This window comes from Rhinatrema bivittatum, chromosome 7 (genome assembly GCF_901001135.1).
Source record: "Rhinatrema bivittatum chromosome 7, aRhiBiv1.1, whole genome shotgun sequence".
NCBI classification, from domain to species: domain Eukaryota; kingdom Metazoa; phylum Chordata; class Amphibia; order Gymnophiona; family Rhinatrematidae; genus Rhinatrema; species Rhinatrema bivittatum.
This window is the reverse complement of record NC_042621.1, coordinates 162,591,627-162,650,553: the sequence shown is the minus strand read 5'-3', so window position 1 is coordinate 162,650,553 and position 58,927 is coordinate 162,591,627. Positions and strand designations below refer to the sequence as shown.

At 45.0% G+C, this 58,927-nt stretch overlaps 1 protein-coding gene and 1 long non-coding RNA gene across 2 annotated transcripts; one reads left to right on the top strand and one right to left on the bottom strand.

Annotated features, from left to right (window-relative positions):
• Nucleotides 1-11,071: 11,071 nt before the first annotated feature.
• On the bottom strand, nucleotides 11,072-13,432 carry LOC115095560. Its single transcript, XR_003857815.1, has 3 exons — nucleotides 12,798-13,432; nucleotides 11,661-12,142; nucleotides 11,072-11,538 (listed from the first exon to the last, which is right to left on the bottom strand). It is a non-coding gene; the product is annotated as an uncharacterized LOC115095560 (long non-coding RNA).
• Nucleotides 13,433-16,805: 3,373 nt separating this feature from the next.
• Nucleotides 16,806-57,577, top strand: LOC115095559 (glutamic acid-rich protein-like). The gene is made up of 9 exons (XM_029609460.1): nucleotides 16,806-16,994; nucleotides 26,311-26,478; nucleotides 28,017-28,139; nucleotides 45,551-45,661; nucleotides 45,911-46,021; nucleotides 46,271-46,381; nucleotides 46,631-46,741; nucleotides 46,991-47,098; nucleotides 57,114-57,577. The coding sequence occupies exons 2-9, from the start codon at nucleotides 26,317-26,319 to the stop codon at nucleotides 57,297-57,299; spliced, it is 1,023 nt and encodes a 340-aa protein (XP_029465320.1). The 5' UTR covers nucleotides 16,806-16,994; nucleotides 26,311-26,316; the 3' UTR covers nucleotides 57,300-57,577.
• The last annotated feature ends 1,350 nt before the right edge of the window (nucleotides 57,578-58,927 follow it).

Below are 58,927 nucleotides of genomic sequence, written 5' to 3'. Positions count from 1 at the left end.
CAAAAAAACATAAGGCCCTGGTGGTCTAGGTTGGCACTCCATGTAGGGCCGATGCAAGGATATTAGGTGCTCTAGGCAAACCTTCTGCCTTGCGCCCGCCGCCTTCCCCCAGTCCAGGTCCCAGCTCCGGCCCCAACCTCATTCACTCAGATAGGCCCCCTCTCTCTTAAACACACACACACACACACACTTAGGTTCCTTGTCTCATTCACACATGCACTCTTACACAGGCTCTCTCTCTCACTAACACCATTGCTCTCTCATATACACGTAATCCCTCTCACTCACACACACACACACACACACACTCACACACACACACACACACTTAGGTTCCTTGTCTCATTCACACATGCACTCTTACACAGGCTCCCTCTCTCTCTCTCACTAACACCATTGCTCTCTCATATACACGTAATCCCTCTCACTCACACAACACACACACGAACAGAGGTGCTGCTTGTGGCCCGCCGAGACTCTGCTTCTCTCAGTCACGAGCAGGATGGGTGCTGCTTGCTGAGTCTCTGCCGCTCAACAGTCCTAACCCACCTAATCCTCTAAAAATCCATTCCTGCTGCCAGGATCATGGCATACTAAGACCATTCTTGGCAGCATCTACCATAGCTCTTTCAAAAGCTATGCTCCCTTCTTCAGGTGACTGCAAAACCACAATACTTTCTGTAAGAAAAAAATGAAATTACTTTAGTACCAGGATTATAGGGGGTGTTTGGGAAAGCAAATGTGACATCTAGTGGTGACAGAACTGCAGTACACCTTCATAAAAGAAAAGATAAATGTGATCAGCGAGGAATGCACATGTAACAAAATCTTGTAAACCGAAGAATAATTAAATTTCAAAATATGTATATTATTGAAACACATGTAATATTTTATTTTGCTGGAGATGCTCATGGGACCTCTCCATGAATTGGCACAGTGCATCTAGCTTTAAGTTTGTAGCTGGAGATGTTCATAAATCACAAAACTGAGAGAATAAGAATATTGCTGCTGCTGTCTCCCTCCCTCTGCTGAACCGCATGGGCCGCCCAAGTTGCTGTACTGGTGTTGTGCCACCAATTCACTTCTGGCTGCATGAGCTGGAGATGAATGTTTAAGCCTCCTTTCAGCCCACATAACTGGTAAAGCCACTCAGATGCACACTCCATTCAAGGAGTAGCCTAGTGCTATGAACCAGGGAAACAAGGGTCATAAGAAGCAGGAGTGGGATTTGAACCCTAGTTTCCCTGTGGCCCATACGGTTCAGCAGAGGGAGGGAGACGGCAGCAGCAATATTCTCAGTCTCTCAGTTTTGTGATTTGTGAACATCTCCAGCTACAAACTTAAAACTAGCTACACAGTGTCAATTCATGGAGAGGGAGGGAGAGGGCATTGCCATGATAGTGGGCCCCTTGCCTGAAAAAATATAGCAACTGTATTGCAACATTGTTTTGTCACAGGGCAAAATAATGTGGCATCGGCCCTTTAGGCACTATGGTGGCCCTAACTCACAGGACTGCCATCGCCTTAAAGGGCCATGCAAAATTAAAAAACACTCTGCTCAAAACTGGAAAAAGATGAGGGGGAGTCAAAGCTGACCCCCTCCTCACCCCCGGGCTGCCGCTCAAGGTAGCTCCGACATGTCAATTTAAAAATAGAAATCAGGTCTTCATGCAACGACGCTCCCACCAACCCCCAACCCTGTCAAAATTCAATAAAGTCTATCACCCCCACCCCATTGCAATATTAATATGTCCTGGCAGGTCCCCCCTCTTTGGCCTGTTCCCCCTTGATAAAAAGAAAACCTTGCTGGGGGGTGAAACACGGGTACCGTGTCAAAATTTAAGAACTGTGTTTAATTTAAACTGTGGAGTCGCCGTACCAAATAAATAAGTGAAACATTTATTTAACCAACGTGTGGTCTTTGGACTTTTCTGCACATTTTCCCTTGGATGCCATATATTATATGCCGAATCATTCTTTCGTGGTTTGTGGATTATTCCCTGTTCTCGGAGTGCTTGAATGGGGTCTTCAGCTGACGATTTGACCTTTAGTTATTCTGAGGACGCATTCAAAGCGGTCCTTACAGATGTGCCCTTCTTTGCCATTGCACCGTCTGCCTATTCTTCTACTTCATGGTTGGATGCCATTAGCCTACAAAAACGCCTAACCCAGGCCGAACTACACGCCTCAACTCTGATCGAATATTGTCATGTGAGGATACCCCGAGGACTTTGGATACAAAAGAACCTCGTCTGCATACAGAAAATAAAGAATTCATAACCCGCAGGAATCAAATTTTAAATAAATGCTCATTTGACTTAATGCTCCTGATCATCGAGACAACTAAGCATTTGACAATGTCTCTGCAGGAGGAGCTTTCAATACAAATCGAAAACATCAAGTCAAATTCGGTTATTGAGTCTTTTGATCAACAACTGGCAGAATTCAATTTGAATTTGGAGAAGTTCAAAAGCGATTTAAAAGCCACTAAATTTAAGAAATTTCAGCGTGATGAACTAGACTACTGTAAGGGATTCGACTACACATGGATGTCATCTACCCGTCTACCAAAGAAATCTGTGATTTTCGCTCAATCTTCGTCTGAAGAATCCTCAGGAGAAGAAAACATGCCAGCTACCAATCATGCAGCCCAGTCAGATATATCTGCTATATCCTCTTCTTCATCATCATCATCTGCCTTTGCATTACAGCCTGCTGTACAACAACCTTTTTTAGACCCAGGTTCGTCTCTCAGGAACTCTCGTTACTCGCGTCCTCGAGGACGCCCCATGCAACAGCAGAATTCTCTAATCACTTGCAGTACACGACAACAGCCTCAACATCCTTTGGACCCGTGGCAATAAACATTCATCTGAATTCGTTTTCAATTTATCATCTTGCAGAATAACCGTAGATGAATGGAAAATTTTGGAAAAAAGGTTGTCATTTATTCCCACGATTATGCACAGATCCATTTATATAGATTCTTTAGAATGTTAAAATTGAAATGGTTCTTCTCTGATTCAACACGATCTCATGATGTATCTATTATGTCCAGAAAATCAAGATGGGTCCCGCCTGGCCCTCATGATCCTATCTTACAGGCCGATACAGTAAAGTTCGCGGGAGAGCGGGCGAGCACCCGCTCTCCCGGCGCGCGCAGAGGCCACTCTCCTGTGCGCGTGATTCACTAAACAAAATATTTAAATTAGGGCCCGCGGTAAAAAGAGGCGCTAGGGACACTAGCGTGTCCCTAACGCCTCTTTTTGGACAGGAACGGCGGCTGTCAGTGAGTTTGACAGCCGACGCTCAATTTTGCCAGCGTCGGTTCTCAAACCCGCTGACAGCCACGGGTTCAGAAACCAGACGCCGGCAAAATTGAGTGTCCAGTTTTCAATAGGGGTGTGCATTCGTTTTTAACTTATATGTAAAACGCAACTTTTTTTTAAGTTAAAAAAGTGATGAGGCGAAAACGATCGGATTTCCAACTTATTCAACATAGCTATGTTGAATACGTTGGAAATCGCGATCGTTGATCCTAAATAAAAATTTAAACCCCTCACCCTCCTTAATCCCCCCCAAGACTTACCAAAACTCCCTGGTGGTCCAGCAGGGAGTCAGAAAGCCATTCCTCTATTCCTTTGCGAGGAGCACGTGACATCCGCGTCACGTCGGAGTGACGCGGCCGTCACGTGGTCCACCGCGGTTCCTCTCCCGGACCCCTCGTTGGACACAAACGGAACTTTTGGCCAGCTTGGGGAGGTCAGGAGGCCCCCCCAAGCTGGCCAAAAGTTCCGTTTGTGTCCAACGAGGGGTCCGGGAGCGGAACCACGGTGGACCACGTGACGGCCGCGTCACTCCGACGTGACGCGGACGTCACGTGCTCCTCGCAAAGGAATAGAGGAATGGCTTCCTGACTCCCCGCTGGACCACCAGGAAATTTTGGTAAGTCTTGGGGGGGGATTAAGGAGGGTGAGGGGTTTAAATTTTTATTTAGGGAACCGATGCACGTATGGACATAGACTTAACTTATGGAATTCTCCATATGTCCATATTGACCGAAATTGACCCCCCTTTTCGATTTATGGACTTATGAACATAAACTTTTTGTCTGCACATCCCTAGTTTTCAACCTGCAAGCCGCGGGCCGATTTTACATTTTTTTTTTTTTTGGATTATTTTTAACTTTTGGGACCTCCGACAATATCGCCATGATATTAAGTCGGAGGGTGCACAGAAAAGCAGTTTTTACTGCTTTTCTGTGCACTTTCCCGGTGCTGGCAGAAATTAACGCCTACCTTTGGGTAGGTGCTAATTTCTGAAAGTAAAATGTGCGGCTTGGCTGAATAAGGGGTAAAGCTAGCGCATCGAAAACGCACATCCAAACGCGGGTTAACAGTGCGCTCCATCGGAGCGCACAGTACTGAATCGGCCTGTTGGTCACGTTTGAAAAGCTCATACGTATGCATATTGATAAACGGCCCTCAATATTTCAAATCTAACATTACTAAATTGGAGAGATTAGCCAAAAAGTCCCTAGCGGATGATCACAATATCATTATAAAACCTGCTGATAAAGGGGCTGGAATTGTTATTTTAGATAGATCATCTTACGTGGAGGAAATAACACGTCAAATACAGGATCATATCTTTTACCATCCACTGCAATCTGACCCTACTATTTCTTTACAAAGGGACATTAAGGATTTAATGTTACATGCGCTTGAGTCTAAGTTTATTACCACTAAGGAGGCAAGTTTTTTTATGGTTGAGTTTCCAGTTACTCCTACTTTTTACACTCTACCCAAAATTGACAAATCCCTCCAGAATCCACCGGGTTGCCCCATTGTTTCCAGCATTGGCTCTATACTCGACTCTCTGTCTAAATTTGTGGATCATTTTCTTCATCCATTTGTCCCTTTAAGCCGCTCATTTGTCCGTGATTCCTCACATTTAATTATGTTATTAGAAGATCTGTCGGTTCCTGATGTACCATTCTTCTTTGTGACACTTGATATTGTATCACTTTTTTCTAACACAAGCCGTTAAGCCTGTTAAAACGGGCGAAATTCCATCGGTCAGAGCCGCTCTGTTCTCCACAACGCCTTACCCTTTCCACTTACTCACTCATATCCTCTTCCCTTTTCCTTCCATCCCCTCATCTTCCCTATCCTTCCCCTTCCCTCAGCCCTCCTCCACTCCCTCTTTTTCTCTTCTCCAGAATGTCTTACCCTTCCTACTTATGCATTCATATGCTCTTACCTTTTCCTTCCATCCCCTCATCTTCCCTTTCCTTCCCCTCTCACCTCATCCACAACCCCTTCTCTCTCCCTCAGCCCTCCTCCACTCCCTGTTTTTCTTGCTGTGCTCTTGCCAGACCTTGCAAAGTTCTCACGTCTGTTGTGTGTTTGAGACTGACAGCACTCCGTTTCCCCCCCCCCCCCAGCAACACGAAGGGCCTGAGGAGGCAGGAACTTTGCGTACCTCCCTCCCTGTGTACTGTGCCTTTGTGTGACGGTCCGGCTGTCCCTACTACCTCCCCCTTCCCCGGCGGCGGAGTGAGGGACTCAAGCTGCAGGAAATAGGTGACTGTACTTGCTGTTCACGTGCGGTTCTCGGGGGAGGGGCTGGGGATTGGAAGTTTGCAAACTACGATATTGCTCGAGACTTACCTGGGATAACAAAGAAGTCGCAGCGCCTGTGATGCAGTGTGCAAGATGTCGGCCGCTCGCCTGCCACCCCAGAGTCCCGTTAAGCTCCATTTCCTACCGGCTCCGCTCTGACCGACGTGCTGTCACTCATGCGTGGCACGTCGGGCAGAGCTGCGCTCTACTGCGCATTTGCGGGCCGTCAGTCAGAGCCCATTTATATTGTAGATACCCCAAGAAGAAGTGCTTTTGCTCATTGAGGATATCCTTAAGTCACATGCATCTCCTGTTCGTGTTCCTACAGAGTTTTTAACATTAACTAGACTTGCATTGACTAGGAATTTTTTCCTGTTTGACTCAGTTTTTACCAGCAGATAAAGGGCACTGCTATGGGTGCAACAATGGCCCCTAGCTTGGCCTGTCTTTATGTGTCTGAATTTGAAGAAAAATGTATTTACCCTTCTGAATGGTGGTCATTCATTTCTTTGTGGTTGCGTTACATCGACAATATTCTTTTAATCTGGACAGGTACAGACATTCAATTTTTTGTATTCTTGGATTGGCTCAGTAACTGTAATGATCATTTACGGTTTAATTTCAATATTCACCAGTCTCAGATCTCTTTTCTTGATATTTTCATTTCTTTTGAATTGGACAAGTTTACTACAACTATTTTCAGGAAACCCATGGATCGTAACACATTATTATCTTTTGACAGTCATCACCCTCAGCCTTTAAAAACCAATATCCCTTTTGGTCAATTCCTCAGACTTAGCTTGCTATGCTCCTCTAAGACCAAATTCATTACACAAACTAAGCAGATGTTAGCTAGGTTTCAACAAAGATGGTACCCTTATTCTATTTTTTAAAAAGCCTTTATGCTTGCCTTGTACGCTAATAGGGACCTGCTCTTTTTACTCCAGTCCCGTTCATCTACAGGTATCATTAATTGCATTTTACCCTTCTCTGTACAGAGTAAGGCTCTTACAACTATTATTCGTCGTTATTGGCCTCTCCTTTCGGTACATAAGATTTTTGATTGTCCTATCCGGTTCACATTCCACCGCGGTAAAAACTTAAGAGATTTGCTGGTTCATTCTGAACTGCCGTCCGGCAACTTACTTGTGTCAAATATTGGGGGACATGCACCCTGCGGGTCCTGTTCCGTCTGTCCATTATCACTGTCTCTATCCTCGTTTCAACACCCCATCCTTAACAGAATGTTTCCCCTACATTTTAAATCTAATTGTACTACATCTGGTGTAATTTATGATATAATATGTCCATGCCAAACGCTGTATGTTGGTAAAACCACATAGATGATCAAAACAAGGATCATCGAACACCGATCTTGTCTGACTAATCAATGTGAAAATGCCCTTCTGGTCGCCCATTGGGTAGAGCAAGCCCATCAGATCTCAGATCTAAGGTTTTTCATCATTGACATTTTATCCCTTCCACAATGGGGTGGTAACTTTTCAGATATACTCATCCGCAGGGAACAGAAATGGATTTATACCTTTAACTGTATTTCACCATACGGCTTAAACAATGAAACAGAATGGGGTTTCTTCACGTAATATGCACCTATAGTCTTCTTTCAGGTCCGTCACTTCTCTGATTGGCTATAGCCTTTTTTAGTCCATTTTCTAGCTTTATAGGGCTCTCTGTTACGCTTCAACTGTGCACTCCCAGTCAAGTTGTGCGCAGAAATTCTTCAGGTATGTTATACTTTTGAAAATATTTTTAATATTTGAGATGTTCCCCATCATTTGTTATGGTACCACACCGGTCTTTACGTTATTTTGTTTTTTAGAATTATTATAAACCTTTGCTGTCCCTCCTGATGCAGCTGCAGGGCGAAACACGGGTACAGTGTCGAAATTTAAGAACTGTGTTTAATTTAAAATGTGAAGTCGCCGTACCAAATAAATAAGTGAAACATTTATTTAATCAACGTGTGGTCTTTGGACTTTTCTGCACATTAAGAACTTTTGTTCCAGGAAGCTATCCTTTTGCTCCAGGAACTTTGAAATTATTCAGGGGGCTAATAATAATAATAATAATCATAATAAAACTTCCTAGCATAGATCAATTATATCACATTTGTTTATTGCTGATGCTTTTTTGGTAAAACCCTCAGGGTGAGTTAATGAACAGAGTGGAAGCTGCAGGCCGCACATTAGTTTCTTGCATAGATGAATTCTTTTTTTTTGGTACCCACCAAGTGGAAGCTTTGAAGAAGGCTCTGACGGGAGGACTGGAGCTACCTCCAGGCCCTACATGCTCAACGTGAGCCACAAGAAGGTACATGCTGTTGGTTTCACATTGAAGCAAGAACACGAGACAAAAAGCGAATACAGTTTAAGGGTTATCTAAAGGGCACTGAAAACTATATTGTATGAAGCTTGTGGTCTATATATGTTTAATAATGTAAAATATAAATAATAATCACTCATGGCTATTAAAGGTTTGTCTGAAATTGTGCCAGCCTATATCAACTGTGTACATTTGATAAATCTTGCAAATAATTCCCTCCAGCCCGCCCTTCAGGACCCTTTCCCCTCAACTGAATCTTAGTAACACTTTGATATTTATCATTTCAGACACCTCCAGCACATCTGAGGAGGAAGAGAATGAGAACAGTGATGTGCCATCACCACCACCACCATCAACTTCTCAACCACCTGCTGAGGTGCAGACAGCAATGCCACCACCACCTCCTCCCCCCAGCACCCATTTCTCTCACCCCACCATCCATGGAGGCCAAGGAGGTCGTTGTCAACGACGATGACTGGTTCTCGCCAGAGGCAGCTGAAGTGGGTCGTCGGTTCTTGGAGACTGGCACAGCATCTGGGGAAGGGCCATGGGAGCAAGGCAGGCCCTTCTCCCATCCAGGTGCACCTGGATGCTGTGCTGGCTCTCCAGGTCCAGTTGACCCGTGGTATGGATGCCCTGGTAGTCAAGATGATGGCCAGTTTGGCAGACTTGAGAAATGGCCAGCAGGAAATAATTGAGCTGTTGAGATCTATGGCAACAGCCCCTCTTCGCTTGTTAATGTTTTGGATGGGTTTTTTTTTGTTCAAATATATTTGTTAAAACATGTTTGTGGTTGTCCTGTGTACAAAGGAGATGAGGGAGAGGGATGCAATATTAAGTGAGGGAAGGTGATATTACTTATGCCAGTGGTGGTGGTGGGGATAGGGGAGGGAAGAGGAGGATGATGATACCAGGGGAGAGTCATGACAATGATGCTGGGGAAGAGGGGAGGGAGACGGCAATGGAGGGGGTGAGTGAAAAGAAGAGATTGAGAATGGGGAAGTGGGTGTTGTGAATAAAGAATAGACAGCTAGCAAACAAGACAGCTAGCAAACAAGACCACTGATCAGACTTGTCTTATTCAATGCAAAGAAATGCATGAGATTCAATGCAAAGAAATGCAAAGTCATGCATATGGGGAGTGGAAATCCGAATGAAATGTATTCGATGGGGGGGGAAGGCTGATGTGCACGGAGCAGGAGAGGGACCTTGGGGTGATAGTATCTAATGATATGAAGTCTGTGAAACAATGCGACAAGGCGATAGCAAAAGCCAGAAGAATGCTGGGCTGCATAGAGAGAGGAATATCGAGTAAGAAAAGGGAAGTGATTATTCCCCTGTACAGGTCCTTGGTGAGGCCTCACCTGGAGTACTGTGTTCAGTTCTGGAGACCGTATCTACAAAAAGACAAAGACAAGATGGAAGCGGTACAGAGAAGGGCGACCAGGAAGGTGGAGGATCTTCATCGGATGACGTACGAGGAGAGATTGAAGAATCTAAATATGTACACCCTGGAGGAGAGGAGGAGCAGAGGTGATATGATACAGACTTTCAGATACTTGAAAGGTTTTAATGATCCAAAGACAACGACAAACCTTTTCCGTAGGAAGAAAATCAGCAGAACCAGGGGTCACGATTTGAAGCTCCAGGGAGGAAGATTCAGAACCAATGTCAGGAAGTATTTCTTCACGGAGAGGGTGGTGGATGCCTGGAATGCCCTTCCGGAGGAAGTGGTGAAGACCAGAACTGTGAGGGACTTCAAAGGGGCATGGGATAAACACTGTGGATCCATAAAGTCAAGAGACCGCCAATGTAGAGTGGGTGGCTCACCAGAACGATGGCTACTGCCCGGAGACAATACCCTTATTAAATAAACATACAGATGCTTACTGTGACTCCAACATCGCTCTAAGCTTCAACGGCAAGAGGAAATGTGGAAAAAAGGATTTGCAATCACAAAGAGGGGAGTAGCTGGCTTGTTACGGCGGTTACTACCCCAAACCAAATAAGCCTAATATTTCACTTTCCAAGCATATACAGCATAGTTCTCTGCTTCAACGGCAGGGGAGAAGAAAAGAGGGTTCGCACTCACAAAGCGGGGAGTAGCTGGCTTATTACGGCGGTTACTACCCCAAACCAAATGTGCCTGATACTTCGCTTTCGATGCATATCCAGCATGGCTCTCTGCTTCATGGCATGGGAGAAAGGCTGATACATCAAGCATTTCCAGCATAGCTCTCTGCTTCAACAGCAGGGGAATAAGAAAAGCTGAGGCTTCACGCATATCCAGAATAGCTTCAACTGCAGGGGAGAAGAAAAAAAAAAAAAAAAAGATTCGCACTCACAAAGCAGGGAGTAGCTGGCTTGTTACGGCGGTTACTACCCTAAACCAAAAGGGCCTGATACTTCACTTTCAATGCATAACCAGCATGGCTCTCCGCTTCAACGGCAGGAGAGAAGAAAAACAACCAATAGGGGCTGTATGACATAGTCTGGGTAAAGGGAATAAACATGGGTGTAGCTTGCTTATTGCAGCGGTTACTACCCCTACTATCCCTAACTAATCAAGCTAGGTATTTCACTTGGATGCAGCTCCATCACTGCTCTCTACATTAATGGTGGGAGTGGAAGGGAAATAGAACCAAGAGTTAAGAGAAAAAGATAAGTATGAGAGAAAAAAATGTGTGAAGCTTGCTGGGCAGACTAGATGGGCCATTTGGTCTTCTTCTGCCGTCATTTCTATGTTTCTATGTTTCTATATATTTGTACATGGTTTAAAAATCATGTTTTATGTTGGTTACTAATTTCCAGGACTAGTTTTTTATTGAAGGTGGTTTTGTAGGATGTTTTCCAACATTTATAATAATGGACCAGACAGGCTCCCGTGCCTACCACCAATTCCCTCTAGCCTAGGGAAAAGCTCAGGGCAGGGATCCCCACCCCCACCGGCATCCAATTAACCATTACAGTGGTTATGCACCAGTGAGGCTTCTATCTAGGCCTCAGCCTGCTCAAGGCAGATGTCTTGCACTTTGTGTAAACCTGAACTCATAAATAGGAAACATAATTTATTGCTTACACAGAACAAGCAACCTTTTGTTAGAATACTTTTATTGGGCTAATACTGATGGGTGTTTCAGAGAACTCAAAGCACTGGCTACATCTTAGACAGCGATGATCAGATCACCCATCAAGATGGACAGAGTAGCCACTGCTTCTTTGTTTTCCGTTAAGCATTTTCTTGAGTTGAGAGCATACTAACGCGTTGTGCCACTCCTTTCGTGACAGCATTTTGGACATGAAGTATTCACTCAGGCCATCGATGCTGAACAAAGTCTCTTCCAGGTCTTGTGCCATTGTTGCTTCATCCAGGGCTGGTGCCGCTGTAGTCTCAGCTCCCTGAGTTTCAGGTATAACCTCCATCGTTGAGTGTGATAGGGGCCTTGGTCTCGTTATCCTGGACTAGCTAGCTGGGGGACACCCCTGTTGACAAAGGAAAGAAGAATTCCAGTGTGGGAAGGGATTGTCTCTCCCTCCATCATATCTGCCACATTATTGTTGACTCCTTGATCTGTAGAGAAAGATGGAGAAATACAAGTTGAAGTTCTTTATACAGTTCTCAAATGTTTCCCACCCAAGAGCCCAAAAGAAAAACTTCAAATGTAAACGAGGTGGCACTTTCAAAATTCATACCTTCACTTGCTCCTGTATTGGCCCCGTACAATGTGGCCATACCAGCCACGATCGCTGGGTACACAGTGCTCAGGACCAGCTCTTTGATAGGGGGTCAAAACTATATCACATGGTAGCCCCCCACCAGTCCTGTGTGCTGATGCCTCAATTTTAGTGGCCTTTTCTTTAACCTCCCTTCTAGCATCACACCACCGGTGCTGGATTTGTTTGACATCCCTGTTCTGGACTGACAGGGAGCTGACATCCAGTGCGATCCTCTCCCAATCCTTTTCATTGTAGAAGCAGAAGCCTTTGATCTGAAGAGAACTTTGTAGTTCTCACACACAGCCCAGCACAATAGGTCCTTCTCTCTGTCCATAAAGCAAGCATCACGTGTTCGCTTCTTCCTAGGGCCTGCCTGCTCTTCCAGATCTCTAGCCTGTCTTGCCACCTGAGAAAAGGTTCATTTTCTATTCATGACAATCTGTCTCTGCTCGTCGGGACTGTGAATGCAAACAAAAACAACACATATGTCAGTTATTAATAAACAATACATTTCAATTCAAGATAACATGTTGGAATATGAACTGTCTACTAATCAATGTCAATATAACTTTCCACTCATAAGTAACAGAAGGAGAAAGAAGCAGGCTACATTGCTAACATTAAGAGATACCAATACATGCAGTTAAATGGTAAGAACAAAGAAGCACGGCACATGGACAGCTTGAACAGATACCAAAAAATGTAGTTAATGAAAGGAGAAAGAGGCATTAAGAGATACCAATACATGCAGTTAATGGCAGGAGCAGGACTTGGGTGTCCGACTACAGGCCTGTAACGGACAGCCATGTCCTGGACATCCAGGAAAGGAACAGAACTTGTGGGTCCGTTACAGGCCTGTACTTGGTCATCCAAGTCATGAATGTCCAGGAAAGAAGCAGGGCGACTGAGTACAAATCATGGACGTCCTGCTCTTTTCCTGGACATCCATGATTTGACCGTCCATTATGGGCCTGTACTCTGTCACCCAAGTCATGAATGTCCAGGAAAGGAGCAGGGCGACCAAGTACAAATCATGGACCTCCTGCTCCTTTCCTGGACATCCATGATTTGGGCGCCTGAGCTGTTCACATAAGGAAAAACAAAAAGAAATACCTCTTATCTGTTCAAAATGAAGCAATGCCGATCTTCTTGATTTTCTTGCGATATTGATATAGAACACGAATGCCAGGCACCAGTCTGTATATAATGCAGATTATATACAGACACCAGTCTGTATATAATGCAGATCCAATTTGAACTAAATACAAAAGGACAGTCGGACTCCCAGCAGCAATTTATATACCTCCCAAGCAGGATTATGAGGCACAGTATGACATCATGTTGGGGGAGCAATGATAATGCCGTGCAGCATCTACTTTCCTCAGTGTGTAGCAGAGGCTGCAAAGATTCTGAAAGCCACAATCAGCCTCTCTCTTCCCCACATCCTCATTAAGTGCAGCAATGGAGTTTATGATTCTCAAGGGCTGCAATCGGTCCTTCTTCCACACCTCCGCCAAACATGCAGCAGTGCAGTTTGAGGCTTCTAATGGGTGTGAACAGCACCTCTTTGTCCCTCCTTTTCCTGGTCTGCAGCAATGTAGGGTGAAATTTTGGGGGCACAATAGGCCTCTTTCCTAGCGTTTAGACAGATGGAGACAGAGCAAGCTGACGTCACAGTATATATACTCCTGTAGTAACCCCAGCCTGCCAGTATTCTCCGTCTCCAGCAGATAGTGGACGTGCATCTCTCTATGGGGATTGCTTCAGATTTTGGAAGGAGAGTTAAAAAAAAAAAAGTCCCGCTCTCTTGCAGTGATACCAGATGGTCCCTTCTCCAGTTGAGAATTCCTGAGGTGATTTCTGTGGTCCTCAGATGTGTGCCTTAGTCTGGCAGCTGTTTTTTCCGGCGTGGACTTAGCTGATTGTACAGCTTAAAAGCAATGAGAGCAGGAGGCCGAGCACGGTGGTGATGGCACATGCCCTCTCCTCCCACAGCCGGAGACCGTTTCTGTACTCAGCCGGTAAGGGCTGAGCTCAGGTAAGTTTTAAAAAGAATTTAATTAAGGCAGAGGCAGTGTAGAGGGGTTTTGCAGGGCTTCCTCCGCTCTCCATGCTTGGCATGCCGATCCGACATTCATTCCCATTGGGATTAGGGGAACCAGGCAGCTTGGCGAGTTCAGCAGCCTGGGTTGGCTAGGCCTCATAGTTAAGCTTTTTCTTGCGTGCCACATGTTAGGCTGCAGTTGTGTTTTCATGTGCTTTTGTGCGCATTCAACTGCCCTCTACAGGAACATCAGTGTGCACAATGCGTCCAGCTCTGCACATGCGTTGTATGCTCACATTTGGATGCTGCTTTTGTGTGCACATTTTTTGTATAATCGGTGCAGCACTGATTTTAGCGCACAGTTTGTGCGTGTTTTTGTGGCACTTACTCTTGGGGAGCCTAAATTTTATGTGCTTGAAATGTTTCAGGGTGAGTCAGCTGGCCGCACAATCTCCGTCGGCTGTGCACTGATGGTATCGGTGAGCAAGAAACCTAAGCACCTTTCTCTCTGTGAGGCTTGTCATATTCGGGCATCTCAGCCTGTACCTTGTGTCAGCACTGCTTAGAGGCTCAGGGAGAATTGTCTTCCTCTGATGTCACTAAGCCTGGATCTTCCCAGCCTGATGAGGGTCTGGCTAAGGATTTGTCTGGAGGTACGCTGGACATTGGAACTTCCTTAACTGGTTCCTCAGCAGGAGATGGCAGCTCAATGGGTCTTGCTACAGTTCCTTCTGGGTTTGGCCTGGATCCTGCTGCCTTTTCTTGAGTAGAGTGTTTTCTTTATCTTTATTTAAATTTGTTAATCACCTATACATTAGGCAATGTACAAGAAGGAAAGAAACATACATAAAATCTGTACATATACAGAACATAAACATAGCAGACATACAATCCTTTCTTCAGGTGCAGTCCTCAGCTTCACCCAATCCTATCAGGTTGAATCCTCAGCCAGTGGCCCCTCCCTCTTCCAGTCCTATGTTTAAGCGCCGAAGCTGGCTCAGTTCACTAAGGGTATTCCCAACGGGAACCCGGATGGCACTGATGATGAGGCAGATCCTGACTCCCTGGAAGATGGGGAAATCCCTCCAGGACTGGAACCATATCAGACCATGTTGCGGTTCTTTCATAGAGATGAACTGCCGACCCTGATTTCCCAGACCTTGAAGATGCTGGGTGTTCCTGAGTCGAAGAAGAACCCCATTTTGGTTTCTTTTCATAAAGCCTCTTGCTTTTTCCCTGTTATGGATGCCATTCAAGAACTGATTGATCTTGAATGGGGTGCTCTAGAGGCAAATTTCAAAAGAGGTTTGACATTGGAAGGACTGTACCCCTTGGATCCGGCGGTGAGAGAGCATTTGCGTTTTCTGAAAGTGGATGCGCTTGCCTGTGCCGTCTCTAAGCAGATTACTATCACCGTAGAGGGAGAAGCAGCCTTGAAGGATGTGCAGGATATGAGGACTGAGGCCATTCTTAAGCAAGCCTTTGAAGCAGTGGCAATAATCTTGTCTGCTTCCCTCTCAGGAAGGTAATGATTCTGGAGTGAATTCCAGAACAGTTATGGAATCCGCTGCCACCTTTTTAGCAGATGTGGGCTGTGATTTGGTCTGCACCTCGGCTAGAAAAGTGGCTTTAGTGATAGCGGTCAGGTGTCAACTCTGGCTGTGAAATTGGTCGGCTAATGTGACCTCCAAAGCTAATCTTACGAAAATGCCCTTTAAAGACTCGCTCATGTTTGGGAGCAAGTAGAAGAAATTGGCCAGTAAGTGGGGCGAATCTCCGGCTCCTCAGTTGCCAGAGGATAAGAAGCAGTTGCAGCGCCCCTCTGGTATGATGGGTCATCTCAGGGGTTCCAAGTGTTTTTGTCCCTACAGAGGGTCGACCTTTTAGAGAACTCGGCCTTTCAGTAGGTCTCAGTTCTTTTGTCCCAGGCAGCCCAAGAGAGGAACGGGCTCAGATGGCGGATCCTCCCAATCTTCCCAATGAAAGTTTGCCAACCCACCTTCAGGAACAAGAGATAAGGGGGGATGCCTCTCTCTCACTCTCTTTTATCAGAGGTGGGTCGAGATCACATTGGATCAGTGGGTCCTGGAGATATGAGAAGAATATGCGCTGGAATTTCGCAGTATCTCTCGGGACGTGTTCATGGTACCTCCTTGCCACTCCCCACCAAAGAAGTAGGCAGTGGAATCTACGCTCTTAAGGCTCCTCAGGCTGAGATCTGTGGATCAAGTACCTACATCTCAGGAAAAACTGCTTTTCTGTACACCCTCTGACTTAATATCATGGCGATACTATGTCGGAGGTCCCAAAAGTAAAAAATAATTAAAAATTAAAAAAAAAAAAATTTAAATCAGCCCGCGGCTCGAAAACCAGACACTCAATTTTGCCGGTGTCCGGTTTCCGAACCCGTGGCTGTCAGCGGGTTTGAGAACCGACACTGGCAAAATTGAGCATCGGCTGTCAAACTCGCTGACAGCCGCTGCTCCTGTCAAAAAAGAGGCACTAGGGACACGCTAGTGTCCCTATTTATTTATTTTATTTATTTTTAGCTTTTATATACCGATCTTCTTGCATTGGATACAAATCAAACTGGTTTACAATGAACAGTAAGAACTTGTCGGTGGGCATTTACAAAGAACAAGATACAACTAAGCAAATCTTTAAGTAACATAGTGTGCAACTTAGGTAATTAGTTGCACACTATGTTACTTACCCTAGCGCCTCTTTTTACCGCGGACCCTCATTTGAATACTGAATCGCCCGCTCTCCAGTGACTTTTTCTGAATCGGCCTGTTAGAGAATGGCTGCCAGTTCTGTGACAACTGCTAAAGAGGTGCTTCCCTCTGAGAAACTTTAGCTGTACTTGTTTCTCACGAAGCTGCAAACATATTCTCCCTTTTTCCCTCTATTCATTCAGCTTCTCCCGTGGTTCTTTAGCTCAGCTTAGCTCTTTTACAAAGCTACACCTCTTCTTGCTTCGCCACAAGCTGTAATGTATTTTTTCTTAAGCTCACTGTCTCTTTAAAGTACAGTTCGAAGCCTCAGGCCTGCCCCTCAGCTGCTTGCGTACACAGGTCCTCTTTTCTCAGACGTCTCTCTCTTTCACTGCCCGCCTCCTCCTTGAATTCTTTTTGTTTATATTTCTTTTCAACAAGCTCCGCTTCCGGCCTCTCGGTTCCGTGCTTGTTGCTGGGAGACAGGACGCGGCAGAGCGGCCAGAGCGGGGGAAGGAGTGGAACACGGGGAAGTCGCATCTCCGCCTGCAGGTTTGTCTGTTGCTGGTGCTTTGCTTGTTCTAGGATGCGCGCACAACACCCCCCCCCCCCCCCCCCCCCCCGCTGATTTTTTAACTATTGGTAAGGCTGGATTAAAACAGCCTGTGCCGTTAGACGACGGGAACCTCCCGATCGTTTCCTCCCACCCTCCTCCAAGCTGCTGCTGCTGCGGAGCCGGAATCGCGACTTTTAGGTGTAGGGGGGACGCCTCGAGAGGAGAGGATTGGGCAGGGGGCGACTCCCCACCCTACCTCCTTTCCTGATTGCTTTGGGGGCAGGCTGCTTAAATCCAGCCTGTACCTGAGCCTTCTGAGATACAAATATATGCAGTACTCGTGCTTACTTATAAATATCATTGAATAGAAAATATTTGTATGATTTCTTGGAGTATGGTTTTGCGCTAAATTTGTGTGATATCACACATTGTATTTTAAATACATTTTATGTTGTTTAAGTACTGCCTTGCTTGCACTAATTTTTGTTTTGAAGAGGCATATCTGTTAAACTGGCGATCCATGACCATAAACTGTGGCTCTGTGATGTCCTCAGATTGTTTGTTTGTTTTTCACACAAAATTTAAAAGAATACCTACATTCTAATAACATTGGTATATGACTTTTGAGTATGCAAAAATGGCTGGTGTCAATAATAATTATTTTAGACTATATAAAAACCTCTTGACCTATGATTGTACCAACTGGTTTACATTCTGATTATCCAATTCAGAGAAATACCAGTACTGAGGCCTTTTCCTCTTTTTTGCAATTACATTTATATAGTCTAAAATAATTATTGTTGACACCAGCTATTTTTGCATACTCTTTGGTTTATATACACTGGTGGGTCCTTAAGTTTATTGATATGACTTTTGAGGACATTTTTCATGTGATTTGCCCAGGGAAAGGACTGTCTGAAAATTGCTCATCTAAAAGTATACATGGGGTTCCACCACACGTGTACTTTTAGCCAGGATAAGGGGAGGTGGTGGTCCCTGTGACAGGATTAGGGAAGGTCCACATACATTGCATTCAGAAATGCACAAGTGCTATTTCCCAGCCAAATTTAGCCTGCATGAAAAGCAGGAGCAAAGTATGCAGATTAGTTGTACCCATGGGCAATTTTCAAAGGGAAAGGCCACATGGGTTGCAGACAGCACCGGTGTGGGGGGACTCCCCTTTGAGACAAACTGAGACAGCATTAAATATTTTTACATTAATATTTTTCTGTATATTATAGTCAACAATAAAGACAAAGACATGTTTGCTTGTGGCCCCTATCAGGATTGGCTGCAGCATGAAGGTCTTTGAGGGGCATTCAGTTATTTTTTTTATGAGGGGTGGCTTTTCCCCATAATATAATCCTTTCCCCATAATATAATCCTCTCTTTCAGCTGGCCCCCCCCCCCCCGCCCCACCTTGTGCAATCCTCTCTTTCAACCCCCATATGTGTGATTCTCTTTTTCAAACCACTCCCTACTATCCTAACATAGTAATGATGGCAGAAAAAGACCGATGGTCCATCCAGTCTGTCCAGCAAGTAGTATGGTAGTAACTGCTGCTCTGTGGAGGTTACCCCCAAGTCTTATGTTAAGGGAGCAATATTTACAATCTAACCAAGCAACTGTCAGATCCATTACAAAAATTGTTTTTACAGCCTTCATAATAATTTAGAATATGCTGCTTGAATGTGCTTTGCTTTTTGGACTTGGCCATAGAAACAGTTTTATGCTTTATCCCTAATGTCTGTATATCAGTATCCAGGACTGTAAAAATCAGGGCCTAGCTTTGGCTGTCAGAATCTAATTCCCCTTTTTCCTTCTGTAATCAAAGCAGAGAGTGATATTGTAGTTGAATCACAAATCCCAGACTAATTGGTTAAGGGCAGTAACTGATGCTCTGTGCAGGTTATCCCCATTCACCCTGTTCTTCATTTCCATCCTCTACTGTTTATCCCATGCCCTTTTGAATTTATTTACTGTTTTTGTCCTCACCACTTCTTCTGGAAGGGCATTCTAGGAATCTACCACTCTCTCCATGAAGAAGTATTTCTTGATGTTGGTTATCAGTCAACCCCTCTGAAGTTTCATTTCATGACCCCCTAGTTCTACAGTTTCCTTTTCAGTGGAAAAAGTTTGAAAGTCATGCATCATTAAAACCTTTCAGGTATCTGAAGATCTGATTCATATCTCTTCTACACCTTCTCTCTTCCAGGGTATACATATTTAGATCCTTCAGCCTGTCTTCATAAGTCTTCTGATACAGACCCCACATCATTTTGATCACCCTTATCTGGACCACCTCCATCCTGTCCTTATCCTTTGTGAGATAAGGGCTCCACCACTGAACATAGTATTTCAGGTGAGGCCTCACCAAGAACCTGTAAAAGGACATTATTATCTTCTATTTCCTGCTAGTTATTCCCAGAGCTGTAGCCAGGCCATGTGGCACCTATGGCCAAGAGAAAAAGTGCAGCATCATCCTGAGCACAACACATGACACCACGAGCCGGGAGACCGTTAAATGGAGGGGGGCTTTGAATATTATTTTCACCCAGCAGTTTCCTCTGGCTCCTTTGGGCTTCTAACTCAATCAGAACCAGTAGAGAGATCCTGGCATCAGGAGCCTTCATTCACAACTCCTGGGGATCTTTTTTTTCCTCCTCAACTTTCTTTAATCCAGTCATTGCAGTGTCAGTCCTGGGCTGGAGGCTATGCACCAGGGCTCCCTTAAAAACCCTGCAGTCAAGGCTCCCTGCTGTAGCCATTAGGTTACACAGTCACACCCGCCCCACGTGCAATTAAAGATTATTCAGATTTTACATGAAAAATGCTATTCTGAGCTAAAACAAAATCGGGGTAAATATTCAGCCACTGAGTGGCTAGTTAAGTTAGCCGGATACACATATCTGGCTAACTTTACCAGGATATTCAGAGGCGTAGCCACATCGCTGAATATACCCAGATAAGTTAGTTAGCCAGATATGTGTTCTCTGGCTAACAATAGACCTACCCTGTGGTGCATTGACTTAACTGGCTATCTCTGCTCCTCCCCAGAATGCCTACTCCCCGCCTCAGGAACTCCCCCCCCCCCCCCCGACTTATTCAGCTAGAATTTAGCCGGATAACAAATTATCCGGCTAAATTCTTATCGAGTTAAAATTTAGCCAGATAAGCCTTTTAAATATATGGCTAAGTCATTTACATGGATAACTTTCCCATTATCCGTCCGAATGGCTTTTGAAAATGTACCCCCATCAATTACATGTCAACGACATCTATATTATATTTGCATGCATTGCTGTGGCGCTAACTAGAAAACCCTGCAAAACAAGTAAAAGATGAAAGGCACTTGGAACCAATGTGGTAATAGGCCTATGGTAGTGCATGTTAGGTGTAGGCTTGGCCCTCAGAAAGCCATGAGTAAACAGGATTACAATTACCATATGTTAAACCTCCCATACCAAAACATCCAGCATTCAATCCTACCTATGAAAAGGCAACATTGCAAATATTACACCAGGCCCTAAATACCAAATCACCTCCTATTAAGAAAACAGAACAAAGCAGGCTGTTATAGATCCCCACACAAAAACTGCAAGTTAACAGAGCACCTCACTGCCGACCACAGACAAATTCCTCACCAAATTCCTAACAGAGAGACTGTAAACTATAAATAGAAATGTGCAGACAAAAACAACTGAAAACCACAAGCCAGACTATATGCAGTACAAATATGGAAAAACAGAAATACCACCATTTCTCATAAAATATAAAAAAAATAAAATCAAGAAACATAAATCATAAATACTAAAACCATGCTAATAACAATTTTAAATATTTCAAAACAGCAGATGGATTGAACATCAAGTTATTAAAAACTCTTATCTTTATTCATTTCTAAAAGTCTTACATTAAATATCATCCAATAATTAAAACTAATAAGGATAAAAAAAAATCCCCTGCTGTCAGTACCTAGGAAATTTTCATTTCCAGATGACCTGAGATTGTCATGGATTAGCAGGGAGCGAGGAGGGGATTGTTGCATACAAACTTTCTCCATGCTTTCTCTCACACATGCTCAGTTTTATACACACATACACGCTTGTTTGCTCTCTTATGCTTAACTGTATACAAACGCACCCATGCTCGTTTGTTCACTTTTTCTCACTCTCATTCATACACACACACACACACACATACATCTACTCGTTCAATCTCTGTCACATGATAAATCATATACATGCTCATATTGTCACAGGCTCAGTCATTCACAGACGCTCATATGCTCTTTCATTTGCATGCTCAATCATATACACTTGTTCATTCTCTCATGCTCAACTATACACAAACATACATATGCTCATTCATTCTCTTTCATATGCTCAGTCTCACATACACACGTTCATACCTCTCTCACACATGATCAGTCATACACTCGCACATAGGCTCTCACATTTTCAATCAGACACACATGCTCATACCTCTCTCTCACATCCTTAGTCATACACACATACTCATAGGTTCTCCCTCACATGTTCAATTAGACACACATGCTCATACCTCTCTCTCACATGCTCAGTCACACATGCACACACACTTATACCTTTCTCACATATACTCAGTAATACATACACACATACACAGGCTCTCTCAAACATGCTCAGACACACATGCTCATACCTCTAACACATGCTCAGTCATACACCTCTCTCTCACATGGTCAGTCAAATACACACATACTCATACTGCTCTCTCACATGCTCAATCATGAAATTTCAGACCTATTAGTAAAAATTTGTAACCTATCATTAAAATCATCCATTGTACCTGAAGACTGGAGGATAGCTAATGTAACCCCAATATTTAAAAAGGGCTCCGGGGGCGATCCGGGAAACTACAGACCGGTTAGCCTGACTTCAGTGCCAGGAAAAATAGTGGAAAGTGTTCTAAACATCAAAATCACAGAACATATAGAAAGACATGGTTTAATGGAACAAAGTCAGCATGGCTTTACCCAAGGCAAGTCTTGCCTCACAAATCTGCTTTATTTTTTTGAAGGCGTTAATAAATATGTGGACAAAAGTGAACCGGTAGATGTAGTGTACTTGGATTTTCAGAAGGCGTTTGACAAAGTTCCTCATGAGAGACTTCTAGGAAAAGTAAAAAGTCATGGGGTAGGTGGCGATGTCCTTTCGTGGATTGCAAACTGGCTAAAAGACAAGAAACAGAGAGTAGGATTAAATGGACAATTTTCTCAGTGGAAGGGAGTGGTCAGTGGAGTGCCTCAGGGATCTGTATTGGGACCCTTACTTTTCAATATATTTATAAATGATCTGGAAAGAAATACGACGAGTGAGGTAATCAAATTTGCAGATGATACAAAATTGTTCAGAGTAGTTAAATCACAAGCAGATTGTGATAAATTGCAGGAAGACCTTGTCAGACTGGAAAATTGGGCATCCAAATGGCAGATGAAATTTAATGTGGATAAGTGCAAGGTGATGCATATAGGGAAAAATAACCCATGCTATAGTTACACAATGTTAGGTTCCATATTAGGTGCTACTACCCAAGAAAGAGATCTAGGCGTCATAGTGGATAACACATTGAAATTGTCGGTTCAGTGTGCTGTGGCAGTCAAAAAAGCAAACAGAATGTTGGGAATTATTAGAAAGGGAATGGTGAATAAAACGGAAAATGTCATAATGCCTCTGTATCACTCCATGGTGAGACCACATCTTGAATACTGTGTACAATTCTGGTCTCAAAAAAGATATAATTGCGATGGAGAAGGTATAGAGAAAGGCTACCAAAATGATAAGGGGAATGAAACAGCTCCCCTATGAGGAAAGACTAAAGAGGTTAGGACTTTTCAGCTTGGAGAAGAGACGGCTGAGGGAGGATATGATAGAGGTGTTTAAAATCATGAGAGGTCTAGAACGGGTAGATATGAATCGGTTATTTACTCTTTCGGATAATAGAAAGACTACGGGGCACTCCATGAAGTTAGCATGTGGCACATTTAAAACTAATCGGAGAAAGTTCTTTTTTACTCAACGCACAATTAAACTCTGGAATTTGTTGCCAGAGGATGTGGTTAGTGCAGTTAGTATAACTGTGTTTAAAAAAGGATTGGATAAGTTCTTGGAGGAGAAGTCCATTACTTGCTATTAATTAAGTTGACTTAGAAAATAGCCACTGCTATTACTAGCAACGATAACATGGAATAGACTTAGTTTTTGGGTACTTGCCAGGTTCTTGTAGCCTGGATTGGCCACTGTTGGAAACAGGATGCTGGGCTTGATGGACCCTTGGTCTGACCCAGTATGGCATGTTCTTATACACACACACAGATTGGCTCTCTTTCACATGCTCAGTCAGACACACACATTCTCATAGTCTCTCTCTCTCTCATCTAGCCTCCAGGTATGCTGAATCTTGGGGAGGGAGATCAATGCTTCTTAGTATCCTGTGGGCCACACTGCTTCTGTTCATTGCTGCTCCTTGAGGTCTTGCCGGCCGTGCTACTTTTCACTGCTAGCCAGTTAAAGGGAGGAAAAGACTAATGCTTTTTGCGTCCCTGGGACCTCGCTGCTTGGCACTACCAGGGCAGGGAGGCGGGGGGAGAAGGAGGCCGATGTTTTTTGCTGGTCTATGGGCAACACTACTTTTCATTGCCGGGGCGTTACAGAGAGAAGTAGGAGTGTGAGCTGTGCTGTTCTTCATTGGCCCGGCGGGAGGAAGAGATTGATTGTTTTCGAGCTCCGTGGGTCACGTTGCTGTTTATTGCCAGGGTGGGGAGGGAAGAAGAGGCTGGAGTCCAATAATTTTCGAGTGACTGTGCCCCTACAGGATGGCGCCTATGGTCGAGGCTCCTCTCCCAGTCTCTGCATATTAGCTGTTTTTCCTGTATCACATACTGCTCTTTTGGATTACCATACCCCAGATGCATGACTTTGCACTTCTTGGCATTGAATCCCAGCTGCCAAGTCTTTGACCCCCTCTTCAGGCTTTCTTAAGTTATTTTTCATTCTCTACTCCTTCAAGTATATCCACTCTGCTGCAGATCTTAGTATCATCTGCAAATACACAAATGTTTACTTCTATCCCTTCTGCAATTTCACTCACAAAGATAATGAAAAAAACCAGTTCTAAAACCGATCCCTGTGGCACTCCACTTAACACCATTTTCCCTTCAGAATAGGTTTCATTTGCCATTACACGCTGTCGCCTGTCAGTCAACCAGTTTGTAATCCACTCCTCCACTTTGGCACCCACTCCCAAGCTTCTCATTTACGAGCCTCTTATGTAGTATCATATCAAAAGCTTTGCTGAAATCCAAGTAAATCACATTGAGTACTCTTCCTTGATCCAGTTCTCTAGTCATCCAATCAAAAAAATCAAACAAATTTGTTTGATGGGCCATTCCCTAGTGAATCCATGCTGCCTCAGGTCCAGCAGCCCACTGGATTGTAGATCGTTTGAAAATGTCCAGTCAGTCAAGTCAGCCTTTAATATTATTATTATTATTTCAGTTTATTGCACATCGTTCAAACAAGTTCCTTCAAAAAATGGAGATGAGTTTTATATTGGAAAAGAAGAAGCATATCCATATCTTCTAATGTAACCTTCTCAAACGAATATATATTACCAAAATCGCTTATAGCAGAAACATATGAATCTCTAGTATCGGGCCCATCAGTCAATTCAGAATGTAATTTTAAAATCTTAGAAGAAAAAGAAGTGAATCTTAAAACCCAAGCACTGGCGTACATGTGCACGTGTTTGCCAACTCGTATACATGGACGTGATGATTTTATAATATGTGCGCGTATATGCACGTATATGTGTGCCTCTTATAAAAATTGACTATATGCACGTACACGTGGGCACGATTTTATATTGACGCATGCATATGCGCGCAAATGCCGCCTCGATCGTGTAAGTGGGAGTGAATTTAGTAGTTACGCACGCCGACGCAATTACCTGTTTTCCCAGTTCATTCCCAGTTCGCCCCAGTAAAGGAGAGGACTTCCTAAACCCCCTAACTAATTTGCCTCCCATTTACCCTGTTAGCCCTGACCCTTAAAACCCCACTGACTAGCCTGTTTTTTTGTTGTTGTTGTTACGTGACTTACATGCTGTCCATGGCAGAAGTAAAGTTACACAGTAGAGGACCCGCATTTCATTTTACAGACTTGGTCCGCCCATGCCCTGCCCATTTTTTTTTAATTTTTATGATTTGCGCACACAGTGGGAGATACCTCGCATACCTGCACGGGTTTTAAAATCCATATGGCATGCCGAGTCACGTGCATATCTCCCGGCTTTGGCGCGCGTAGGGATTTTAAAATCAACCAGATAATGAGCAAAAGAATTGCAACCCAAAGAATCTGAATCAGTTATATTAGATCCAACATTTAATTGGCATGTGAACTTCTTTTTAAGTCCAAAAAGCCTGCTTCAAGAAAACAAAGAGGTAGGCGATCTATGATAGCCGTCAGGATAAACACAAAAATAGATGCCTTGATCTTTTTCAATTGTTTATTAAAACAGAGACGTGTTCACAAATTGCCCGACTCAGGCCGAGTTTCGTGGTTCAAAAACCGCTGCCTCAGGGGCTTATACACTCCACAGTCGTGAAAAAAATCTCAGTAGTGTATTTCTCATCCAATATGCAGTCAGTGATTATCAGCAATGCTTAAAATAACTTCTGCAAACAGCTTTAGCAGAGACCTGGAGTGATGTGCTGTTTGCAGAAGATTGAATTTGAGTTTTGTTAGAAACTGGGATAAAATAATTTTATTAGTCTCTGGTCCCGATGTTTGGCGCCAAAATTGGTGATTTAAAATGGTGGATTTCCAGCGCTGAGCTTAGCTTTAGCAGAGACCTGGAGTGATGTGCTGTTTGCAGAAGTTATTTTAAGCATTGCTGATAATCACTGACTGCATATTGGATGAGAAATACACTACTGAGATTTTTCCACGACTGTGGAGTGTATAAGCCCCTGAGGCAGCGGTTTTTGAACCGCGAAACTCGGCCTGAGTCGGGCGATTTGTGAACACGTCTCTGTTTTAATAAACAATTGAAAAAGATCAAGGCATCTATTTTTGTGTTTATCCAAAAAGCCTGCTTTGCAGAATAATAAACTTCCTTTGCTGCAGTAATCTTCATATTATTATAAGAATTTGAATGAACATGATAGAAAGCTTTTTCTGCTGCAGAGTGAAAGCTGAGAAAGCTAGAACAATGTTTAAAGTTTATTTTTGACATTATCATGAATGTGTTCTAATGCTATTATTGCTGCAGGTTATAATGTCAATACTGGGGGTGGATTCAGTGTACCTAAGGATATGTATCGGGGCATGTCTAGCCGAAGGCCTTGCAGAGGTGGCTGAGCGTCGACCAATAGATCCAATAGAGTATCTTGCACATTGGCTTTACAAATACCGGCAGAATGCAAATGAAAATGAAAAGGTAATAAAAATTACTACTGATGTTTAGAAATTTAAGAAAAATATCACACTGGGATATAATCACCTAATAATCGCTCAGAGCATAGCCTTACAGCAATATTTAAAAAAAAATTAAATAAAAGGCTCCTATCCACTGAAAATAAGACAAGAACAGTTTTATAGCCTAAGAAAGATTCGTTTATGATAAAGCAACATTTTGAGCCACTCTAGTGAGGCCATAGGTCTGCTGAAATGTTAGTTTTACTTGGTCAGAAAGTGACTCTAAAACTTTAGGGAGCAATTTTCCTAAGGATTCTCAGTGGGTATTTATCTGTGGAGAAAAAGGCTCCTTTGAAAGCTTCTACCTCCTCCCTCCACCCCAGTACAGGGAAAAGTGTACGCATTCTCCCCAGCATATGTACTTTTTCTTGGGGAGGAGATGGGGCGACGCCGGGAGTGGGCCCGCAGACGTATCTGCAGGGATTTCATTTTATTTTGCAACTGCAAACTATGCAGGGTAAAGAAGCCCCGTGGCAGAATTTTCAAAGGAAAACTCTGCTTGCAGGTCTGCAAGCACCCCGCAGAGTTTGAACATCAGCCTCCCTATCAAACATGAGATCCGACATCCATTTTTATAACGGTCATTAAAGTAGTCATTAAAGCAGGCTCTCCAAAGAACAGATTAAATCAGAAATGGAAATTATTCTCCAGTTTGATACAAATACTCATGAGCCTGTCGTTCTCATTTAGCCCATACTATTCTGATATAACTGAGGTATAGAATGCCATTCATGTGCAGACTAGTACTTCCTGGATTAGAGAAAAATATTGAAGGACTCAACGAGTGGAGTCCAAACTTCATAAAACATTTTTTGGTGTATGTGTATTAGAATAGATACTTATATCTCCCAGATGTCGAGCTTGGTCTCATTCTATCAGTGTTTATCTTTCCAGCAAAGGTGGATGCATTTTTGTACAAGCACGATCAAGATGTCCAGCATTTTCCTCTGAGCTATGTTAAAATCAAAATATGTAAAACACAGTGTCTAGTTCAGCAGCCAGTATTTCCATGACCAGTATCCAAAAGTGTGCAGCCTTTGTACATGACTAAATCCTGTGTATAACTGTCCCATCTGCAGCGTTGTATTTCAAGTCTCCACCTTGCATACCAGTTCAGCAGATTTGATGAACACATTTATAATACAACCTCCTTATGCTGAACATACTGACTGCATTTATTTCATTCACATTACTCCATATGCCTGAATCTAGATTCTTTGCACATTGTGATGCCATTTATTACTCAAAGATGATGAGGATATACATGAAACCACATAATTACATATGAAGACAGGATTACGTCGTCTCAAAAGCTTACGTTGAACAACGTCTTCAGATATTCGTTTGTGTAGGAAATAAAAGGCTTCACAACCTTCTAAGAATCCAGTTTTCTCCAGGCCCGATGTGGGTGCCAGAGTGAAGTCTGAATATAAGACTTTATGCAAAGATCCATTTTTAAACTATGTTTACTTTCTATTTGTGTTTGCACATAATGTACAGAGGCAGCAAATGATGGAACAGCTGGAAAGAGAGCTTGAGGAAGCACAGACAGAACAGGGTCTGCAAGACAAACTGAAAGAGGAAGAGCACGTGATCGAAGAAACTATGCAAGATCCACAGAGTGTAAGCGCTGTGGCAGAGTAACATTTCAAATTTCATATCAGCTTTATTACAATTCATTACACTTACAATTTACACTTTTATACCACCTTCCATCATAAATGTGAACTGAATCAGAAACATCAAGTGAATAAAGATTTAGACACTGGGAATGCATGGAGAAAGGAAGGCATGTGTGATTTATTAGATGATAAAAAACCGAAAAGAGAAAAAAATGGCCTCTTGTATTAGTTTGGTAGCAATAACAATATTATGCATTTAATTGGAAATTATAGTAACATGCAGATCAGTATTCAAAGGGATATTCAACTTTTGGAAATAGACAAATCCCAAGATTTGACCAAGTATGGCATGTCTTATATTTCTTACAATTTGAATATTTTTCCTATTCCTGGGTTAAATTCTGTGCCTGCACAAAATTTTCTCAGATAAAAAACGGTGGTGCAGGGGATGTTTTCCAGAGTGCAGTTTCTCTGTCTGGGCAGCGCTGCTATTCAGCACTGGCAGGACAAAGTTAGCCAGGTAAGTCTCTAGTTGGGCAGATACCTGTCTGGGTATATTCAGCAGAACACTTCCCTTGGTAAGTTTAGCTGAACATCCACTTAAAGAGATCCAGGTAACTTTCTCCGGACAACTTTCCTGCTCGCCAGCTTACTCCATATGGACCGCAACATAGCTGATGGCAATGAAAAAAAGCTATTGACCCGTCCGTTCTGCCCAGGTGTACCACACTGCAAGGATGTATCTCAGCTGCAAACCGCAGAAGCTCGATCGCTTGTAGGAGATCTTTCCTTATCCAAGCAAGTTTGTTTTCTTCCACATTATTTTTCTTTTATCCTGGTTAAATGAGCATTAACATACCATACTTAAAACACAGAAGGCTGTGTGTTGGATTATCTCCAAGCTTTGCAATAATCCGAACAGCTGCTAAACGTAGCTAGGCTCCTCCCCAAACAACCAGCCACCTTGTCCTATGTTTGACAGCTCACAAGACTGCCTGTGAGCCACTGCCCTCATCCCCACAGCTGATCAATGAGCCAGAGGCCTCCTGTCGCAACAGAACACCGCTGTCGCTGCCCATTGCTGACTGCCGCTGATGCTGGCAGGCCACCGCCTTCCCTTAGACGCGTGCGTGTGTGTGCATAATATAGGCCCCACAGCGACAAACACGGAGCAGTGTCTGCCAATGATGTCAGCCTGTCTGGCTATTTAAGCAAGGACCCTGAAGCATTATTACCTTGCCTCAGCTGCAGAACATATTGGGCCAGATTTTAGTAGCTACGCACGGTCGTAGATTTGTGTGCGCAATCCGGCGTGCACAAATCTACGCCTGATTTTATAACTTACGCTCGCAGCAGTGCGCATGTTATAAAATTCGGAGTTGGTGTGCACACTTGTGCACCTTGAACGCGCCGAGCCCTAGGGGAGCCCCGATGGCGCTCCAAAATCGGAGCAGCCTTGGAAGAAACTTTCCTTCCGCCCCCCAGCCCTATTTAAAATCCCCCCTGACCTTTGTAGAATAAGTTGCGCCTGCCTCTGGGCAGGTGTAGGTTGCAAGCGCCGGTCAAATGCCGACGTGCGATCCCCCGGTACAGCCGCTGTGCCAGAGGCCTCGGTCCCGCCCCCAGACCGCCCTGCCCACTCCCCGCCCCTTTTTTCAAGCCCCGGGACATACGCGCGTCGCCGGGCCTATGCAAAATAGGCTCGGCGCATGCAGGAGCGGGTTTTCGGAGTTACGACATTATATACGTGCGTAACCCTTTTAAAATCCACCCCATTGCTTGTGTGTTCCTGGTTCCTGTTCTCCTGCGTTCCTCTGTCCAGCCTTGTCTCATCCAGCCTTGCCTTGTCCTAACTGTCTTGTCCTGTGTCTTCAGCGTGTCTTCATCCACTCTTGGTCTGATTCTCTGGATCCTCACTCCTTGCTTGGACCTGACCACGATTGCCTGCTGCCTGGACCTGACCAATCTTGCTAGCTACCTGCCCCAACCTTGGACTGTCCCTGACTCAGTGTGCCTTTGGACTCCAGTTCTCTTCACTGACCCAGGGATGTGCCTAATTCTTGCCGGCTGCCAAAACCCGAGGGCTCAACCTACAGGGGAGGTGGCTGATATAGATGAAGCTCCAGACTGTCCCACTACAGGGTACATTCGCCAGCTGCTAGCATAGACCTTGAGGGTTTACCTTCAAGACTGTGTCAACTGCGCCACAGCACAAAAGGCTTACACACCCATTACCCTTCACAGCTTGGTCTTCGTGGCCTTGCTGGACAATGCCCTGCCACTACCAACCTGTTGAAACTGACCCAGTTTGTTTCTAGGGAGTTGTAGCTTGCTGGTACCAGCCCACCTACCCCATGAGTTGCAATAACATTAGGCTGTGTTTCCTTTTAGGGATGTGCATTTGTGTCGGATTTAATATACGTACATTTTTTTACACATAAAAATGGAATTTATGCACTTAACGCCAGATTTATGCACAAATCCCATCCAGTCCTCAGATTCTCCTTCACCTCTTCACCCCTAGGGATCCTCCTTGTTTATCCCATGGTTCCTGAATTCTGTTCCTGCATTTGTCTCTACAACCTCCACTAGGAATTTTAATATTGTGACCTCATGTTCTAGAGCAGGGGTCCCCAAACTTTTCAAAAGAAGGACCACATAGGACATTTCAAATCACAGAGATGACTAGGGAGTGTGGGTCTACTCAGTTTGCTGAACAGGAGGGGAAATGTTGTCCAACCCTCTGTGATTTCAAATGTTGGAGAAGAGGGCAGATACTGGAGGAGAGGTAGGTAGGAGCAGGGTTCCTGTGGTCATAGCAGGTATGGTGTCTGTAATATTTATATATTTCTCAGACATTGGCAACCCTGCCCTCTGCCTCCTGCCTTATCCTCCCCTTAATTCCCCCAGCATCTGCCCCTTGCCTTACCCTCCTTGTTTCTTCCCAGCTTCTCATATTCTCTTTATCCAGCATCTCCTGTTCTCTTCTCTCTCCATCTGTCCTTGTCTCTCCCTCTCTCTCCTTCCAGCATCTCCTGTTCCCTCTTTCCATCTCTTCCAGCCTCTCCTCTCTGTCTCCCGTGCATCTTTCCTTCTTTCTGTGCCCTTCTCCTCATGCTTCTCCAAGCCCCAGCCCAGAGTGCAGCAGCAGCCCATTCCAGCAAGAGAGACCGCTCAGTAGCCCAGGCATTTATTGCCATGATGTGAGCAGAGAAAAAGTTTTAGGGCGGGGAATGCTCAATGTAGTGTGGATGAGGAGGGGTATCTCTTCTTGGCACTCACTGAGCAAAATCTTGTCCTGAGCCTCTGAGAGACTGAGTCAGTGAGGGGGGGGAAGGGGGCCTAGCCAGCCCTTTCCTTCTTGTATTTCTGCCACTAGCACTCGTGCACAGCCCTGGGCCTCTGTCTCCTGCCATTACTCGGGCCTGGACCTCTGTCTCTTGCTGAACCTTGGGTTCAGGTCTCTCTCCTACCACTGCACTTGGGACTCTGGCCTCTGTTTGTTACTGTGAGTTCAGCCAATTCTTCTCCCACTAGCTGGGCCTAGAAAACTCCTCCAGCCTTTCTGCCACCATGTTTAAAAAAAAAACAAAAAACCCAGCCTTCCTCCATGGACCAGATCCAGTCACACAAAGGAAAAGCACAGTGGGTTGGAAAAATGAGCTTTGCAGGCTGGGCCTAGCCTGTGGGTTGTAATCTAGGATCCTTGTTCTGGAGCATTCTTGCCTCTGAAAACATTTTTCTAGCGTGTGATTTATGCCTTTAAAGTATTTGCCTCTCTCAGGTCCCCCCATCTCTCCTCTCTTGTAGGGTATACATATTTAGCTCCTTAAGTATTATCTCATAAGTTTTTTCTTTGATGCAGAAGCCTTTCATGCCTGGACAGCAACTTCAAAGTGGATTTCATTCAGATTACAAGTATATTATATTCATGTGCTATAGGGACATGAAGATTCGTGTTAGCCCTTTTTAGTTTAACCCGCTGTTCTACTTCACACAGAACTTCCCATCCTGCCAGCCCCTCCATAAGGTACTCCTGCACTTAATGTTGCTACTCCTGAAATCCAGGACTTTGATTTTTATATGACTCCTCTTGGCTTTGGCTCTTATATTAAACCATACCATCTAACGATCATTGGAGTTCAGGTGATCATTTACCTGGGCATTAGAAGCACTTAGTACATTTATAACCACCAGGAGCAGAATTTCCCCTTCCCTTTTAGGTTTATGGCTATTTGGCTGAAGGGACACTAGGATCTCTCTGTTTCTAATCATTTCTGCAGATGAGGTCTCCCAGCAGTAGCATCTCTCCTTTCACTGCAGTCTTATGTATGTCTCACTAGATTCTATCCAGTTCTTCTCTCTGATAGATCACTCAAATGTAGACACGAATTTCATCTCCCCTTTCCATCTCGTCTTCCTGTTCTCACAGCATTTTTTTTTTTTTTTTAGAAATGGGGCTGAAAGATTGATGTGAACGGACTGGGAAAGGGACCTCAGTGATAGTGCCTGATGATCTGAAGGCAGCGAAGCAATGTGACAAGGTGGTGGTTAAGGCTAAGAGGTATTGTGTGCTGCATAGAAAGAGGGATGCCGGGATGACCAGGGGGAAAAAAAAAAAGGAGGTGGTGATGCCCCTATACAGGTCCTCAGTGAAGTCTCACCTGTTCAATTCTGGAGACCATATCTCAAGAAGGAAAAAGACAGGGTGGAAGCGGTCCAGAGAAAGGCAACCAAAATGATGTGTCTGCACCATAAGACTTATGAGATGAGACTAAAGGACCTAAATATGTATATCCAGGAGGAGAGGAGAGGCAGGGGAGATATGAAGCAGACCGAGAAGAGTAATAATGATGCACAAGAAGAGAAACTTTTCTAATGGAAAGGAAACTATAGAACTAGGGGATATAATATGAAGCTCCAAGAAGGCAGACTCGGCAACAACATCAGGAAATATTTCTTCACGGAACGGGTGATGGCTGCTTGGAATGCCCTCCTGGAAGGAAGAGAGAGAGAAGATAAGAATGGTAATGGGATTCAAAAGGCTGTGGGATAAACACAGAGGATCACTAATGGCTAAAGGATGGAAATGAAGAAAAGGGGTAACCTGTGTTAACTGGAATAATCTGCACGGTGCAGCAGTTACTCCCTTAACAGAAGGCATGGGGTTAACCTGCATGGAGTGGCAGTTACTACCTTACTGGGCAGATAGATGGACCGCTCAGGTCTTTTTCTGCCATCATTTACTATGTTATGTTACTATGTTTAATGTTATGGCTTATGTAATGTGCAACTCCTATATAAATGCATAAGATATGCTATACTGGGTCAGATGAAAAGTCCATCAAGCTGTTTCCAATAGAGGCCAATCCAAGTCACAAGTACCTGGCAGAATGCTGCTTATCCCAGGGATAAGCAATGAATTTTCCCAAATCCACCTTAATAATTGTTTATGGACTTTTCTTCCAAGAACTTGTCCTAACCTTTTCACATTAAACCCAGCTACATTAACTAGTTTTACCAGATCATCTGGCAACGAAATCCAGTTTAATTATTCATTAAGTAAAAAAATATATTCTCCTATTAGTCTTAAATTTATTACCTAGTAACTTCATTGTGTGGCTCCTGGGCATTGTACTTTTTTGAAAAAGTAAACAACTCATTATTTTATAAACTGCTATCATATCTCCCCTCAGCTGTTTTTCTTCAAGCTGAACAGCCTTAACTTTTTCACCCTTGCCTCATAGAATTGGTCCATCACCTTTATTATTTTAGTTGCCGTCTCAGTAACTTTTCTAATTGCGTGGGACATTTTTTTAAAAGTACTGGGGAGAAGTAAACTATTGGGGTATATTGTTTAGAGTGTTTGTGTGTTTGTGCTTTTAATAGTCAGTAAGGCAGCTAATAAGCAGAGGTTAGTGTGTTTGTATTTCCCAACCCTCCCACCCCTCTCCACCCACCCTAGCTCATCCTTTAATTTATAGGCAGGTGCCACTTTCACGCTTTAAAAAAAAAAATCAGCCTTTTAACTTCACTTCACGAATTCCCCACACATTATTGAGAGTTTGATCATTCTCCTATAGTCCACTACCAGACATATAGTGAATACACTAATACATTTAAAGAATGCTAATTAGGCACATTACTGTTCCCATAGCAACCTAAAACTTAACTAGGAACTTTGAGATGAAATTTGAGATGAAGGCAGAACTCCAGTAGCAAGAGGGGGGCCTCCCAGTCTTTTGCGTCGAGTGTCATGTATGATTTTTTTTACTCGCTGGTGAGAAGTACGTGTGCATCTGATGCAAAGAGTTCCTGTCTCAGAGAATGAGTCTGGTCTCTGGAGGCTAGAGTGGCAGATGTGGAGGAGCTGAGAAAGACAGCGGTATATAGATGAGACCTTCAGGGACATAGTAGCCAAATCCCAACTTCAGACTGGCAGCCCTGGTGCTGCCTTGGAGGAAGAAGCTCTCATGATCGGAGAGCATCAACCTGTTGCAGCAGGAAAGGATCCTGTAGCAAGGACCTGCTGTCCAGGTGGTGCATTGTCCCTTTGCATAGAGGATGTGTCTCCCAGGGCTACAACCCAGGAGGGAGGGATTAGGTTGGCCGACATAGTTGGTGATTCGATTACCAGGAATGTAGACAGCCGGGTGGCTGGTGGGCATGAGGATCGCCTGGTAACATGCCTACCTGGTGTGAAGGTGGCAGACCTCACGCGTCACCTAGATAGGATTTTAGACAATTTTGGGAAGGAGCCGGCTTTCGTGGTACATATGGGCATCAATGACATAGGAAAATGTGGGAGAGAGGTTCTGGAAACCAAACTTAGGCTCTTAGGTAGAAAGCTGAAATCCAGAACCTCCAGGGTAGCATTTTCTGAAATGCTCCCTGTTCCACGCGCAGGTCCCCAGAGGCAGGCAGAGCTCCGGAGTCTCAATGCGTGGATGAGATGATGGAGCAAGGAAGAGGGATACAGTTTTGTAAGGAACTGGGGAACCTTTTGGGGAAGGGGGAGTCTTTTCTGAAGGGATGGGCTCCACCTTAACCAGGGTGGAACCAAACTGCTGGTGCTAACCTTTAAAAAGGAGATAGAGCAGCTTTTAAACTAGAGCAAAGGGGAAAGCCGACAGACGCTCAGCAGCACATGGTTTGGAGGAAGGTAACTTCAAAGGATACTAATGATGCATTAGAATTAGGGTATCCCAACAATGAGGTTCCAGTAATAAGAAAAGTAGTCCAAGTGCCTGTAATTAAAAACTCAGCTGAGGTAAAAAATCCCTATCAATTAAAAAGCAGAACGAAAATACAAACAAAAAACACACTTTGAAATGTTTGTATGCTAATGCCAGAAGTCTAAGAAGTAAGATGGGAGAATTATAATGTACAGCAGTGAATGATGACTTAGACTTAATTGGCATCTCAGAGATGGTGGAAGAAGGATAACCAATGGGACAGTGCTGTACTGGGGTACAAATTATATTGCAATGACAAGAGAGGAGTATCTGGGAGGTGGGGTGGCACTTTATGTCTGGGACGGCATAGAGTCCAACAGGATAAATATCCTGCATGATACTAAATGCACAATTGAATCTTTATGGGTAGAAATCCCTTGTGTGTTGGGGAAGAGTATAGTGATAGGAGTATACTACCGTCCACCTGGCCAAGATGGTGAGACGGACAGTGAAATCCTAAGAGAAATTAGGGAAGCTAACCAAATTGGTAGTGCAGTAATATAATGGGAGATTTCAATTACCCAAACAACACACAGGCTGGTACTGCACTTTAAACAGGTACTCAAAAAGAACAACAAGTGCAGATCAACTTCTTGGAACCAAAAGTTTATTTAATATAAACAATTCAATGGCAACTCCACTGTTAAGCTTATTGTATTATTCCAATCATGGGTAGGGGTCCCCCAACACAGACCCTGTGTTTCGCCCACTGGCCGTGGGAAGGATGATTGACTGGTTGATGTGGAAAGCAGTCACCACCTTCGGCAGAAATTTCGGATGCATGTGCAGCACCACATGATTATGGAAGAATTTTGTGTAGGGAGCGTACTTGACCAGGGTCTGGATCTCGCTGACCTTGTGAGCGGAAGTGATTGCCACCAGGAACATAACTTTCCAGGAGAGGAACTTCAGGTCACAGGATTTGAGAGGCTCGAACGCATGCTGCATGAGTCTTGCCAGGACATCGAGATCCAACGGGGTTGCTGGCAGGTGAAGCGGAGGATTGAGCTGAATGAGGCCCCACATGAATCGCCCGAACAGTGGCTGGACTGAGATGGGTGCCCCGGCGACACCCTGATTATGGGCGCTGAGGTGTACTCAGACCAAGCTAGTTTGGATGCCACACTCAGACAGGTGCCAAAGATAGTCCAGCAGGCGGGGGAGCAGACAGACGAAAGGGTCCAGTCCATGGCCACTGCACCAGGTAGAGAAATGCTTCCACTTTGAGCTGTAAAATTTAAGAACATGCCATACTGGGTCAGACCAAGGGTCCATCAAGCCCAGCATCCTGTATCCAACAGTGGCCAATCCAGGCCATAAGAACCTGGCAAGTACCCAAAAACTAAGTCTATTCCATGTTACCTTTGCTAGTAATAGCAATGGCTTTTTTCTAAATCAACTTAATTAATAGCAGGTAATAGACGTCTCCTCCAAGAACTTATCCAATCCTTTTTTAAACACAGCTATATTAACTGCACTAACCACATCCTCTGGCAACAAATTCCAGAGTTTAATTGTGCACTGAGTGAAAAAGAACTTTCTCTGATTAGTTTTAAATGTGCCTCCTGCAACTTCATGGAGTGTCCCCTAGTCTTTCTATTATCTGAAAGAGTAAATAACCGATTCACATCTACCCATTCTAGACCTCTCATGATTTTAAACACCTCTATCATATCCCCTCTCAGCCGTCTCTTCTCCAAGCTGAAAAGGCCTAACCTCTTTAGTCTTTCCTCATAGGAGAGCTGTTCCATTCCCCTTATCATTTTGGTAGCCCTTCTCTGTACCTTCTCCATCGCAATTATATCTTTTTTGAGATGCGGCGACCAGAATTGTACACAGTATTCAAGGTGCGGTCTCACCATGGAGCGATACAGAAGCATTATGACATTTTCCGTTTTATTCACCATTCCCTTTCTAATAATTCCCAACATTCTGTTTGCATTTTTGACTGCCGCAGCACACTGAACCGATGATTTCAATGTGTTATCCACTATGATGCCTAGATCTCTTTCTTGGGTTGTAGCTCCTAATATGAAACCTAACATTGTGTAACTATAGCATGGGTTATTTTTCACTATATGCATCACCTTGCACTTATCCACATTACATTTCATCTGCCATTTTGATGCCCAATTTTCCAGTCTGACAAGGTCTTCCTGCAATTTATCACAATCTGCTTGTGATTTAACTACTCTGAACAATTTTGTATCATCTGCAAATTTGATTACCTCACTCGTCGTATTTCTTTCCAGATCATTTATAAATATATTGAAAAGTAAGGGTCCCAATACAGATCCCTGAGGCACTCCACTGCCCACTCCCTTCCACTGAGAAAATTGTCCATTTAATCCTACTCTCTGTTTCCTGTCTTTTAGCCAGTTTGTAATCCATGAAAGGTGGAAGGTTTCCGGGATTCAATCAAGACCCTGGAGACACCATTCGAGAGCTGCAAGGGCTGGAGAATCATGAGCTCAACATCGACGCTGTGAGGGCAGGGCCCGGAGGTTTGGGTGGCGCAGGGTGCCCTGGTTCTGCGATATGAGGTTGGGAGCCGTCTCGAGCGGGATCGGAAAACTCATGGACAGGTCCTAGAGCAGAGGAAACCACACCTGCCTTGGCCAGGAGTGTGCCACCAGGATCATGATCCCCCCCATCATCTTGCAGTTTCGTTAGAGTCCTCAAGAGGAGCGGGATAGGGGGGTATGCGTACATGAGACCCTGTCCCCAGTGAAGGGAGAACGTGTCGCAGGCCGGCTGGCCCTTCCCCGGAATCAGGGAGCAGAACCTATTCACCTTGTGAATTTGGGGAGAAACAAACAGGGCCATGTCTGATGTGCCCCAGTGACGGAACAATTCTGCTGCCACCGCCGGGTTCAGGATCCACTTGTGTGGCTGGAAGGACCGGCTAAGACGGTCCGCCAGTGCATTCAGGTAACCCGGCAGGTAGGTGGCCCTTAGATACATCCCTCTGGAAATGGCCCAATCCCAGACCTGGATCACTTCCTAGCAGAGAAGAAAGGAGCCCGTGCCACCCTGCTTGTTGATGTATCACATCACCACCTGTTTCTCCATTCTGATGAGGATGACTTTGGAGGACAGTCTGTCCTGGAAGGGCCCACATGGTATACTGGATAGCCCAAAGCTCCAGGAAGTTTATCTGGCAGCGGGCATCAGCTGCAGTCCAAAGGCATTGGGTATGTAGGCTGTCTGTGTGGGCCCTCCACCCCTGAGGCAAGCCATCGGTGGTGAGCGTCATCTGGGGCAGTGCGAGCTGAAAAGGGAGCCCGGTTTCCAGATTGGGCAGGGCCTCCCCCCAGGTCAGAGAGAGGCGGAGAGGGTCCATGACCGCCACCAGCACCTCTAGATTCTGTGGTGCCAGGTGCCACGGGGCCCTCAAGGCCCACTGAGGGTCCCTCATGCGGAGGAGGGCCAAGGTAGTCACATGAACCGAAGCGTACATCGGCCTTGGTATGCCAGGAGGAACTGCGATGGCCCAAGGAAACTCAGGCAAGTGTGCCCAGTCCACGAGGCCTCATCCTTCTCAGAGGACCCGGGAATCGGGATCGCTCTGATGGAGGGTGTCGGTGGCCAAGGAGGCATCGGAGGCCTCTCGGGCACCGGTTGCATCACTCCAGCAGGGATACAAGCATCGATGATGGAGGCTCGGGCACTGGTATGGGGGCCAGTGGTGCCGGCAGCTCGACACTCTGTAGTGCTTTGAGCACCGCCGATTGCACCCTGCAATTCAACTCCTGAAAGTCCTGGGTGGTTAGGACTGATGGAGGAGGATGAGGCGTTGTCGGCACATCCTCGGATCACGAGGAAGCACGGCGCCCAGCACTGTTGCTGGTGAGGAACACCTCGAGCTACCGGGGGCACCAGAGGATGGGGCCTCTGGTGGCCAGTGCCACTTCGATGGCGGCTTGGCGCCTGCCGATGCCACTCCAGAACTGTAGCAATAAGGTGACCGGTGTTGATGCTTCCTGGATTTCCGACGGTCGGCCCGGTCTTTCCCCAGCACCGAGGAAGACAATGACCCCGAGATTAGGGGGCGGGGAGAGACCACCTAGGATCGATCTCCCTCTTCCCCCTATCCTTAAGAACATAAGAACATGCCATACTGGGTCAGACCAAGGGTCCATCAAGTCCAGCATCCTGTTTCCAACAGTGGCCAATCCAGGCCACAAGAACCTGGCAAGTACCCAAAAACCAAGTCTATTCCATGTTACCATTGCTAGTAATAGCAGTGGCTATTTTCTAAGTCAACTTAATTAATAGCAGGTAATGGACTTCTCCTCCAAGAACTTATTCAATCCTTTTTTAAACACCGCTATACTAACTGCACTAACCACATCCTCTGGCAACAAATTCCAGAGTTTAATTGTGCGTTGAGTGAAAACCACTAGGCTACTCCTCCACTCCTCCTCCTTAGGGGTACTGGAGAGCGAGCCTGCCAAGGGAAGAGACGGGGACGGTTCCCCACAGTCCTTGGGTGTCGAGGATACAGAAGCTGAAGTAGAAGGTTTCAGAGAGCTGAAGAACTTCTCCATTTTGTCCGGGTTTGCTCGACACCCTTTGGGGGGTCATTTGGTCACACAAACGACACCCCCGGACAACATGCAAGGCCGCCAGGCAGAGGATACACACCTCATGTGAATCCGTGATGGGCATGGTCCACGGCCTCAGGGGGCACCGTTGAAAACCTGATGACGCCATCGAAAAACGAAGCTGGCGTGCAGTCGATGACCAATGGGCAACTCAGTGCAAAAGTCGGGAATCAACCGTGAAAATGAAGGCAGAAGCCAAGGGTACCTACCGAACAGAGGAACCAAATGCAAAGGGGGACCCAACGCAGAAAAGCCCCAAAAGAAGATCGAAAACAAGTTCGAGTATTTGGAGCTCCACCACCGCGAGGCTACTGCACCGCAGAAAAGAAGAGACTGAAGGGGGACCTCGCATGGATGCACGGATACCAACAGTCTGCCAGTCAAAGTTTCTAGAAAGTTTTCCATGCCGAGCTCCATCGGATGATGTCACCCACATGTGAGAACTACCATCCTGTTTGTCCTAGGAGAACTATATTTATTTATTTATTTGCTGTCATTTACTATGTTACTTTACAACACTGAATTGACTTTTGGAATGTGCAGGGAAAGAAAATCATTTTCATTTTTCAGTTTGTTTGCAGGAGTTTTTTTCCCCACAAATTTCGGTTCGTGGACTGCTTGATTTGTTTGATATATGTGAAAAAAAACAAATCAAGCAATAAAAAAAAAAATGGCCAAAAAATGAAAACTAGGCCTCTCTCCCAGAAAAATGCTGATCCCCACTTGCCCCCACTTACCCGGACCAGTGGGATTTCGCTGGCAGCGACTAGGCCGAAGCCTCAGACTTGTGTAGGCCAAGGCAAGGTATGTCACCGTGGCCTTGGCCTACTCAAGGCCAATGCCTCGGCCTAAGCCGGAGCCCGAATTCAGGCCTTATGCTGAAACCCGGAGGCCAGGTCCCAACACTGGGGCCTTGGCCTGGATCCAGGCCAAATGTCATGACCTGACCCAAAGGACCCAAAGTCTGGCCAGATCTCGATGCCAGGCCTGGGTCCAAGCCTAGGCCCCGGCGTCGGAACCTGGCTTGCAGGTTGGGTCACAGCATCGAGTCTAGGCTCAGGCCCTGGCCTAGGCCAAGACCCCGGTATCGAGACCCGGTCTTCAATGGATAGACAACAGATCAGGTAAGTTTTGGGTATTTTTAAATTTTTAAAAAAATTTTGTGAGTCTCAGCCGAGGCCCCAGCATCGGCCTATGCCTCCGCTGAGACCCCATAGTCGTGCTCGGGCATAGGCTGTGGCCCTTGCTTTGGGCCTCGTCCCATGCCCTAGGTGAGACCCCGGCTTCTGACCTAGACCTAGGCCCAATGCATTTGTTTAAAATGAAATGAACTAATAAGGTTCATTTCATTCGGAGGGCTCCCGATTCTGTTAATGGCTCCCTAAATGAAACAAATTAGCCTTATTCATCGAGTTTTGCATTTTCGTTTTAAACGAATGCACATCCCTACTTAATGCCTCCCTGGTCATTTGTGTCCAAGAGCACTATGATATCAGTCTCCCTCTCTCTTCCTTTTTCACTAGCAATCCTCATCATGTGGTTTATATTTCAGCTAGCTAAGGATCCCACTAGGCATTTAATCTTTTTTTCTCTCTCCAATCCAACTCCCAACTCAGTTCCTCTGATGATCGAGTTCTCTAGCACACAGGTTCCCAAGTTTCAAGGAAGTTAAACCCCTATTCAGCTTCAACATTTTCACAAATACTCTCCCCCTTCCTCCCCCTACCTCACACACACTTCTCTTTAATGTTTGCATTCCATAACAAAAGAAATAATGATATGCACTCCAGAATCATTCATAATGTATAAACTTTGATTTAAACTGAATACGTATAGAGAGCAATTTCCAAAACTATTTACATTTATGAGGGCAATTTTTAGGTTGAGACCGTTCCACCTTCCAATCCAGCTGCAATGGGGAAAAAGAAGCAAGTTCAAAAAAGTTCCAGGTTGGCATCTTAGTATGGCATAGCAGAAAACCAGCATTGGTACCTGCAATCTAATTTTCAAAGGGAAACTGCCTGCAGGGTTTCCCTTTGAAAACTCAGGGTGGTAGGGGAAAAACCAGTACTTTTGTTCCTGCATATTTTTCATCTGCTTTGAAGCAGGTGCAAAGTATATGTGTGAAAGTATGCATGTGGATTTCATAATTAAATCTCTGCATGTATTTTCCTTCTCCCAATCTAGCTCTGCTCCCTATGTAGGGATAGCGGAGAATAGAAATTTTCAAAAGGGCCTTTTTACATGGATAAGCAGGTGTTTACCTACATAAAAAGTTTTGAAATTTATGCTCCCTGAAAACTGACCCCCTTTTAGTTTACTTTTCTTTTATATTTTACAAGCTGTTAGGCCCATTGAAACAGGCGAGATTCCATCGGTCAGAGCCGCTTTCTTATCTCTTCTCCACAACTTCTTACCCTTCCCACTTACTCACTCATATCCTCTTCCCTTTTCCTTCCATCTCCTCTCATCTTCCCTTTCCTTCCCCTCTCACCTCATCCACAATCCCTTCCTTCTCCCTCAGCCCTCCTCCAGTCCCTCTTTTTCTCTTCTACAGGGCCGGCTGTTGTCCCTTTGCGTGACGGTTAAAACGGGCGAGATTTAGATCTGCTCCAGCCGTCCCATCTCCCTCCCCCCTTCCCCGTTGGCGGGCGGACGGATGGACGGGCTCGGCGACTTTTCTGCCCTTTCCTCCTCCCGTCCCTGTGCGTGCCGGTCCGGCTGTCTCTACAGCTCCTCCGACATGTTAACAGCCTGAGCCTGTCCCTGGCGGTGGAGGGACGGGCGCATTTGCGGCACGTCGGTCAAGCCTCATTTATCTAGATTGATTCTTTTCTTTTATGATTCTTACAAACCACAGAAAATGATAGTCACAAAATAGTTTAGATTTTAGAGAAAGCAAAACAATAGCCTGCTTTTCAAAGGGAAGAAAGCTGTCTGTGTGTCTCCCTAAATAACTTTTGTGTTTAATGTCACATCCTCCCTTCTCCTTGATCCCTTCTTCCCTTCTGGGCCATTGTGGGCCTTGGTCCCTCCCTCCCTCCCTCCCACTCCCTCTCCCCCCTGTCCAGCAGGATTCCCAGGGGTCCTCTCCTTCTGTCCCCTGATAAGCTGCCATCCACTTACTCCCTTTAGCCAGGTCAGTCAAGGATTACTGTCCTCTGTATCCTCCAGTCATTCCTGTCTCATTCCTTCTTCTCCCTGTCCTTCCCTTCATACTGTCAACCCCAGTTCCTGTTTCCTCCTTTCTTCCTTTGAGCCATTCTACTCCCTTCTCTATCAGGCCAGAGGCAGAGCACATGGAAGTAGTGGGGAATTTTTCTCACTGCCGTCTTTGAATCATAGATGTTTTATGTTAAAATTATGAATCAAGACCACTTTATTATCCCCTTGAGAAAGACCTTAAGTATTTGCTGGGTAGGTAGCATTATTAGTTAAAAAAAAAAAAGAGAGAGATACAGACATTGAATGCTGTGACTTTTTTTTAAACAGTCTGACCACAGGCTAGACTTCCCACTGTTTTGCTATTCACTTGTAAAGAAGGTTTTTAAAAAAAGAAAATCCAGCAAACAACTTTACCAAAACCCATACCCATGAAAGCAGCTTTTTCTTACAAAATCCACATTTCAGCTACTTATAACTCACTCTGGATGCTTACCTGATTTAAAGTTCATTGTGTTTCCACCCAAAAAACCCGAAAACAAACATGGCTTTTTGTGTCTTTTTTTGAAATAGTCATGAATTATATACAATTATTTTAAAGCCAATATTCCTAAAAACAGTGAATGAACAGTGAGTGAAAGTTAGCTGGATAACTTGTCACAGATATTCAGCAGGACAAGTCTCCTGCTGAATAGTCAGGTAAAATACTTGGATAACTTTCAAACCTTACCAGCTTTGTTTAACTATAACCAGTTAGGTTTAAAGTTATCCACATAGATAATTTTAGCCTTAACTGGCTATATTCAAAATATACCTGGTTAAGTGAAGGAAAAATAAAATAAAAAAATCTTTCCAGGCCTGCAGACACAATCCCCAACCCTCACACCCTGCTAAATCCCTCAAACTCCCCCCACCCTGGTCTCCTCCCATTTGCAACCTCTCAAAACCTCCATGACTCTTGGGAGTGCAGTACAATTGTACAGTCCCAGTGATGTTCATCCCTGCTGTCAGATCATATTCTAATATCGCTGGTAGCTTACGCTAAAAACGTCACTGTCATTAGCATCGCTGGACACTAGGAGCAACACGATTGAACCGTGCTCCCAGCAGCCATGGGGGTTTTGGGGGGACTGCAGGGTGTGATTGTGGGGGGTGGGGGGAGGGTATAGATTAGGTGGAGGCCCAGAAGTCAGATATAGGTTAAGAATTCGAGAAGGAGAGTAAGCATGCTCCATAGGCCAATCAGCCCGCAATTTTATAAAAATCTTTTTTTTTTTTGAAGGGGGGAGGGGGTTCCCATAATACATTTGAGTGATCTAGTGGTGAAGGGGTGGGGGAGATTTTTTTTTTTATTATTATTATTTTTGTTTTTCCTCCTCTTAACCAGTTATATTTTGAATATAATCGATTAAGGCTAAAGTTATCCCAGTACACGTACTCTCAACACAACCAGACTCTCAACTGGCTAAACTTAGCTGGATAGCACTAATATTCAGCACTATCTGGCAAGTTTAAGCCCTGCCAAAGATCGCCTCTTTTATTTTAGCCCAATAAGTTTTAGCCAGGAAATGACTTGTTCGGTCAGCCAGCGTGGGAGCATATTTAAACCCCAGGTTTGTCTGGCTAAATCTCAGACGTATCTGGATAAAATATTTTGAATATTGACCTCTTATCTTATTAATAATATAATTATAAATGCCATCTCCTTCATGATTCATATCATACAGTATATTAGTAGATTTTCCATTATCTGTTTTGCCAGAATATAATATTTATGCAGACTAAAGAGGTTTGGATCAGACTTTTCAAAAAAAGCAGATTTGGGCCAGTGGGAATTATGCTAATGGTATTGAAATGTGCTATTTTACATATACAGTGCTGGTAATGTATACAGCATTGTCTAACAAAACATAGATAAACCAGTAGTGGGGTGTAATACATCTTTAATACAAGTCAGACAGGTACAATAGATAAGGGAGGGGCTTTTTTTTTTTTTTTTTAGCTCGTGCTGCTTATGATCTAAATCAGAAGAAAGAGAAGGCTACAACAGATGGAAGTGTGGGAGCAGATGCAGGAATGGGGTGCTGATAGATCAGAAAGAGATGCTGGGTTTCATGGAGTTTGTGGAATGCTGGCTGAAGCTGGATGATCTAATTTTAATTCACGGCCCAAATCCCTTACATACTGTACTTTGCCTCAACAGATGGATCCTTAGATAAGCGATGGCCAATGCACTGGGAACGTTTTCTAAGATCTGTACTGTATTTGGCTACATTATTCATAGCTCTAGCTAGACCTCTTAGCCATTGCCTTTATAAGCATTAAATACTTTTTTAAAAACTGGAGGAAATAAAGCTCATGAAAACTGCAGTATTAACCCTTTTATTAAGAAGAATTTCTCACTTTAGAGAAGGATATCGGAAGCAGATCCTCAGAAAACGAAAGCAGAAATCTCTGAGAAATCTGGAGCTCCTGATTTATCTGCAGTTGGTGAAAGTGATGAGAGTACTTTTCAAACAGTGAGTATACAGAAAAGAACAATGTGTATTTCTGAGCAAAACATTCCTTTGATTGTATATAAGTTAGTGTTGGCACTGGGAAAGTTTTCTAAGATCTGTACTGTATTTGTCTACATTATTCATGGCTCTAGCTAGACCTCTTAGCCGTTGCCTTTATAAGCATTAAATACTTTTTTAAAAACTGGAGGAAAGAAAGCTCATGAAAACTGTAGTATTAACCCTTTTATTAAGAAGAATTTCTCATTTTAGAGAAGGATATCGGAAGCAGATCCTCAGGAAACGAAAGCAGAAATCTCTGAGAAATCTGGAGCTCCTGATTTATCTGCAGTTGGTGAAAGTGATGAGAGTACTTTTCAAACAGTGAGTATACAGAAAAGAACAATGTGTATTTCTGAGCAAAACATTCCTTTGATTGTATATAAGTTAGTGTTGGCACTGGGAAAGTTTTCTAAGATCTGTACTGTATTTGTCTACATTATTCATGGCTCTAGCTAGACCTCTTAGCCGTTGCCTTTATAAGCATTAAATACTTTTTTAAAAACTGGAGGAAAGAAAGCTCATGAAAACTGTAGTATTAACCCTTTTATTAAGAAGAATTTCTCATTTTAGAGAAGGATATCGGAAGCAGATCCTCAGGAAACGAAAGCAGAAATCTCTGAGAAATCTGGAGCTCCTGATTTATCTGCAGTTGGTGAAAGTGATGAGAGTACTTTTCAAACAGTGAGTATACAGAAAAGAACAATGTGTATTTCTGAGCAAAATGTTCCTTTGATTGTATATAAGTTAGTGTTGGCACTGGGAAAGTTTTCTAAGATCTGGACTGTATTTGTCTACATTATTCATGGCTCTAGCTAGACCTCTTAGCCGTTGCCTTTATAAGCATTAAATACTTTTTTAAAAACTGGAGGAAAGAAAGCTCATGAAAACTGTAGTATTAACCCTTTTATTAAGAAGAATTTCTCATTTTAGAGAAGGATATTGGAAGCAGATCCTCAGGAAACGAAAGCAGAAATCTCTGAGAAATCTGGAGCTCCTGATTTATCTGCAGTTGGTGAAAGTGATGAGAGTACTTTTCAAACAGTGAGTATACAGAAAAGAACAATGTGTATTTCTGAGCAAAACGTTCCTTTGATTGTATATAAGTTAGTGTTGACACTGGGAAAGTTTTCTAAGATCTGTACTGTATTTGTCTACATTATTCATGGCTCTAGCTAGACCTCTTAGCCGTTGCCTTTATAAGCATTAAATACTTTTTTAAAAACTGGAGGAAAGAAAGCTCATGAAAACTGTAGTATTAACCCTTTTATTAAGAAGAATTTCTCACTTTAGAGAAGGATATCAGAAGCAGATCCTCAGAAAATGAAAGAAATCTCTGAGAAATCTGGAGCTCCTGATTTATCTGCAGTTGGTGAAAGTGATGAGAGTACTTTTCAAACAGTGAGTATTGTAAATGATTTGCCCATTTAGGCACAATGGCAATCCATACAGTAGCAAGGAGGATCGCTCATTTACATTAATAATCCATGGGGCCACAAATTTATACGATTGTTCTTTCGTAATTACAATTACAATCTGTTTTGACTGTGTATTTCTGAGGAAAACATTCCTTTGATTGTATATGAAAGTTAGTGTTGACAAAATCTTTGTACAACTGGAATAAGCATGGACAAATTTTAGGAAATCTTAGCTAAAATTTTAAAGCGTAAATACAAAAGTAAAATCAGTAAGGAGTCTGTAAAGTAGAGACGCATCATATGGTCTGGAAGATGTAAAAGATACATTACTAAAAAAATATATATATATTTATATAAAATAGGTCAAAGCATAAAAAATAATACAAAATGGAAAATAAATAGTGAAGGACAATAGATTACCTCTGAACAGGGGTGTCAGTAAACATATAGCTCTGGTCAATGTATTATGAACAAATGTCATTCATTAGTGGACAACTTCAACAGCATACTATATATAAAAATAAAACATAATTCAAAAAAAGATTTAAAAAATTCAGCACTTGTAATAGCATTGGTCAGTGCTATACTATAATATATGTGCCTGTACAAACAAGCAAACTTAACAGAGTAACACCATTTAAAACAGACCTTTTTTTTGTTTAACATTAAAGGTTATGTATCTTTTACATCTTCCAGACCATATTTATACTCCATCTGCGCAAATATGAATTTTAACTTGATGTAACAGAGGTAATGTCCATATACATTCTGATTCATTTCAAAGCACTTGAAGTGTAGGCTTGTTGCACACTATCTAAAAAGAACAAATAAAAAATAAGGGACGGAGGAGGTTTGGTTTATGATTATACATACACTGATTGAGTTCACCCTGGTGGGGGTTTTAAACTCAGATATATGAAACCCTTCCTCCATTCCTTCAAAAAAAATTTTCTCTTTTGTAGTTAATTGGGAAGTTAGTTCGGGTCAACACATTGGCTCGATGGCCTCCCAGTGAAGTAGTGCTTTGAATTGAAATGACTCACGATTTATGAGCATCAATAAATTGATAGATTTTATGCTAAAATAATTTCTCAAGGGGGAATTGCATGGGAATTGATCATTGATAATATAATTTCCCCAAAAATATTTTTTGGTGCTGTTTGCTAATTGGTATCTTACATATACATTCTGATACATTTTATGTTTTCACTTTTTATGTTACCATTATCTATGTCTTATGTCATGTGTTTTTATCATTTGTTTTATTTATTAGTACTTATGTATTCATTTATGTGTTGTGGCCCCTGATGCAGCCCCTTTGAGAGAGGGCGAAACTCGGCCTGAGTTGGGCTTTTTAAAGATTTTAATTCTCCAATAAAGGATCAAAATTTGGACATTTTGGCTTCTAATCCTTATCTTGTTCCCTCCACAGATATTTAAGCCTACACTTTATTGCTAGCCGTTGAGTTAGCAAGGGGATTCTTACAGATGGAATTCGCTCTCAGTACCCAGCTACTCTGCCTTCCAACTCCATTGTACTCTTTTTGCTAACGGGGTACCTGCTCCTCGGGGGCCTCTCTGCTTCTTTCAGGTCGCTATCAGGAAACCGGTACTCGCTCCTCGAGGGCCCATGTTCCCTGACCCGTTGCCTGCATCTATCTCCTCCTTCTACTTGGAAGAATTCGCTACAGACACCATCAGTAAGTACTACTATCATTCATTCCTCAGAGCTGTCTCCCTGGAACCAGGTACTCGCTCCTCGAGGGCCTGCCTCCGTTCCAGCGCCAGTGCCATCTCTTACAAGGAACTGCTGTGTGAGTACTTTGCCAACAAGTCTCTCTGCCTCCAGGGATCTGGTACTCGCTCATCGAGGGCCTGCTCTCCCTATCTCGGGGCTTCTCCATATTTGGGTCTCTGTGAATGTTCTATTGTACTCACTAACTCAGTTCTCTACACTACAGCACTGCTACCGGAGGAATCGCTGTTCCAACGCCCTGGGGAATACTAGCTCAGCCGGGCTACATCTTCTACTCACCACTACCACCTCGGGTGGTTTCATAAACTGTCTAATAAAGATCAATCTGTGTTTGTGTGTCCAAGAGCTGAGCCTGACCTATGGCCCCTTATGGGACCCCCTCATGGGCGTGGTCAGCTGCCACAGTGTCCAAGGGTCCTCCCAAACCTCACTAACTATAACAGATTGCTAACTCCATGGATCCGGCACAGCTCAATGCCTTGTAGGCCCATTCCCGGCCTGGCCCTGAGCATTGCTGAACAACAAGACGCATTGGAGAAACTCACTTCGGCGTTCCATCAGCTACACGCACAGAAGAATCAAAGCGCTGCTTCCAGTAATGAAGGTCAGTTACCTGAAGTAACTATAAAGACTATGGTACCTCTGGTTGCTCCAGTTCATTTCTCTGGAAAGATTCAGAGGTTTCCTAAATCAGTGCTGCATGCATTTTGCATTACAGCCTTCTCACTTCCCCACAGCCTATGCCAAGACTACTTATATTCTATCTTATCTTGATGGAAGGACCTTGTCTTGTGCCTCAACGCTGTGGGAACGAAAGGATCCAATTCTGCAGGATATTGATGGATTCTTGGATTTGTTCAAATCCGTTTTTGATGATTCTGCTCAAGTGACTGTTGCTGATTCTGCTCTGGTGGACCTGAAGCAAGGCAACCAACCACTGGCTGATTTTGCAATAGAGTTCAAGACTCTTGCTATGGAATTATGCTGGGATTCCAAATGTCTGAAAACCCTCTTTTTCAGAGGTCTGGATACTCGCTTGAAAGACGAGCTGGCCTCTCATGAGACACCTGACTCGCTGGATGAACTAGTGGCTTTGGCTACTAGAATTGACCACCGCCTTCGTGATAAGGTGAAAGAACGCAAGCCTAGTAAAGAACCGGTTCAGAAGGAGGTTTGTGTTAAACCTGTACTTCGGATGGTTCCAGCAATACCTGTCGCCAGTGGAGAAGAACTGATGCAACTTGGTCGCAGTCACCTGACTTCACAAGAGAGAAGACTTTGGAAGAGGCATGGTCTGTGTATGTATTGTGGACAAGCTGGTCATGATGTCCCAACATGCCCAATTCATCCGGGAAACGGACGGGCCTAAGTCCTGCAGGAGGACTGTTCTTAGGCCTTACTACACCCGCTCCTCCGCTCTCTCTCCCAATCTTCCTGATCTGCGGACCGTCCGAGATTCAAATTCTTGCCTTGGTGGATTCAGGGGCAGGAGGCAACTCTATACTTCGACGCCTAGTGGAACATTTGAGGATTCCCCTCATCACTTTGAAAGTTCCACTGCTTTTATCATCCATCCATGGAGAGCCTTTGCCGGGTGACGTGACCTGTCGCACGGAACCGGTAAACCTCCATACCGGAGCCCTCCATACTGAGTCGATTTCCTTCTTGGTGTTAGAGAAGGCCATGCACCCTATCATGCTGGGGTTACCCTGGTTGCAGTCGCATCAGCCTCAATTCAACTGGGCCACCTTGGAACTCTCCCACTGGGGCCCAGGTTATCATGGCAGTTGCCTTAAGGAGGTTTCTCCTGTCCTCTGCATGCCTACAACTCCAGAGATGGCAGGACTGCCGCCTCAATACGCATCATTCGGTGATGTGTTCTCCAAAGAAGCTGCTGACATCCTTCCTCCACACAGATCTTATGACTGCAATCAGCCATGTTTCACAAGGGCCAAGGGCGTGCGCGCGCACGGTGCAGCCCCAACTGATGTACCAGCAATGGCTCAAACCTCAGGGGCATCCCCCTGAGATGACGTCAACAGTACAGGATATATAAGGTCTTAGAAATCGCTAACTAATCGAGTTAGCAAGGGAAGAGTTACACTACCTAAGCTGCTCTGCCTCCTCGGACTTACCAGGGATACCCACTCCTTGGGGGCCTCGCTCTCTCTTTGATTTTCAGGTCACAGTCAGGAACCGGCACTCGCTCCTCGAGGGCCCATGTTCCAGGACTGGTTGCTGAATACTTCTTCTCCTGGAACTCATTGCTGCCTACTACACCAGTGAGTTTCTCTCTCTCAGGTACTTGCTCCTTGAGGGCCTAACTCATTCCAACACCTGGACTACTTCTAGAGACTATTGTGTGAGTGTTACCATCAAGGTTCTGTTCCTGAACTCTGCCTACTCTGCCTACTCTCTATATTCAGTTTCTCTACAGCTCAGTTATCTAGGATCGCTGTTCAAGTACCTGAGAGACTACAGCCCTGCCAGGGACTTCCAGCTCACTACTGCCACCTCTGGTGGTTCAATATACTGTTTAATAAAAGAACTAGTGTGTGTGTCTGTCTCCATACTCTGAGCCTGACCGGTGATCCCTCTCGGCTTCTTCCCCGGGGGTGTGGTCATCTGCCACCGGCCTAAGGATCCACCCACAACTACCTCAAACACCAACAGTACCCGCTCCTCGGGGGCCTCTCTGCTTCTTTCAGGTTGCTATCAGGTAACCGGTACTCACTCCTCGATGGCCCATGTTCCCTGACCTGCTGCCGGCATCTATCTCCTCCTTCTACTTGGAAGAATTCGCTACAGACACCATCAGTGAGTACTACTACCATTGCTCCTCGAGGGCCTGCCTCCGTTCCAGCGCCAGTGCCATCTCTTACGTGGAACCGCTGTGTGAGTACTTTGCCAACAAGTCTCTCTGCCTCCAGGGATCTGGTACTCGCTCCTCGAGGGCCAGCTCTCCCTATCTCTGGACTTCTCCATATTTGGGACTCTGTGAATGTTCTATTGTATATCTCAGTTCTCCCCACTACAGCACTGCTACTGGAGGAATCGCTGTTCCAGCGCCCTGGGGAATACTAGCCCAGCCGGGCAACATCTTGTACTCACCACTGCCTCCTCTGGTGGTTTCATAAACTGCTAATAATGATCAATCTGTGTTTGTTTGTCCAAGAGCTGAGCCTGACCTGTGGCCCCTCTCGGGACTTCCCCCCGTGGGAGTGGTCAGCTGCCACAGTGTCCAAGTGTCCACCCAAACCTCACTAACTGTAACAACATAAGGTCAGGTCTACCAAGACGTGTTCGAGATTGTAACCCGCTTAGCCACCGGGGGAGTCAGCCACAGTCATCTTGCTTGGCTATGGGCCTCAGGTCTCTGACCAGCGGTTCAGGTCAGGCTTGTGGATCTCCCCTGTACAGGTGAAAACCTGTTTGGGGATAAGGTGAAAGAGGTCATGGCGCAGCTGAAAGATCAGCATGATACTCTTCTGCAACTCTCCGCCAGCCCCTCTGAAGGCCTTTCCTCCGCTAGGAAATCCTCCAGGCCAGGCTCTCATAAGCCCTTTTACCAGCCAAGGAAATACTATCCTCCAGCCACCCATGTCCGCCTGCCTCAGTCCAGTCCCAGAGGTCGTGGCCGACAGCAGCAGGTTCTGAGGACCCAACCAGCCCCTCAGCAGGCCCCATCCACTGGCTTTTGACTGTCGGCGAAGGGGTATGAGCCAAACGCTGGCTTCCCTGGCGGTCGATCCCCCGGTCGGTGGCAGGCTCCTTTGCTTCGCCTGCCATTGGGAAGCGATCACTTCGGACCATTGGGTCCTCTCCATTGTCTGCCAGGGTTACCGCCTGAATTTCAGCAGGCTCCCAGAGACCATTCCCCCATGTTCAGTGTGGGTCTCTCCCACCCATCAGGTCGTCCTTCACTCGGAACTCTCTGCCCTTTTAGTGGCGGGTGCAGTGGAACCGGTCCCCCGCAAGCAACGGGGCCACGGCTTCTACTCGAGGTACTTCCTCATTCCAAAGAGGAATGGCGGCGTGTGCCCCATTCTCGACCTCAGGGCATTAAACTGATTTCTTGTAGGAGAGAAATTCAAATTGTTCTCTCTGGACACGACTATCCCACTCCTCTGAAGAGGAGACTGGCTCTGCTCCCTTGACTTAAAGGAGGCTTACGCCCATATTGCAATTGTCCCCAACCACAGGACGTACCTCTGCTTCCTGGTGGGGACGGCACATTTTCAGTACAAAGTGCTGCCCTTTGAGCTGGCATCAGCCCCACACGTCTTTACGAAATGCTTGGCGGTGGTGGCTGCCTACCTCAGGCATCGATCGGTCCACTTCTTTCCATACATGGACGATTGGCTCATCCAGAGCGACTCCCACTCCGGGGCCTTGAACGCACTGACCCTGATGGTTCAGACCTTGCAGATGTTGGGATTTGTGATCAACTTCCCCAAGTCGCATCTCAGTCCATCTCCACAGCTAAACTTCATCGGTGCCAGGTTGGACACAGCACAAGCAAAGGCTTTTCTGCCCAAGGATCGGGTGATTGCCCTCTCCTCGCTGGCCACCCTCATTTGCAACAGAAAGAAGGTGCCGGCCCATCTGCTGCTCTGCCTGCTGGGCCACATGGCAGCCTCTGTCCACGTGACCCCCTTGGCCTGCTTCCACCTAAGAACCCTCAGTGGACTTTGCGGTCCCAGTGGCAACAGGCATCACAAGATCTGGAGGCACCGGTGACAGTCACGGACCCTCTCCCCCTGGTCTGGTAGGAGGCCCTTCCCAATCTGGAAACCGGGCTCCCATTTCAGCCTGCACCGCCCCAGGTGACTCTCACCATCGATGCATCTCCTCAGGAGTGGGGGGCCCATACGGACGGCCTACATACACAGGGACTTTAGACTGCGACTGAAGCCCGCTGCCAGATAAACTTCCTGGAGCTTTGGGTGATACGGTACGCCTTGTGGGTATTTCGGGACAGGCTGTCTTCCAAGGTTGTCCTCATCAGAATGGACAACCAGGTGGCAATATGGTACATCAAGCAGTGTGGCACAGGCTCCTTTCCCCTCTGCTAGGAAGCGAAACAGGTCTGGGATTCGGCCCTTTCCAGAGGGATGTATCTACGGGCCACCTACCTGCCGGGTCAGCTGAACACACTGGCGGACCGTCTCAGCTAGTCCTTCCAGCCACAAGAGTAGTCCCTGAACTCTGCGGTGGCAGCCAACTTGTTCCATTCCTGGGGCACGCCGGACATGGACTTGTTTGCCTCTCCCCACATTCACAAGGTGAGCATGTTCTGCTCCTTGATTCCGGGGAAGGGCCATCCGGCCTGCGACGCATTCTCCCTTCACTGGGGACCGGGTCTTATGTATGCATAGCCCCTTATCCCGCTCCTCTTAAGGACTCTGACGAAACTGCAAGAGGACGGGGGAACATGATCCTGGTGGTGCCCTCCTGGCTAAGGCAGGTGTGGTTTCCTCTGCTCCAGGACCTGTCCGTGAGTGTTCCGATCCCACTGGGGATGGCTCCCGATCTCATATCGCAGAACCAGGGCACCCTGCGTCACCCAAACCTCCTGGCCCTGGCCTTTATGGTGTGGATGTTAAGCGCATGATTCTCCAGCCCTTGCAGCTCTCAGATGATGTATCAAGGGTCTTGATTGAATCCCGGAAACCTTCCACCTGGAAATCTTACAGCTCGAAGTGGAAGCGTTTCTCCACCTGGTGCAATGGCCACGGACTGGACCCTGTCTCCTGTCTGCTCCCCTGCCTGCTGGATTATCTTTGGCACCTGTCCGAGTGTGTCCTCCAAACCAGCTTGGTCCGAGTATACCTCAGTGCCCTCAGCACCTACCACCAGGGTGTTGCTGGGGCGCCCATCTCAGTCCAGCCGCTGGTCAGGCGCTTCATGCGGGGCCTCATTCAGCTCAAGCCTCCGCTTCACTTGCTAGCAACCCCGTGAGATCTCAACGATGTCCTGGCAAGGCTCATGCAGCATCCATTCGAGCCTCTCAAGTCCTGTGACCTGAAGTCCCTCACCTGGAAAGTCATATTTCTGTGGTGATCACTTCCGCTCACAGGGCCAGTGAGATCCAGGCCCTGGTCATGTATGCTCCCCTACACGAAATTCTTCCATGATCGTGTGGTGCTCCTTACACATCCAAAATTTCTGCCTAAGTTGGTGACTGCTTTCCACATCAACCAGTCAATCATTCTTCCCACGTTCTTCCCACAGCCTCATTCCCACCCAGGGGAATGTGCTGTCCTCACCCTGGACTGCAAGTGGGCACTCACTTTCTACTTGGATCATTCAGCGACCCATAGGCAGTCCACCCAGCTCTTTGTGTTTTTTGACCCCCTAATAAACTGGGAGCATCAGTGGGGAAGCAAACCTTGTCAAACTGGCTAGCGGACTGCATTGCCTTCTGCTACAAGCAGGCAGGCCTTCAGCTGGCTGGCAGGGTGAAAGCTTACTCTGTGCTGGCTATGGCGGCATCAATGGCCCATCTGTGTGCGATCCCAGTCGCCGAAATTTGTAGGGCTGTAACCTGGATTTCTCTCCACACGTTCACAGCTGACTACTGCCTTGACAGGGATAGTCACCAGGTCATTGTTTTTGGCCAGTCTGTCCTGCACAGTCTATTCCAGTCCTGAACCCAACTATCTTTCATCGTGCTCTCTGTGGGGCCAGGCTGCCCCTGTTTTCCCCCACAGAACCTCAGTTGTGTTGTGCCCGTTGGCATCTTGTTCGGCTACTGTGTGTCTCTCTGGTCGAATGGGGCAATCTGGAGCTCTGTAATCATCCACATGTCAGGACAACCATCCTGCTTACCTGTAACAGGTGTTCTCCTAGGACAGCAGGATGTTAGTCCTCAGGAATCCCACCCACCTCTCCACGATGTTGGGTTCACCTTCGGTTTGTTATGTTATTTTGCTAAGTTACAAGACTGAAGGGGATCCTCGCATGGATGCGCAGATAGCAGCAGACTGGGCATGCTGTGTCTGCCAGTCAAAGTTTCTAGAAACTGGCATGAGTATATCTCTTACATCTTCCTCAGTGAATACTGAAGCAAAGAATTTAGTCTCTCTGCTACGGCTTTGCATCCCTAAGTACTTCTTTTACGCCTTGATCATCTAATAGTCCAATCTGGTGCTACCTGTAACTCTAAAGCCCCTGGGAAAAGATAGTCTTTGCCATTACACAATAGCAACATCTAATCAGCAGACTCGGTTACAAGAGGACTGGGGTATCAAAGGACCTAAGGTCTGTGGACTTGTTCATGGATGGTCATTGCCAGGCTGGACTAGATGGGAGGGAGTAATAAAATGGGGAAAACCCCTCATGGCACCATAGCTAGTTCTCATCGAGCTGGAAGGCCAAAGGAGCACGGGGAAACTGATGGAGAACAAAAAAAAGCCCCACACTCAGAAAAAAAAATTGTATTTATTTAATTACATTTCTTACTCGCTTCAACAAACAGGTGCTCTAAGCTAGTTACAATAAAACACTGAAACTTCACTATTTTGTTCTGGTTGTTTTGAAACAATACTGCTGTTCAGTTTTTGAAAGCTCCTACTATTACCTCACCTTATCAATAAGAATCCAAATATATTTGGACCAGTTTTCTTGTCCTCTTTATCAGAACTAGTTTACATGTATCACATATACACGTAAATATAGCATCACCAACTGAACACTGAACTTAAGGAAAGAGATAAAAACTCTCAGTCCTGGAAGAGCTCTGCCAAAATGCATGAGGTATCAAGTAAAAGCCTGGCTCTTTCAGAAGGCTTTTAATGCCAATTTCAGAACTACCACTACCCTGAAAAGCAGTCTAAAACCTGCTCCCCTCCATGCATTAGAATGAAACGGACTGTATTAGAAAGAAACTGCTACAAACTGCCTGGCACCATATATTAGTGCCTGAATGTGCTGCGATGCCCTATTGTTTTGCTGAATTCTAGGGTGTTGTGCATTTTGCTGAGATGTTGTGTATTTTTTTAGTTCTATTGTTTGATCTAGTTCATCTTCAGTCCTTACTCTCTTTTGTTGCATATTTAGATGCTGTGTCAGAATGTAAGTGGGATGAAAAATGAAACATATTAGCAAACAATTAATAAAGTCCATTTATTTGCTAACTCAAGCAAGTAGAACTACTATGTATGCTTGAAACAATACATTTAAATATTTTTAAACATGTTTTAATTTTTTTGTTCAAATCCATTACTTTCATATTACAAAGCAGAAAAAAGAAATGGTATTGGAAAGTCCAGCAGAAGATATGGGCGATAACCTTGACCGGGAAGCTTCAAAAGATCCGACTGGCGAAGAGAGTGGAAAGAAAGATTCTAGTGACCTACCAGATGAAAAAGAGGAGGATTTTGTAAAGCAAGAAATAGCAGCTGATCAAGAAGAAGGAGAGGATTAGCACATAAACATACTAAGGAACTGTAAGAGCAACCCCAAGCCAAAATAAGGAAAGAGATGCTGAACAATGGAAAAAAATCAGACTTCTTGACCTGGACAAGTTCAGTGTGTAGGCCTTCCTCTCCCGGGTGTATTTGGGAATTCATGTGGGAAATTTCATTGTCTTGTTCTTCAAGATTTACTATCAGGCCAATACAGTACAGTGCACTCTGGCGGAGCGCACTCCTAACCCGCAATTGGACGCACGTTTTCGACGCGCTAGCTTTACCCCCTTATTCAGTAAGGGGGTAATAGCGCATCGAAAACACGCGTCCAACCCCCCCCCCCCCCCCCCCCGAACCTAATAGCACCCGCAACATGCAAATGCATGTTGTTGGCCCTATTAGGTATTCCCGCGCGATTCAGAAAGCAAAATGTGCAGCCAAGCCGCACATTTTACTTTCAGAAATTAGCACCTACCCAAAGATAGGCGTTAATTTCTCTGGGCACTGGGAAAGTGCACAGAAAAGCAGTCTTTACTGCTTTTCTGTGCACCCTTCGACTTAATATCATGGTGATATTAAGTCGGAGGACCCGAAAGTTTAAAAAAGTTAAAAAAAAAAAAATTTGAAATCGGCTCGCGGGTTGAAAACCAGACGCTCAATTTTGCCGGCGTCCGGTTTCCGAACCCGTGGCTGTCAGCGGGTTTGAGAACCGACGCCAGCAAAATTGAGCGTCGGCTGTCAAACCCACTGACAGCTGCCTCTTTTTGCCACGGGCCCTCATTTGAATACAGAATCACGCGCACAGGAGAGTGGCATTCGCCCGCTCTCCCGTGACTTTTACTGTATCGGCCCGTATGGTAGCTGAAATATTTTATGTATTTGTTTTTTAAAGGTGTTTAGAAGTAGAACTCAAACCTTACATGATTTATAATTTGATATACACACGCACACACATACAAAAGAAAATAAAAGAGAGAATTTCTTAGCATCTAGACAGATGAATCCAGAACCAGTGGGTTATGCACCTCTACCAGTAGATGGAGACGGGGCAAAGCTGAAATCATAGTATATATACCCCTGCAGTGACATTAGCCTGCAAGTATTCTCCATCTCCAGCAGATGGTGGATGTGCATCAACCTACTGGGGATTGCTTTAAATTTTAGAAGGAGAAAAAAAAAAGTGAAATTTAATTTCTCCACTCTCCTGCGCTGATACCAAATGCCCCCTCCCCCAGTTGAGAATTCCTGGAGTGATTTCCGTGGTCCCTCAGATGAATGCCTTGTTTCGGTAGCTGTTTTTTAGCCAGTGTGGACTTAGCTGTTGAAACAGCTGAAAGGCAGTGGATGCAGGAAGCCGAGTGTTGCAGTGACAGTATATGCTCTCTCCCCCTGCAGCAGGAGACCAATTCTGTACTCAGCCAGGATGGGCTGAGCTCAGATAAAGCTTAAAAAAAATAATCTGAGGATGTTTTTTTGTAGGGCTTCGTCCTTCCTCCGGTCTCCGTTCTCGGTGTGCTGTTCCGACGTTTGTTCCGGCCTCTGAGGGAGTTTAAGGGACATGGGCAGCCTGACGAGTTGAGCAGCCCTTTTGGGCTTTTCCCTGTGCAGCATGTGGTAGATGTGGCGGTGTTTTTGCTTGTTTTTC

Excerpts from the sequence above, each read along its gene's own strand:
- LOC115095559 (XM_029609460.1), top strand. The coding sequence starts at position 26,317 with ATGTCAATACTGGGGGTGGATTCAGTGTACCTAAGGATATGTATCGGG. Across the intron at positions 45,662-45,910 it reads ATGAGAGTACTTTTCAAACA|AGAAGGATATCGGAAGCAGA; the intron begins GTGAGTATACAG and ends TTCTCATTTTAG. Across the intron at positions 46,022-46,270 it reads ATGAGAGTACTTTTCAAACA|AGAAGGATATCGGAAGCAGA; the intron begins GTGAGTATACAG and ends TTCTCATTTTAG.